The sequence below is a fragment of the Amblyraja radiata genome, chromosome 25 (genome assembly GCF_010909765.2).
Source record: "Amblyraja radiata isolate CabotCenter1 chromosome 25, sAmbRad1.1.pri, whole genome shotgun sequence".
Taxonomy (NCBI): Eukaryota; Metazoa; Chordata; class Chondrichthyes; order Rajiformes; family Rajidae; genus Amblyraja; species Amblyraja radiata.
This window is the reverse complement of record NC_045980.1, coordinates 25,186,098-25,258,186: the sequence shown is the minus strand read 5'-3', so window position 1 is coordinate 25,258,186 and position 72,089 is coordinate 25,186,098. Positions and strand designations below refer to the sequence as shown.

At 41.5% G+C, this 72,089-nt stretch overlaps 1 protein-coding gene across 1 annotated transcript; it reads right to left on the bottom strand.

The window, feature by feature from the left end:
- Window positions 1-16,090: 16,090 nt before the first annotated feature.
- mapk1 (mitogen-activated protein kinase 1) lies at window positions 16,091-71,172 on the bottom strand. Its single transcript, XM_033043521.1, has 9 exons — window positions 71,005-71,172; window positions 37,490-37,672; window positions 34,131-34,320; window positions 27,782-27,898; window positions 24,432-24,546; window positions 22,803-22,934; window positions 20,752-20,861; window positions 19,671-19,813; window positions 16,091-17,963 (listed from the first exon to the last, which is right to left on the bottom strand). Exons 1-8 carry the CDS (start codon window positions 71,130-71,132, stop codon window positions 19,694-19,696), a joined length of 1,095 nt encoding a protein of 364 aa, XP_032899412.1. The 5' UTR covers window positions 71,133-71,172; the 3' UTR covers window positions 16,091-17,963; window positions 19,671-19,693.
- Window positions 71,173-72,089: the final 917 nt, after the last annotated feature.

Sequence of the window (72,089 nt, the reverse complement as noted above, 5' to 3'; positions counted from 1 at the left end):
TCAACTCTGCACCACTGTTGGCTTTTCTTTCATGCTTAATCCCTTTGAGAGGTTTAAACCACCAATTTGACATTTCCGAGGTTGGAGTACAGAATTTTATGTTCAAGGCATACATAGGCTGGTATCAGAGCATGGAGTAAAGGCACAATAAAATGGTAACAATAAAATAACATTTTAAAATAAAACTTAAAAACTATCATCGCTTTATCTTCGCTGGCTGACCTGTGGATCAGCTCATCCTTATTTTAACCCATTCCTCAACCTTGCTATTCTCCAACTCTGTTATCTCCTCCAGATCTACAACCCTCCAAATTATCTGCACTTCCCAATTCCAGCCCCTTCACTATCCTGAATGTATTGGTCCATCGCTGGTGGCCATGCCTTCAACTACAAAACAGCAAGCTTTCAAATTCCTTCCCTAAATTTCTGTGGTTTTATCCTTCTTTGATTTCAAACTCTCTTTGACCAAGCTTTTGGTCATATATCCTAATGTCTTCTTAGCGAGTCAGCACCAAATTTTGTTTGCAACGCTTCTTCGAATATTTTGGTAGGTAAAAGGTGCTTTCTAAATACAACTTCAGTTGTAATTGGGGATCTTGCTGCCAGCTGTAATATCAATGATAATTTGCATGCTAGCCCCAGTGAAGAAATATTAGTCACCCAACCCCCTGATTATTAATCTTACCTTCTCCACGGCGATCTTAAACTACTTAAAAGAAACACAATTTCCAAAAAAGCCAGTTATTCTTATTGCACCACAGCTAGAGGTGTAATGCCTGTAATGTCACAACAAACAGAGTTCAAGAACATACCACTTCCTTGACTAGCTATGAGCAAGACCATGTGAGAGCAACTATCCACATATTGAGACTTGCATCTATTAAATGCCAACACAGAATAGCAGTTACACTTTTGTCACATTTATATATTGTGCAGCGGCTGGTTTGGGAATTATTTCCACGTGTTTTACTCTCAGCTTAGCTTTCTTTATACAAGTAGCAGAATAAAAAGTGAATTAGCTCCCACTAGCCTCAGAAATTAGAAATAGCTAACTTTTTAAACAATTGTTCCCACAATTATCATTACTAGGTTTCTATCTTCTGTCCTCAATTTTCATAAAATGTAAGACATTTCACTTCCCTGCCTCACCAACAATACATCATTTTTGCCAAACCTCCCACTTGGCTAATTGAACCGTCAGTAGAAGCAACATTGATTTATAGCCTGACTTGCTACAGACCACAAGAAAACCTTCTTGCTTAGATATAGATATTTACTCAAAATCGTACAGTGCCCCTCCAATTGTAAAGTAGGACATCATCTAAATCACCATTAGTCACATGTCTGGGGTGCTGGGACCACAGCTATTTACAATATATATTAATGATTTAGATGAAGGGATTAAAAGTAACATTAGCAAATTTGCAGATGACACAAAGCTGGGTGGCAGTGTGAACTGTGAGGAGGATGCTATGAGGATACAGGGTGACTTGGACAGGTTGGGTGAATGGGCAGATGCAGTTTAATGTGGATAAATTGAGGTTATCCACTTTGGTGGCAAAAACAGGAAGGCAGGAAAGCAGATTATTATCTAAATGGTGTCAAGTTGGGAAAAGGGGAAGTACCACGGGATTTGGGGTAAGCATGCAGGTGCAGCAGGCAGTGAAGAAAGTGAATGGCATGTTGGCCTTCATAACAAGAGGAGTTGATATAGGAGCAAAGACGTCCTTCTGCAGTTGTACAGGGCCCTAGTGAGACCACACCTGGAGTATTGTGTGCAGTTTTGGTCTCCAAATTTGAGGAAGAACATTCTTGCTATTGAGGGAGTGCAGTGTAAGTTCACAAGGTTAATTCCTGGGATGGTGGGACTGCCATATGCTGAGAGAATGGAGCGGCTGGGTTTGTATACTCTGGAATTTAGAAGGATGAGAGGGGATCTTATTGAGACATATAAGATTATTAAGGGTTTGGACATGCTAGAGGCAGGAAACATGTTCCCGATGTTGGAGTCCAGAACCAGGGGCCACAGTTTAAGAATAAGGGGTATGACATTTAGAACGGAGATGAGGAAATACTTTTTCACACAGAGAGTTGTGAGTCTGTGGAATTCTCTGCCTCAGAGGGCAGTGGAGGCCGGTTCTCTGGATGCTTTCAAGAGAGAGTTAGATAGAGCTCTAAAATATAGCGTAGTCAAGGGATATGGGAGAAGGCAGGAACGGGGTACTGATTGTGGATGATCAGCCATGATCACATTGAATGGCAGTGCTGGTTCGAAGGGCCGAATGGCCTACTCGTGCACCTATTGTCTATTGTCAGTGCATTCAAGATTAAAACTACCATATAATAATCAGAGAGACACATGAAACTGCAGGTGTTGGAATCCTGAGCAACAATCAAACTGCTGGAGGAACTCAGCAGGTCAGGCAGCATCTGTGGAGGGAAATTAAGATATGACATTTTGGGTTGGTACTCCTTCCAACTGATGGAGTAGAAGGGATATGAATATAATAATTACCGGAAAATGGTTTCCCAAGTTAGAGTCATAGAAAGTAAAAGTAATGCTAAGCATATCAGCACCTCTCTTAGACTTGATAAGACAGAAATAGGCCCTTTGTTCCCTCTAGCTCGTCCACCATTTAAAGACCACTTCTTGTACTAACACAAATCCCCCAATTCCCTCTATATCAAAAAATCAATTGGCTTTTATCCTGAATGTATTCAGCAACTGAGCCTCCATAACCTTCTTGCGACAGAATTACAAAATATTCACTATCCTCTGGCTGAAATAGTTTCTTCTCAATCCTCTCCTCACTGGCAAGCCTGATTTCGAGACTATAACTCCTGTTCTGGATAGAAACCACACCCCAGTGGTAACATCATCTCTATATGCTTTACAATACTGTAAGAATGTTGTGCATATCAATGAAATCACTTCTCATCTTTGCAGATGCAAGAATGAATAAGCTTAGTTCAAATTCATTTCTCCACATTGGGTAACCACAATATCTTAGGACTCAATCTAGTGAACCTTTGTTAAACTCCCTCTATCACAAGTATATCGTTAGGCAGATCAAATTGAACTCAATATTCCAGATGTGATCTCACTTCTGGGCTGAGATAATTAATGCAAGATGTCTACACTTGTATTGAAATCCTCTTGCAATAAAAGCCAACATCCCATTTCCTGTTCTAATTACTTGCTTTGGATGCATGTCTGTGATTCATATGCAAGAACACCCAAGTTCCCACGGACACCAATGCCTTTTAAACTCTCACTATTTCTTTCTCCCAAAAGTGAATGATCTCACATTTTCCAACATATTTCCATATTCCATGTCTTTGCTCATTCACTTAATCCATCTGAATCCTGTCCGTAACCTCTCCGCAGCCCTTGCTGTATCTCAGTTTTGTATCTGTATCAAATCTGCATATATTTCACTTTATCCCCTCATTCAAATAAATGATGCAAATGGGAACAGCTGAAATTCTAGCACCAGTCTCTGTGGTATTCTATTAGCAATAGCATTTCAAAATGAAAATGACTCGATTATCTACAGAACAGCACAGCGCAGAAACAAGCCCTTTAGCCCACTATGTCTGTGCCCAACAGGCATTAAACTGCTATGACTGCACATGATCCATATCTCTCCATTCCCAGCAAAACTATATGCCTCTCTAAAAGCTTATTAAACGCCACTCTAATATCTGCTTCCACCACCACCCCTGGCAATGCGTTCCAGGCATCCACCACAGTCTGTGTAAAATGACTTGCCCCACACATCTCCTTTAAACTTTTCCACTCTGATCTTAAAGCTGTGCCTTCTAGTCTTTGACATTTCTACCCTGGGATAAAGGTTATGAATGTCTATCTTATCTATGCTTCCAATAATTTTTATATACTTTTATTAGGTCTCCCCTCAACCTCTGACATTCCAGAGAAAATGATCCAAGTTTGTCCAACCTCTCCTTATAATTAATAATACCCTCTAACCCAAGCAGCTTTCTGGCAAAACTTTTTTTGCACATTCTCCAAAGGCACCACAACCTTCCAACAAAGATATGACCAAAGCTACACACAATACACCAAATGCAGTCTAACGAAATTCCTATAAAGCTGCAACATGTTTTCCTGACACTTATACTTAAAGCCCAGACCAATGCATTTCTGTTGCCACTTTCAGGAAGCTATGGACTTGGATACTAAGGTCCCTCTGCACATCAATGCTGTTAGTGTGAACAAAGATAGTACAAAAGTCTCCAACGAGGTAAATGGGAAGTCAGGACTACAGCTGGTGTGAGGAAAGTTCAGTTGCCTGATAATAGCTGGGAAGAAACTGTCCCCGAATCTGGAGGTATGCATTTTCAAACTTCTGTACCTCTTCCCTGATGGGAGCGGGAAGAAGAGGGAGTGACTAGGGTGCGACTGGCCTTTGATTATGCTGGTGGCCTTGCTGAGGCAGCATGAAGTGTAGAAGGAGTCAATGGAAGCGATGGTCTGGGCTATGTCCACAATTCTCTGTCATTTCTTGTGGCCTTGGATGGAGTGTGCCCAAACCATGTTGTGATGCATCCTTAAGAAAATGCTTTCTATGGTGCATCTGTAGATATTGGTGAGGGTTGTTGGGGGCGTGCCGAACTTCCTAAACCCTGGTCGGCGTGGTGGCGCTGCAGTAGTTTTGCTGCCTTACAGCACCAGAGACCCAGGTTCGATCCCGACCACGGGTGCTGCCTGTTCGGAGCTTGTACGTTCTCCCCGTGACCGCGTGGGTTTTCTCCGAGATCTTTGGTTTCCTCCCACACTCGAACGACCTACAGATTTGTAGGCTTATTGGCCTGGTATTAAATGTAAATTGTCCCTAGGATAGTGTTAATGTGCAGGGATCACTGGTGGGTGCAGACTCGGTGGGTCGAAGGGTCTGTTTCCGTGCTATATCTCTAAACTAAATAAACTAAACCGAAGGGAGTAGAGGCGTTGGTATGATTTCTAGATCATTGATTCAATGTGGCTCATCCAGGACAAATTGTTGGTGATATTTATTCCTGAGAACTTGAAGCATTCAACCATCTCTACTTTGTTGCTATTAAATGTACGTGTGTACTGTATGGATGTAGGTACGGCTTCGTTTTCTGGTCAATCACAATCCCCTTTGTGTTGCTGACATTGAGGGAGAGGTTGGTGTATTAGCATCAGGTTACAAGGTGCTCAATCTCCTTCCTGTGCTCTGTCTCGTCATTATTTGATAACCGACCCACTACGGTGGTGTCATCTGCCAACTTGTAAATTGAGTTGGATCGGTATTTGGCTGTGCAAACATGAGTGCATAAGCAGTACAGTAGAGTGCTGAGAACACATCCTTGGAGGCATCAGTGTTGAGGATTAGCATAGAGGAAGATTTGTCACCGATCCTCACTGATTGTGGTCTCTTGGACTGGAAGTTCCATGAATTCAGAGATGAAATTGGATGGAATAATGGTATTGAAAGCAGAGTATGGGATGGCGTTTTGCAACAGGCAGGGTGGGAGGAAGCGTAGTTAAGATTCTTTGCAAAAGGCAGGGACTCAGAGACTTGGACAAACTGGAATTGTTTTCTCTAGAATACCAGGGAGACACAGCCGGCGTCCTGGTGCCATCGCAACAACCTGGAGCTCAATGCTCTTAAGACAGTGGAATTGATTGTAGACTTTAGGAGAGCTCCTCCACCACCTCACCCCAGTCACATCAATGGAGTATTTTAAGTTCCTGGGAACCATCATCCCCAAGGACCTTAAATGGGGGACCACCATCGACTCCAGTCAAAAAGGCACAACTTCCTGCAGCAGCTGAGGAAGCACAATCTGCCACAGGCAATGATGGTCCGATTCTATACGGCCATCATAGAGTCTGTCCTCACCTTCTCCATCATGGTTTGGTTTGGCTCAGCCACCAAGCACGACATCCGGAAGCTGCAGCGAATCCTCCGATCAGCTGAGAAGGTTATAGGCTGCAACCTTCCCACCATTGACGAACTGTACTGCAAGGGGTAGATCATCTCTGACCCCTCTCAACCTGGCCACAAACTTTTTGAATCACTTCCCTCTGGAAGGCGACTCCGGACTGTCAAAGCTGCCACAGCCAGACATAAAAACAGCTTTTTTTCCACAAGTAGTAGCGCTACTCAATAACCAAAAACTTTATACGTTATTATAAAGGTAGTGATTCCAGCATTTACCAGTGACGAAGGAATGATGTGAATTACAAGTGCGACCTGGAGGGGAAAATGCAACTGATGAAGCTCTCACTGGCGTTTACTCTTATCTGCTTGGTTCTCATGTCCGCATGTTTGAGAGATTTGTGAAATTAACCAGGCTGCGCAACAGTAGTGCATTTTGTAGGTGCTACATACTGCAGGCAAGGAGCAGCAGCGGTGGAGGGAATGAGTGTTTAGGTGTTACTTGCAGTGCAAGTTAAGTAGGCCATTTTGTGCTGGGGGAATGTTGAGATTAGAGTAGAAAGTGGATGTCCTGGAAAGTGTATGATTTTCCAGTGTGATTAAACTTTTTCTCATTCCCAGTTCTGATGAAGGGTATTAGACCTTGCACCTTATCCCTATTTCTATGTGCCTGGTGATAGCCTCCTCAATACCTTGGAATAGGGTATGGCAGTACGAATGAATAGTTAGATTTGGCAATAATTTCTTGGGAGTTTGCTTTGCCTTGCAATGGTGTGGCATTTTACCTAATGAATTCCTATTTTTTACCTGAATGGTATCTGCTTGATTTTGTATTTAATCGTGGGTTATTTGAATTTCTGATGAGGTGCAAATGAAATTGAAGTTATCTACTGCATTCAGTGCTCCCGATGTGGCGAGATCAAATATAGATACCAGGGACTGCAGATGCTGGTTCACATAATTTTTTTTAAAAACTCAGGAGTCTGGAGTAACTCAGCAGGTCAGACAGCATCTGAGGATATGAATAGGTGATGTTTTGGGTCAGGATCCTTCTTCAGTATGGGTGTGAAAGCCGGAAGATTTGCAAGGGTGGGACGCCACCAGGTAAGTGATGGTTAGATACAGGTGAGGAAAGTTTGTTTGACAGATGGTTGGACAAATGCCAGAGATGAACAACAAAAGGCTGTGAGTTAAGGTTAATTTACTGTGCCCAAGCATGAATGTTTTCAATTTTTACGTAACTAAGCAACAAACACCTCCATCCCCTCCTCTCACCTGTGCCCCACATGGATGCACGCAATTTCTACCACAATCTCACCTCCCTTGCCCCATCTACCATTACCCCTTCCTCCAGCTTCCCATTTGACACTCCTCTCTCCTTATCCCTGGCCTTTGCCCAACAATCTGCCAATCAAACCCACTCACCTGTATCTATCATTTGCCCGACTTTGTCCTGCCCTCACTCACTTCTTCCAACTTTACGTCCATGCGGCAATCAGTCTGAAGAAGGGTCGTGACCCGCAATATCAGCTGTTTATGTCTTCCAGAGATGCTGCCTGACCTTCTTGAGTTATTCCAGTACTTTGTTTGTTTCTTTTGGAGACTGAACCTAGACTAAGTGACCATTTCAATAAACATTTGCACTCGACCCAACAAGGCCTGCTGAATTCTCTGGGTGCTAACCCTTCCCATACTGACCTTTCTGGTAATGGCGATGGTCCAGGAACGAATTAAGCCACGTAGAAACTGGAGGAACTACATCTCATATTCTGCTATTGTAGCTTATAACCCAACGATGAACATTGAATTATCCAATTTTAGGCTAATAATAACCAACAAACACCCCCTCCTCTTCCCTGTGCCCCTACCCGATTCACACCTATTTCCCCCACAATCCTCTTCCACATATATCCCTTCCTCTGGCTACACATTTCATGCCTCTCCTCATCCCAAAGCCTTTTGGCTTTTCATTTATGGCCTTTGTCCAACCATCTACCAACATCCCCCCCCCCCCCTCTCCTCTCACCTGTATCCAGAGATCCAGCAATAGAATTAATTACAAAGACAAGTTGATGTTAATTGGCCACACCAAATCTCACCTAGTAGGTGGTGGAATCTGGGAGAGTTGGTTGGAAAATTGGCAAAATAGGTGAGAGGGCAAGTCAATGAGATGGGATTGCTCTGTTCCCCAGCATAGACTTAAGGGGCTGTCCCACTTGGGCGGTCTAATTGGCAAGTTTAGAAGAGTTTGAAAAAATGACATGTTGAAGACCTCCTTCGACTATGTAGAGGATCTCCTTCGACCAGCTACGACTAACTTTGGGAAAATTGGACACCGAATAGTGGAGAGTGAAGACGATCTCCTTCGACCTCCCTTCGACTATGATGACTATCTATGACTACCTTCAACTACCCTCGATTACCTACGACTAACATGTCGACCTACTACGACTAAACCTACGAGTAAAAAAAAGTATCGATTTTTTCCATGGTGACCTTTTTTTACTCGCGGGCATTTTCTAACATTGAAAAAAAATGCCGCGACCTAGCCGAGGCCTTGAGTACGCGGAGACCACTCTCGAGCAAGAAGGAGAGTTACGAAGACCTCCTACGACCTCGTGTCGGCCATGCTGCGAGTATGAGTCGAGGGCAAACTCACCAAAACTCTCAGATTAGGTCGCCCAAGTGGGACAGGCCCTTTAATAGGGAAAATGCCCCCTTAATAGTACACAATTATAGAATATATACTTTCTGCAAGTAAAATAGCAAGTTGATTATTAGGTCAAGTGAATGTGTTTAGTTTAGGGTGTTTAGTCCAGTGTGGAAATAGACCTTTCGACCCACCAAGTCAACACTAACCATTGATCACTGTACCCTGTCCCACGTTATCCCACCTTTGCATCCTACCCACTAGGTGCAATTTACAGAAGCCAATTAATCTACAAACCTGCACATCTTTGGAGTGTAGGAGGAAACCAGAGCATCTGGATAAAACCCACATGGTCATACGGAGAACGAACAAACTCCACACAGACAGCACCCGAGTTCAGGATCAAATTATCATCTTTGGCACTGAGGTAGCAGCTCAACTGCTGTGCCAACATTAATGTATTTTTCAAGGCCTACAAATTGTTGGCAATGGCAGCATTTGCAACTCGTCCCTACTTACTCGAGAATGAGCCACCATAAAACATTGGGTTGAAGGGCATGTTTAGCTCCATTATAGACAGAACAGCACCAACAATATTTAGTCCAGGTCTGGTCTGCCTATTTAAGAAACAACATTCTGGAAACAGTGTGCAATGACGATTTAGCTGACCGAATCCTGGTTGGGGAGAGGAAATTCTGCTGAGGAAAAACATGTAGTCTTAGTAAAATTAAAACAAATCTTCTACTGCTCTCATGCATGGGGGACACACCAAAGATTAATAACATTGAGCAGATGCATGTTATGAAAGGGAAATCATCTTTACTAAATTGGGTGGAGTTCGTTGTAGATCTGACTAGTAAAGATAAAGAGGCGGAACACTGGATGTAGTGCGTTCGATTTTCAGAGGCTTCAATAAGTTCCTATTATCGATAGGACCTAATTGATCAACAATTAGGAAATGGAAATGGGAGATATATATGGAAGTTAGTTTTGTTTACCAAAAACAAAATGCAGGACTCAGTGGGTCAGGCAGCATCTTTGGAGAACATGGGTAAGTGACATTTCAGGTCAGGACCCTTCTTCAGACTGATTGCAGTGGGGAGAGGGGGGCAGGAAAGGAAGCTAGAAGAGAGGAGGGGCAGGAGAGAGCACGGCCAGTAATAGGTGGACGCCGATGAGGGTCATTTGATAGGCAGCTTGTTGAACAAAGGCCAGTGATGAAAAGACAGTGAGAGCCCAAGAGTTACAAATTGTGAAGTTTAAGACAGAAAAGTTGCGAGTTGTGAAGTTGGAAGGAATGTAGGTGGAGGGAAAATTCGAGGGGAAAGGCGAGCAAGTGGAGGGGAAGGGGCTTTTGTGGGTCTGTGACACCAGATGCAAGAAGCTCATGTAATTAAATGTTGCCATCAAATCTAGATTTGTAAAGAAGCTCCCAACTGTTTCTGTTCCAAGGAAGCCCTAGGTGCCGCTAAGTCTGTGTTTCTGTTAAACAGACGCTAAACCTAGGTCTGTGATTGGGTAAAGGATTTTGTGTTTATACATAGTATGTGTTGTTTTTTTTGTTGTATACAATGTTTGCAAGTAAGCAGAGTAAGTGCCTCTTAGCGTGATCGCATATCTGTAAGATGTGATTGGCATGTAGGGATGGCCCTCCCGTTTTATTTTCGTGCCTTTGTCCCTGTCTCTGTTTAGGGGTATAAAGGTGTAGACAATTAGTTTGGGCGTGCCTGTTGTCTCTTTCTTCTGTTCTGTTTACACGAGGCTGTGAAGGCTCGAGTGAGTAGATCCGAGTCCGGCCCCGTGGTACCGTTTACAACGAAAGAAGAGTTTGGACTCCAGTGTTCGTTTCAGTGATTGACTGAACCAGACTAAGGGGATAGCATTAGATACGGAATCAACACGACCAGAGGGGGTGGGGATCACGTTGAAGGCGGGGGAAATGTCTGACGATGATGTGTTGGATGCGGAGGCTGCTGGGGGTTAAAGGTGAGGGGCAGGGAAACTATCCTTGTGTCTAGGGAAAGGGGAAAGAGCAGAATTATGGGACAAAGAGTAGATGCGAGTGAGGGATCCATCTATGACAGCAGGGGGGAAAACCACATTCATTAAAGAAAGACATCTTGGGAGCAGACAGGAATTGGGAGTATCTTTGCAACAGGCAGGGTGGGAGAAGTGTTGTAGAGTTGTTAGGTTAGTTGCAGATATTCTGGCCCCTGTGATGGAGAAAGATCAAGGAAGGTGAGAGGGGTGTCAAAGATGGTCCAAGTGAATTTGAGGACAGGGTGGAAGTTAGTGGCGAAGCTGATGGAAATCAACAACTTCGGAATGGGTGCAGGAAGCAGCCCTGATGCAAAGTCAATGCGGTGGGAAAATGTGGGAGGAGGTTGGCATTGTATATTTGGAACAAGGACTGTCCAACATAACCACAAGGCAGGCATAGCTGGGGCCCATACAAGTGTACATTTCTAACTGGGAGAAAGTGAGGAGTCAAAAGAGAAGTTGTTGAAGGCGAGGTCAAGTTCCACCAGGTGGAGGAGAGTGTTAGTTGAGGGAAATGGTCTCTGTCTGAGAAAGAAACGGAGGGCCTTGAGACCTTCCTGGTGAAGTGTAGATGTATACACAAATGCACTTCGTAAACTGAAACAGACTGGTCGCCGACTTCAACGACTCACAAATAAATCATCTCTCACAGTCCACCTTGAAGCTTACAAACTCCACCTCACTGACTACAAAGATGCCCTCATTGCTGCAAAATCTGCCTACCTCTCCTCCATATTCACCGATCCCTGCCTAAACCACAGAACCCTCTTCTCCACAGTGGGCAACCTCCTCAAGCCTCGAGCCAACACTCTCCCTACCTCTACTCCGGATCTCTGCAACTCATTCCTCCACTTTTTCGCTGATAAAATCAGCACCATCTATCAATCTTTATCCCCTGTACCCGACTCCCCAGCATCTACTCCACCACCTACCAAGGCCCCTCCTTTCAACATCTCCACTGACCTCCTTACCCCTCCTCCACACTGCTTCCTCTCCCAGTTTGACCTGGTCACCCCTATTGAAATCTCCAAACTCATCAGCTCTTCCAAACCCACTACCTGCTCCCTCGACCCTCTCCCCACTCCCCTGCTGAAGTCCTGCCTCCCCGTTCTCTGCCCCTACCTCACTAATCTCTTCATTGTCCCAAGGAATTGTCCCCTCCGCTTTCAAAACTGCTGCTGTTACACCAATCTTAAAGAAACCTGGTCTTGATCCCTCCTCTCTCATTAACTACCGCCCAATCTCAAATCTCCCCTTTCTTTCAAAAACCCTGGAGCGTATGGTTGCGTCGCAACTTCATTCCCACCTCCTTGCGTATAACCTACTTGAACCCCTCCAATCTGGCTTTCACCCCCTCCATAGCACAGAAACTGCTCTCCTCAACGACCTCCTCACCTCTGCTGACACCGGTTCCCTCAACATCCTCATCCTCCTCGACCTGAGCGCAGCCTTCGATACAGTGAACCATAACATCCTGCTCACCAGACTCAAAGACCTCGCCATTGAAGGCTCTGCACTCAGCTGGCTCCGTTCCTACCTTTCCAACAGATCCCACTTTATCTCTCTCCACAACCACACCTCTGCTACAGCCACAGTCACTCAAGGCGTTCCCCAAGGCTCCGTACTCGGCCCCCTCCTCTTCATCATCTACATCCTCCCCCTTGGTCAGATACTCCGCCACTTCAACCTGGACTTCCACTGTTACGCTGACGACACCCAGATCTACCTCGGCACCAAATCCCCCCCACAACCCCCCCCCTCTCCCATATCAACTCCTGTTTGTCAGCTATAAAAACCTGGATGCAACATAATTTCCTCAAACTCAACAGCGATAAGACAGAATTCCTCCTCATAGGCTCCAAAGCCACACTCAGCAAAATCAATAACCCCACTCTCACCATCGACGGCACCACTGTCTCCCCATCTCCCCAGGCCCGCAACCTTGGCGTGATCTTTGATTCCACCCTCTCCCTTGAGCCTCACATCCGCCATGTCATTAAAACCTCCTTCTTTCATCTCCGCAACATCGCCAAACTCAGACCCTCTCTCACACCTCCCGCTGCTGAAAGACTCATCCATGCCTTCATCTCCTCCCGACTGGACTACTGCAACTCACTTCTCCTTGGCATCAGCTCCACCTACATCAACCGACTCCAACTGGTCCAGAACGCAGCCGCCCGACTCATCACCCACACCAAATCCTAGCATCACATCACTCCAGTCCTCAAACAACTTCACTGGCTTCCCATCTCCCACCGGATCAACTACAAAATCCTGATCCTCACTTACAAAGCCCTCCACCATCTGGCCCCCCCATATCTCACTGACCTCCTCTCCCCCTACCAACCCTCACGGTCCCTCAGATGCACATCAGCCGGTCTCCTCTCCATCCACAAGTCCAACCTCCGCAGTTTTGGGGACAGAGCCTTCTCCAGGGCTGCTCCCAGGCTCTGGAACTCCCTCCCCCAACTGATCCGCAATTCCGTGTCCCTCACCATCTTCCAGTCCCGCCTCAAGACCCATCTCTTCACCTCTGCCTATCCTTAGCCCCACGTCCCCCTCCCTTTTCATCTGTGCATTAATTGCCTCATATTGTGTTTTGTATTGAATTCTGTCTTTACTTTGTGTACTAGTCATGTCTCTACTATTTATTTCATTCCCCTTACATGTTTTTCCTCTACCTGCTAAATTTTTGTAAGGTGTCCTTGAGACTCTTGAAAGGCGCCCATAAATAAAATGTATTATTATTATTATAGAGGGACTGGACATCCATGGTAAAAATGAGGCGATGTGATCCGAGAAATTGGAAGTTATTGAAGGGTTGTAGGGCGTGTGAGATTTCTCAGATATAGATTGGAAGGGACTGAAGAAGGTAGATAGGATATAATCAAGGTATGGAGTTCAGTGGGCAGAAGCAGGCAAAAACATTGGGTCTGCCAGAGCAATCCTGTTTGGGATTTTGGAGAGGAGGTAGAAGGAGGCAGTGCAGGGCTGGGGTAATAGACACTGTACATAAAGGATGCAATTAAGCAGATATTTCCTGCAATCCAGGCTGTGACTAGTGGTTTAATACAGGGACTGGTGCTAGGACTAGCTTATAACAATCAGCCAAATTTCCGAGAATCCTAAGATTGGTGGATGCAAGCAGCTTCATGGGGATATAAACAAGCCAAATGAGTAGGACACAACATAGCAAATAGGCTACAATGTGGAAAATGTGAAGTTACCCACTCGTGTACACACATAAAAATGCAGACCATTTGTTGATTAGTGAAACTGATAAGTATACATGCTCAATAGGACCTGGATGTGTTTGTACTCAAGTCACTGAAGAACGTGCTGGGGAAACATGCAATTAAGAGGGAAAATGCAATATTAGCTTTTATTACAAAATGATTGGTATACATGCCAGCTCAAAGCACTATGCAATTTTGTTTAATCTTGTGCAGTGTACAGAATTAATGAGTATGTTCCTTACCTGGTGTCCACATGGACCAATTTATGCTAAAATCTTATGAGGAACAATTACCAAAGCAGTAGTCATACAGATCCATCACCACGGAAATTGAAAGCTGCCACATCTTTAGCCTCTTAATATATCAGGAATCATGTTAAACATCCACATAATCAGCTGTTCTCAACAAGACTTCATAATGGCAAGATGATTATTTACCAATACCTTTCACAATATCTTTGCTTAAAGTCGATAACTTTCTGTTTATCTACAATTATTTGCCATAATTAGCTAGTGTTTAGCATGCTTCCCTCCCAGCAATTAAAAGTCTTACTCCCTCTGCACCTAACTGGTTCACCCTTCCATCACACCAACATCCACTACCCTTCCCATGGAACCTTCCTGAGCAACCAGAGCTGCAATAACTGCCCACCGTCTAAGAGCTCAGAGTAGATGAAACTGAAATTCACTTGCACCTCTTCCAAATTGTAACTGGTGCTTGTGATGTGGGACTGCTCTACAATTTAAACAAAATATCCAACCCAGATAGGGAAAACAACTTTCTAGAAGACCTCTACTCAACCTACAAGGATGAACCAACCATTACTAATGCAAGGTCAAAGTTCATTTGTTTTTACCACCACCACCCATCCCGCCAACTGCCTGACCTGAGAATTTCCAACATTTTGCTTGATTTCCATATTTCCAACAATTCTGGTGTCTTTGCATTTTGCCCCTTGTTCAACTTCTTGACATCGCCAGAGCTCACTTGAAGAAAGCAGTCAAGGTAAAAACAAGTCAGGCAAGCGAGTGGTCAAACACAAGGTCCACAAACGAGAAATTAGGCAAAACTATAAAGCAACTGTGCAGTGCAGATCTGTTAAACTGCATCACACCAGGGTCAAAACATGACTGTGGAAGTTATTCATAAATGTCCCTATGTCAGAGTTTTACAAATATTGCTTTAGTTGACAGGTTTGGTTATGCTTTCAATGAGCCAGAGCTGTACATGGGCTGTGTTTGCTATCATAGCAGGGCCTTTTAATGGGGCCTGTCCTAAAGCCTCAATTGGGCGGGAGACTGTGACCTTGCTCGAGGCAAACCTGACAATAGGTAAGCCATGTGTAAAGTTTGAATTTAATAATTGCAGTCGGAATTCCCCAAGTCGCATATTGTTCATCCCTGCAAATAAAACTATGGCTTGGGCTGATGAAAGCACACTTTAATGAAAAGCTGCAACAATAAAATTAACTGGGTGGCAATGCAAAACAATACTTTACACAATGAAATATGATTGCATATATCATCCTGCATTTCACTCATTTAATAAAGAATTTTGCCTTTGGTTCAGAGTTCAGATGGAACTAATAATATCTTATTTTCCAATCTGTTCTAGAGATTGCCTGGGGGTTATGGGAGGAGAGCACAGCTTACACTCCCATTCCAATCCATCTACCCTCGTCTTCCACTGATTCAGTTGCAGATGGGCCACGCCAAAGTGCATAATTGCATGACGTTTTCTAAAACACACGACTTGGCAATAGGTTTTTATAAACAATGGCATACACATAAATGGACCTGATTTTATCTAATATTCAAAACAAAAAAAAACACGTTGGCTTTGCAAAGAAGAGCCCTCCAGTTGATAGAAAAGTCTTTAAATGTCAAACTCTCCCTCAACTACCATTTAAAGCATGCTCCACATAAATTGTTTGGATCACATTTGACTCTTTCCATCAATGCTCAAGCACATGGTACACACTTCGAAGGTTAGGAGTCTGCAATCATGTAATGGAAATTCTGGCAACTTCTGGGTGGGCCAACAGCCTACATCAGCTCATGGTCATTACCCTGATTCCTTGAAATCAATCAGAGCAAATACTTGGCAGCTATCTTTCACTCCACTAATTGTTCACTTCCAGTTAAGTGAAAAGGCAACAGAAGGCAATAGATCTGATGAATATATAGAACATAAGGCACAGAAATGAAGAGATTAGTCATGCACGCTGTTAGAAGTTGTGTATAGAACATACTGTATTTAAAAGATGCAGGGAGACACTGATTTAAATAATTTTACAAGAGCTGTATGTGCCGGGAACAAAAAGAACATTCATTAAAGGATTAAAATTTGTTTACATATAACATTGAAATAAACTTAAGGCAAAATAAATCTTTGTACCTACAAGTTTGTCCATATATATAATATGCTTAAATCCAATACCAGTCACAATACAATCAGGTATGTCTATGCGGTGACATCACATTTTGACACCTATTGTTGCAGGTTTTTCCATTAAAATTTAACCATAACCGCTTTCCATTTATTATACATGTTTAGATTTCTCTGGAGGGTACACAATTTATAAAGGCAGCAGACCAACTAGAACAAAAAGCCAACTGAACGAGTTACATGATAGTGCGCTCTATACAGTTACATCACAGAGTCTGCAAAAGGCGGCTTTTTAAAAAAAAAAAGGAATAAAGCATGATTTATACAGGAAGCAAAACCAGAGAGGAAACCAATGAGGTCTATAGGACGAAGCTTGAAGCAGTAAGATTTACTCCTACTCTGGATCTGTATGTGTCTGATACGTACGTGTGCGCATGTATGTGTGTATGTGCGTGTGCGTGTGTGTGTGTTTTTGTGTGTGGCACTTGGACAGTCTTTGTATACAAAGCTTAACAGTCATGCTTGGACACAGTAAATTGTACAAGGCAATTGTCACAATAGGTTTCGAGACTAAGGATCAGGCACTGCACTTTAAATTCAAATATAGCTAAGAAAGCTCCACGTTGTACAGGCTTCATCCACAAACACTCTGCGAACACAGAAAAGGGACAGGAATCTTTATGGCACCCTTCCTTCTCAATGCCATAAGCACACAGGGTCTTAGAATTCCAAGCTGCTCTCAAGGAGACCCACTCACCTAAGCTTCCTTTAAAACTGCTCAATCATTTTTCAAACCAAAGCATCCATTTGCACTTCCTCCGATTTAGCCAGTACAGAAAATCTTCAGAGGATGCAAGGCAGAGTTTTTTTTCACAGACCAGGATTTTATACCTTGGATCTGTGTTACCCAATGCAAGTTTCTGAAATGGAATAGATTGTTTTTTAAAATATATTGAATGGAATGTTGTTCAAAGGAAAACTAGAGTAAAACACAATAGTGTTGTTGATATCAGCATTGCATAATATTTCAGGGATATATGCCAGTAATTTACTTTTAAATTAATAAAAGACAGTGAGGGAGCCACCTTGACAGGCTTGAGTAAGAGTACACAATCTATACAACCATTCAACAGAGCAACACTGGTTTAAAAGAATGCAGGTTAGTCACATCTCACACTGAATATCTAAATCTCTCCCTATGCTTGGGGGATCTCACAGGAGCATGCAAGGTTTAGAAATCCCCCACAATTTAATCAAAGATTTGAAACATCTGATGTGACCAGACACAGCAACCGTAATACTGAATGATCAGTTACGTTTCGATACATCTCAAAGTGCATTAAAAAACTAAACTGAAGTGCTCAAAATGTGTCTGTTGTATTTTATGTCTATTTATTCACTAAGTTAGTCCTGCTTTCTTTCAAACACCATTGCTAAGTTACATAGGATATAGATCAATAAATGTGTGTGTGCACACTGGCTGTACAACTTTCAATTTCTTTGCCAATACCAATACAACCAAGTGTGAATTCTCATCTCTGAGTCCACAGCAAGCAAAAAATGCCAAGGCTTCCAGTATGGACAATCTCCATGGTTACAGGTGCCACGGCAGAGTTTTTTTAAAGAGTACAATGAATAAGCTGAGATGCACGAGACAGGATTCAGGAGGAGTTAGAAACAAACGAATTCTGAGCATGTCCAGTCCTGCAGTCCTGGCCCCTAGAAAGGCAACACATTGAAAATTAGCACAAACTGGAATGCAAGTACTTGCTCCAAAACAAAAAAAAACTGAAATAAACAGAAAATACCAATAATGCAGATCTGTACTGTTAGCATTCAAGTATTGTTGATGCACGATTGGTCTTCATTTTATACTTTTCATTCCAATGTTTATATTTCAAATTTTAAGTCGAGTCCCATCTTAAATCTCACTAAGTCCCATCTGTAGTGTTTAGTCTGCACAGAACAATGTGCAGGGAACACAATAGCGTAACGGTAGAAGTTTATGGAATGGTGAATATAATTCATGCTCAACAAATTAATTGGCTCTGCTGGTGGAACTTCTGTAGTGCATTACTCTTGGCTTACATGGTGTTCCAGACAACAGGGTCCCATGTGAGAGATTACGGTGTAATATTAAAGCAAATGGAATTGGGGTTAATATACGAGCATGGTTAAAGAACTGGTTGGAAGACATGATAATAATCATAATAATCATACTTTATGAGTAAAGTATGTTTTGAAACATATACGAGGAATTTGTATCTGTATCTCATGATGGAGTTGGAATAAATAGGTCCTTTTAAGAGAGGCAGAAAGCAACCAGTGCAGTACAAGGTTCAGTGGAAGTATTTCAGTTACTCACACTATACACATGATTTCACTTAAAAGTCTGCAAGCTTGCAGATGAAAAAGCTGGTGGGAGTGGGAGTGGGAGCTGCGAGGAGGTTGCAGGGACACTCCAAGTACAAATTGGACAGGTTGAGTGGACAAATGTACAGCTGACACAGCATAATGTGGTAAATGTGACATCATCCACTTTGGTGGCAAAAAAACAGGAAAGCAGATTATCATCAAATAACCAAGAGATTAGGGAAGGGGAAGGTGCAGTGAGATTCGCTTCTTTATGCATCAATTGATAACAGGAAGCATGCTGCTGCAGGACAGTTAGCATGAAAAATGATATGTTAATCTTTGTAGTCACAGGGTGTGTGGAGTTGATTCTCCTTAACTGAAGAAAGTTGTACTTGCTATTAAGGAATTACAATAAAGCCTCACCAAACCTATCCAAGGATGTTATGACTCGATTTGAGAGGAGAGAGGACTTCACCAAAACTTAAAATCCTGTCAATTCCCAACCATGGGAATTTCAGAACTTGGGTGACAGCCTGAGGGTATTGGAGAGGCCACTTCAATAAGCATAATCTCTTCACCCAAAAAGTGGTGTACCCGTGGAATTCCCTACCAGAGAAGGCCGATGAGGCCTTATCATTAAAGAATTAGTGGTGCAGGGCAAATGGGACTACATTAGTTGGGCTTCTTGGTCAGCATAGACAAATTGGGTCAAAAAGGCCCGTTTCTAAGACGCTATGAATCGTAGTAATGGGTAAAGACATTAAATGGTAATAGCATTTAGGGTGAGTTGAGTTAGATCAGACAAACATTAACTCATTCTCAGGTGGCTAGCATGCGGATGCCAACAATGCCAAGGGTAACGCCTATTCTATTCCCTATTATTTGCATTCCTCATGGATGAATACTAAATCTTATAAAGCGTTGCGTATTAAGATATCAACCAGCAACTGAAACTCCTTCGGAAGGTTACAAAGTTGAGCAAGATAGATTTACTTTTGGTTTGCAATGGAATATTTATATAGCCCTCGGGTGTTTAATCATCTTTCTACACTCAAGCATGTTGAAGGTTACCTGTATGCAAGGGTGCTTGTAGTTTAGGAATGCTGATAATGTGGTTGAAATCTGGCCGTCTCTTCAAAAATCAGCTCCTTGAGCTTCTCCTTGGGTAGGTCATCCAACTCCATGTCAAACTTAAAGGGTGCTTCTGCAATAGGCTGAAATTACATAATAGCAAATAAAATAGCCTCATTTGCTTCAAGGGCCCACCCCTCAAAAACACCAAATTATTTAACATTGCACCTGTTGCAGATGAAATAATAATAATAATAATAATAATAATGCATTTTATTTGCTGGCGCCTTTCTGGACACCCAAGGACACCTTACAGGACATAAAATCACAATACATTTATCAATATTAAAATCTTCGGGCGCCTTTCAAAGTCTCAAGGACACCTCACAAAAATTAACAGAACAGAAAAAAAACATAGTCGGAGAAAAATAAATAATAAGGACATCATCAATACACAAATTAAAGATAGAAATCGCTCCAAAGACACAAAATCAAAAAACACAATGTGTCCATAGATCAAACTGCATTGCTAAGCAATGTACCACGGACGTGTTCACCGCTGTGGAGGAAACCATTCAGCTGCCTCAACCTATATCAATAAAGACCTACACCCTAGCCTGATCTCATGTTATTTCAGATTTTCATAATGTAAATTCTGTTTTTTAACCTTAATCATTAGTCATTATTATTACTAATACAGTAATTATTAATACTGTAATAATTACAGGATTACTCCTTACATTTCCTTTTTCCTCTAGTTTTCTCTGTAACATCTTGCTTCATTTTATACGACACTATACCCCACCTCCTTTTGCTGAAAAAATATTTTCTCTTTTCAGTGAAGGCCATCGACTTGGTTTTGCTCTTTGGATGCTAATCTTATTTTAATCTAATAGTCACACCATTAACTTTATTAAACACGGCCTTTCAAAGACCTCCTTAAACTATTCAAGTTCCAATGTACATCCCCAGACCAAGACACAATTAGTAAGACCAAATCAAATTCACTCTCCCATCTTAAGCAGTTCCCACAGCTGTTAATACATTCCCAAAATGAAAGTCAAACTGTGTCATGTCCTACCTCATCACTGGGGTCATAGTATTGTTCAAGGTAAGGGTGAGCAAGAGCTGCCTCCACTTCAATCCTCTTATGTGGGTTGAAGGTCAACATTTTATCCAATAAATCCAGAGCTGCAGTGAAAAGAAAACATTATACATCAAAATTAATGTCAGCACATTTCTTATTTGACAACTGTAACATTATGTTGCCACATTTTCCTCATCCTATTCTATTTTTAATAACGAGATTATCAGCATTAAGTCACCGTTTTCAAGTCACTGGATTTCTGTGATGCACATTATCAACTGACTCTTCTTTGCTTCTCTCCATGTTTTTGTGAAACTTGTAATGAAGGCCACAGTGTCTTGACATCTCAAATTGGTATTTACCCAGTGGCAGAGTTGAATTAGATTGCACAATGTACCTGTGCATCAGAGGAGTAAAGCTGACTTGATAAAATACTTCCAGTGTCAAGAATTCAGTCCCTCATAATGAGAAACAAACTTAAAGCAAAATTGACATATTTGCATTACTTAATTTGGGGCAACATGGAGTGACAACCATACTGCCAAGGTAATGTGTTGAGTAAAACTGGCCTTTTCTCTACAATCCCATCAATGCAGAAAGTGGAAATGATGTGTTGGGGAAGAGAAGTTTTTTAACCAAAGACAAAGCAACCCTCAACCTTCCCAAATGCAGTATTTGAGGCTCTAAAATACAGAGCAAAATTTTGCATATGAGATTACTCCAGCCTTTTACACCATGTCATCTGCAAGCATGCCATTTAGCCTGTTTGCCAGCGTGCCATGCATGTAGTGTGGTCCCTTATTATATAAGCCAACTGTGGTTTCAGCTTATATAATAAAGTTTCAGCCTGGAACAGTTGGAAAAAAAGATTTTTTAGTAGTACTCCCGATTGTCAGGAGGTTTCTCTTGCTTGTCAAAAAAATGAATGGGAGGGGTAAATCAGTGTGGAACACTTGTCAGATAGCTATCTTTTTCCACATGCACAATGCTAACTTTTAAATTACACCAAAAGATCAAACGTTGCACATGAATATAAATTACTGAAGTCCTTCTATAACTGATTGAGAAAGGAAAGAGATACCAATTCATGAATTGACTATGGAATCAAATCATTGAGCAGAGGAAGGCCCCAGAGTTTAATGAATTTCAGCTGGGTCACAATAGTGTGTTGAAAATAGAAGGATGGGAAATAAGCCAATGTTGTTGCTCAAGTGGAACTAAGTATTAATTCGTTGGTGTTCTGATGAATGTTTACCAGCCTGTAATATATTTCACAACCCACTATTCCCAGCATTTTACTTTATATTTCTGTGGATTTTAAAGGTTGGTTCGCTAAATTGTCAAGTCGCTGGTACACTTGTCATGGTATGAATCTTTGAACACTACAGTGCCCTCTATAATGTTTGGGCCAAAGACCCATCGTTTATTTATTTGCCTCTGTACTCCACAATTTGAGATTTGTAATAGAAAATAAATCACATGTGGTTAAAGTGCACATTGTCAGATTTTACTGAAGGCCATTTTTATACACTTTGGTTTCACCATGTAGAAAGTACAGCAGTGTTTATACATAGTATCTCAAATTGTGGAGTACAGAGGCAAATAAATAAATGATGGATCTTTGTCCCAAACTTTATGGAGGGCACTGTTTATGCAACATAAGAGTGAGGGCAACGCAAGTCATCAACAGTACAATGCTAAAGAATTTTAGCTACTAAAATATTACCACCTGAGCACTGTATATTCAGTCTGAAGAAGGGTTTCGGCCCGAAACGTCGCCTATTTCCTTCGCTCCATAGATGCTGCTGCACCCGCTGAGTTTCCCCAGCAATTTTGTGTACCTACTGTATATTACATACATTTTCACCCTGGACCATATTAAAACATGGCTCATACACATTTACTATTCTTCTCTGCAAAAAACTGAGTTTGGGCATACCTTTTTGCATTCTGCAACAATTTCTAAATTCTTTGAAGTCTCACTTCAAACGAGCAATGTAAGCATATTTTCACGAATCTGAATCGCCTCTTCTGCTAAATCTTACCTTTTACATCAGCTTTGGGGAACAGCCTGTTCCAGGGAACTTTGTTCTTGTGTGGCAGAGATTGCAGGTAGTTTCTGGCTTTGACATTAATTATACAGTTCAGGTCCTCGGGAGAAGGCGAGCCAAGAATACCTAAAAACAAATGCGATTTTAGGTAGACTTTTGTTACCAGGGTAACAATTTTGTTAGACAAGAAATGGAAAGGATTATTTGCACAGTTCAGTAACTAAATTTATTGTTTGATGTAGATAAAACCCACACTAAAGCACCTCGAGTCATATAGCATGGAAACAGAACGTTCGGCCCAACTCGTCCATGCTGACCAAGGTGCCCATCTGAGCTGGTCCCATCAGCCCATGAATGGCCTTTTATTCCTCCAAATCTTTCCTATCTGTGTACCTGCCCGAATGTTTTTAACACTTATTTTACCTGCCTCAACTACCTCCTCCAGTAGCTCTTCCCTTATATCCATCGCCTTCTGCATGAAAAACGTTGCTCCTCAGGTTTCTTATTTATTCTCTTCATGATTTTACACCCCTCTAAAATCACCCCTCAGCCTTGTGCACTTCAAAGAATAAATCCTAGCCTGCCCAAACTCTCCATTTAGCTCAGGGCCATGAATCCACTATTTAATACATCAGATGACAGCACTATCCAAATATTTGGACAACCTACCCAAGGTCACAAAATCAATTTCTCCATTTTCAATTAAAATTCATGCAATATTCATTGTTACCTTTTAAAAACTTTTCAGCTTTCCCAAGCATCCCAATTTAATCGTGTAGCATATTTTTCATGTGTACATTTGGATTTGGTAGCATGTAACAAATTCATGCAAAACAGAGAGAGATTTCTGGATAATAAGAATTGATGGGTGAGGGGATACTGCATAAAAATCACTGAGGTGGAAGTTCAGCATAATCCTGATTAAATGGAGGGCAGGTGTGAAGGATCAGATGGCTTGCTGTGGTTCTCATTTTGTTATGTTCAAATGAAAGCTTCAAATCTGAGAATGGAAAATTTCCCAAAACAAAATGGTTCAAAATTATCTGACCACAGTGGAAAAAAAACTGGGAGAGAAAATAATTGATCTGTGCCACAAGATTCATCCACAGAGAGCATATTGACTGGTCGCATCATGGCCTGGTTTGGCAACTCGAACGCCCAGGAATGAAGAAGATTGCAAAAAGTGGTGGACACTGCCCAGTACATCATTTGTATTGACTTCCCCACCAAAGAAGGGATGTACAGGGGTCAGCATTGTCAGAAACACAAACCACCCTAGTCACACTCTCATTTCACTCCTGCCATTGGGAAGGTAGTATAGGAGTCTGAAAACTAACGTAAAGGTTCAGAGGTGGCTTTTTCCCTACAACCACCAAGCTATTAAACACGACAACCACCAAATAAAGTGTGAAGTGAAGTGCATAGATGCCGTTTACAGTGTACTTTGCTTACATATGTTGTGTTGCTGTAAGTAAGAATTTCATTGTTCCGTTTCGGAACACATAACAATAAAACACTCTTGACCAAGTTAAACACTGTAGGAGCTATCAGTTATCTTCCCTTAAAAGAAAATGAAAATCCAATGCCTTCATTTACAAATTCAAAGGTGGTACTGTTTCTTACCAAGGATATGATTGAGCTGGTCCAAATAATGCTTGCCTGGGAAAGTAGGTCTACAGGAGAGCATCTCAGCCAGGATACAGCCGACTGACCAGATATCAATTGACTTGGTATAACCCTGCAAGATAACAGATTCATGCATTAGAATTGAATTATAAATGTAGATCAAGCAGAATTCAAATTTCCAGTAGTTTAGGAATTAACCCAATATCTTAAGCATCACTACCCCCTATTCACTTGTTATTATAACTGTTCTGTAGTTAGCTGCATTATGCAATGCTATCCTTGCCATGCCAATTATAAAGCAGATTGGCAACAGAAGCCGCAATAAAGTGCAGTGATAAAATGATGTGTATCCATAAGATAAAATTGGAACAGCTAATTGGTTGCAGAAAGCTTTAATGCTCCTATAAATTTATAAGCCTTTTAGACTTGGACATTAGTATCTGCAGAAAAACAAATTGTTCTTGTCCTTATCTATTCTGTCTTGAACAAGCCATCTGGTTGAGATTGCCTCATGAATTGGATTTTACGACGGTGTAGTACAACGGTCTTTCTTGTAGAGAAAGCGCGATGACAGGCCCTTCATCCCACTGAGTCCGTGGCGAAGACTGATCACCCCATAGACTAACGCTATCCTACGCACCAGGGACAATTTTACCGAAGCCAATTAACCTACAAACCTGTATGTCTTCGGAGTTTGGGAGGAAACCAGAGCACCCAAAGACCCACACGAACACAGGGAGAAAGTACAAACTCTGTGCAGACAGCACCCGTAGTCGGGATCGAACCCGGGTCTCTGGGGGCACAGTGGCGCAGCACAAGATATCCTAGTGTACGTGGGCCTGTTTCCACGGTGTATCTCTAAAGGAGGAGTCACTGTGGTGGATGTTTATGTTAAAATGTATTTTGTGTGTTTTGTTGCTTTTTATTGATATGACTATGTCTAATCAAATTATTTGTATGTTACAAAACATACCTGGCTAATAAAGAGTGATTATGATGATTAAAGTGTAAAACCAGGATAATGGCAACTCGGGTCTCACGAAATTGGTAAAATGGGTAAAAATACATTGCAATTAGTGCCCAATGTCAAAGTATACAGCGGGATACAAATCAGCTACAGAAATGGGCAGAGAAATGACAGATGGGAGTTTAATCGGAGCAAATGTTGCACTTTGGGATGTTGAATTAAAGAGTAAAGTATACAGTTAATGGAAAGGGTCTGAACAGCATTGACGTGGAGAGATCTTGGGGTCAAGTACATAGCTTCCAGAATATGACCACAAACAAACAAGTAGTAAATAAATGTATGGTATGCTTGCCACCACAGGTTAGGGCATTGAGTATCAGAATCAGGAAGCCATGTTGCAGCTGTACAAAACTTTGGTTGGGCCACTTTTGGAGCGAGTATTTGTGAAGTTCGAGTCACCCCATTGTAGATCAATCATTATTAGCTTATTTGATCCATGTCTGGTTTTTACTGTTGTACACCCGATGCGTAATCCAGTTCGGGTTTCTACTACGTCATCTAGTGTACCGACCGATTCAGCTATTCTTCAGATTCGTCTAGGAGCTTGAACCTACAACAGTTATGTGTATTCACTCTATGTGTTCTGCTAATAAAGAATGTGTATACGAAGCTGAACGACTCAGTATTTATACATCTTCATACACCCATTACACGAAAGATGTGGAGGCTTTTGAGAGGATGCAAAATAGGTTGACCAGAAAGCTGCCCGGAATAGAGGACATCAACTACAAGGTGAAGTTGGACTAATTTGGATTATTTTCTCTGAAGCATCAGAGGCTTATAGATAAGTTTAACTTTGCATGGACATTGTTGCACCTACACAAACTAGGTTCGATCCTCACCCCCCATGTGTCGTTTGTGTGTTCTCTGTGACACATTTCTGCCGGATGCATATCGGGTTGGTACAGTAAATTTCCAGTGTGTGGTGTGGTATTAACTTAATTAATAAACATACATTCATTACCTTTCCTCCTATTTCAGCTCATATGGAAGCACCAGACCAAACTTAACATACCGTTGAATGCATTAAAGTTAAAAAAATACTGCACACCTGCAGTAGAAAGACAAACTTTTAATGGGGTTACTCACAAACATGGCACCTAAAGCACAGTCTATTCATCTCATCTCAGCTGCTGACCAGGGCATATTTTAAGCACAATTTTGATTTCTAGTGATCATACTTGAAGTTATGCATTTGCCCCCTCTCTCTCCTCTCTCTCTCTCTCTCCCCCCCCCCCCCCCCCGGATCAACCACATATCAACCATATTTGCTGACTGTAATTATCTCAGTGCTTTTGGGGACCATTGGTGACCCACAGAGGGATGCTTTGCCCTGCAACAAGAACATGCCGTATATTATCCAAGCTGTAGTGGTTTTCACAAAGAAGCAGCCAGTTCACTTGAAACAAAACAAAAAGATACCCTCCGTGTTCAGAATTAATTATAGTAATTCTGAACAACCAACAAGGCACATAAATGATTAGGTTAGTCTCTCACTGACAGTTGATGAGACAAACATATAAAAGCAACATTAAAACCGTTGAGACTTGTCTTCACATAACCGTACATTTTCAAGACAATGGAGCTGCACAAGTTTATAAAGTACAGCAGAATTATTTCATCCACGGGGAAGTCACACAGTTGGACGACTGTTACTGAGAAGTAATTCAGCTGAATTTCAATGTCTTTGACTTGTGCCCAAGAGTCACTCCAACAGCCTCTGCCTTGTTGCACCTAGTGTGGAAGACAAATCACTTCCAGCACCTGACATCTTCCCCATGCAGCTACATAGTACAATATGGACATCCAAGAAACCCTCCTCAGCGGCAAATTCAGCATTCATAAGCTATTTATATATCGTGACAATATCTTTGTGATAGGCGGGCATTATAATGCACAAAAGGTAAGGATTGGATAGCTATCAGAAATTATACCCAATGTGTATGTAAGCCTAGATAGGAATAGAGGCTGACCATGGACCAGAACATGCAGGAAGGCAGAATCCCATTTAATAGTCTACATTTTCAACTATACTTTCCCAATTTAGGCCACAGGTATTTACAGTCGATTGGAAAAATTATGTCCAATTTACAATATATTGGAGTTACACAATAGATTATATGTAATTTGTGTCGCTGTGGAAGTGTAAAGCAACATAGTAGCTTAGAGTCCATGTTTTTTTGGGCAATGCTTGATTAAGAATGAAAAGTAAAACAAGATACACTTGAACAAAACACTCACCATGTTTGCAAAGGCTCTCACTCGTGCAGAAATCTACTCTTAAGAGTTAAGATTAAAGACAAACAACCCAAAAGCTCACCTTGGAGTTGAGCATAATCTCAGGTGCCCGGTACCAACGGGTAGCAACATACTCTGTCAGGAACCCAGTGTGATCATGGTCTGGATCAGCAACACGAGCCAGTCCAAAGTCACAGATCTGCAAATGGAGTTAAAACAAAAATATTATTTATACACTTGCACTATACCCGAGCTACAAACCTTTATGCAAGCTGGTTTGCGCTTAATGCCCGAGTCACAGTTTAAGGCTTTAGAGTGTCCAAGCACCATCTATCACAACCTCTAGAGATTTACATAAAACACATTCTCTGTACCTTCCCCATCCGACACTTCTATTAAAAGTCTTGATTGGATGGATAGTGACAAGTGAGATTCAATGCATTACAGCTATAAGTTTCCAACACTAATTATGCCTGTTTTAATGTGCTGAGATGGAGCCAAGAAACCCAGAAGACACACAGCTTTGTTAGCTGATACAGCTTATTCACGAATTGAAAAATCAGAGTGACAGTAAGTGGAGGTGAAGATGCCCAAAATATAGTGAGAATTACACGGAATAGGCAGCCTGGAGACTGCACCAACATGGTTGCTACAGGCCCTCCATAATGTTTGGGACAAAGATCCATCTTTTATTTATTTGCCTATCTACTCCACAATTTGAGATTTGTAATAGAAAAAAAATCACATGTGGTTAAAGTGCACATTGCCAGATTTTAATAATAGCCATTTTTATACATTTTGGTTTCACCGTGTAGAAATCATAGCTGTGTTTTCCATGGTCCCCCCATTTCAGGGCACCATCATGTTTGGGGCACAGGGCTTCACAGGTGTTTGTCAAGTCAAGTCAAGTGAGTTTATTGTCATGTGTCCCAGATAGGACAATGAAATTCTTGCTTGCTGCAGCACAGAATATTGTAAGCAAAAATACAGAACAGGTCAGTTCAATATACACATAAATAAGCAGATAAAGTGCAATAGGCTGTTACAGTTCATAGTCTGTTTGTTGGCATGTTTAATAGCCTGATGGCTGAGGGGAAGAACTGTTCCTGAACCTGAATGTAACAGATTCCAGGCTCCTGTACCTTCTGCCCGATGGTAGCGGAGAGATGAGTGAGTGGCCAGGATGGTGTGGGTCCTTGATGATGTTGGCTGTCTTTTTGAGGTAGCGACTGCGATAGATCCGTTCGATGGTGGGGAGGTCGGAGCCGATGATGGATTGGGCAGTGGTTACAACTTTCTGCATCCTTTACCGCTCCTGGACGCTCAAGTTGCCGAACCAAACCACGATGCAACTAGTCAGCATGCTCTCTACTGTGCCCCTGGAGAAATTCGAGAGAGTCCTCTTTGACATACCGACTCTCCGTAGTCTTCTCAGGAAGTAGGGGCACTGATGTGCTTTCTTTATAATTGCATCAGTGTGCTGGAACTAGGAAAGATCTTCGGAAATGTGCACGCCCAGAAATCTGAAGTTCTTGACCCTTTCCACCATCATCCCGTTGATATAAACGGGATTGTGCGTCCCGTTTGTAATTGCTCAGATGTGTTTAAATGCTTCCTTAATGCAGGTATAAGAGAGCTCTCTGCATCTAGTCTTTCCTCCAGTCTTTCCATCACCTTTGGAAACTTTTATTGCTGTTTTATCAACATGAGGACCAAAGTTGTGCCAATAAAAGTCAAAGAAGCCATTATGAGACTGAGAAACAAGAATAAAACTGTTAAGGGCCTGTCCCACTTGGGGCCTGTCCCACGTGCATCATTTGCACGTTACGCAGATGGCGTGCAAAGATTTTGTACATCCCAAAATCCTTGGGCGCCGAGCACGACCGCGCGTCACTGCCGACATCACCATGCGCGCGTCGTGAAGCGTAAATGACGTAGCGTAAATTTCGCGCAAATGACGTCCAAGTCGGACAGGCCATTTAGAGGCATCATCCAAACTTTAGGCTTACCAAAATCAACTGCTTGGAACATCATTAAGAAGAAAGAGCACTTGTGAGCTTACTAATCGCAAAGGGACTGGCAGGCCAAGGAAGACCTCCTCAGATGATGACAGAAGAATTCTCTTTATATCAAAGGAAAATCTCCTAATACCTGTCCGACAGATCAGAAACACTATTCAGGAGTTTTTCAAAGTTAAAAAATGGTCAATTCTTGAGTGGCCAAGTCAATCATCCGATCTGAACCCAATTGAGCCTGCCTTTTATATGCTGAAGAGAAAACTGAAGGGGACAAGCCCACAAAACAAGCATGAGCTAAAGATGGCTGCAATACAGGCCTGGCAGAGCATCACCAGAGAAGACACCCAGCAACTGGTGATGTCCATGAATCATAGACTTCAAGCAGCCATTGCATGCGAAGGATATGCAACAAAATACTAAACATGACTACTTTCATTTACATGAAATTGCTGTGACCCAAATATTATGGTGCTCTGAAATGGGGGGGGGGGGGGGGGAGAAACTATGTATAAACACTGTTGTCATTTCTACATAGTGAAACCAAAATGTATAAAAATGGCCATTATTAAAATCTGACAATGCGCACTTTAACCACATGTGATTTTTTTTTCTATTACAAATCTCAAATTGTGGAGTACAGAGGCAAATAAATAAATTATGGGTCTTTGTCCCAAACATTATGGAAGCCACTGTAGCAGCCTGGCAACTTTCCCATTGCAGCAGCAAGAGACACCACGCAATCTAGGTTCAGCACCGATTGAAGAAGAAATATCCAAACAGAATTCTGGTCCAGTGCCATGAAAAAAAAAACCCAATTTATTGTTTCCAGCAAGTTTTTGCTTCTTATTGAATTATTTAAGGATTCTATTCAGTCCACGGTTGAGATACAATATACCTGAACAGTTCAGAGATTCGTCTTCTGTCACTCTAGGTTGGACAAACAGTAAAACATTATAATTTTTTTATATTTTCATGTGAACCTTCAGTTTTACTGTTTAGCTGGCAACCAAGTCATAATGTACCTCCATTTTAATGCCAAATGGATAGTTAACCTTTCATAAAACACATTCTTTTATTCTTATATACACAAACTATTCAATTAGATGTGTTGAACTAAGCAGTCTAGTTCCTGCTCTTATGGTGATGCATATCAGTTTAAGTGCACTATATCAACAACAATATAACCATTGGGCAACATCATGTGAATCTAGCAATTAAGCATTCCATAAGTGTTAGAAGCAATAAGAAATCATAGGGAAGGCGATTTGCGTTGCAGCTGTATTTTGTTGCCGATTCAATAGTGGATTATATCAAGCCCAACGTGAATGTGTCATTAAACTGACGCTGCATCAGCCAAATTTTGTTTTCTAGAGTGTTGTTCCCGCACTCTAAAAACAAACTGAACTATTCACAGAATAAATCACAGGCTCACAAGTCTCAAAACCGTCTAAAAAACTTTTTTTTTTTTTTAAATTAAATCACCTGTTCATTTGGATTAGGGTTTGAATATCAATATTCACCCAAGAAATAGGATTCTCGTCAAGCATACTTTAGGGACAGAAAAAAAAAAAAAAAGCTGAATAGGTCCTTAATGGGTGTTTTGTCAAATGTCTGCTCTTAGAATTCCATTTTAGGTGGCACACCCTAGTCTAAACTATTGTCAAAGTCCACAGTGACCCACTGTAAAGAATGGCAGGTTGGTCTTTTCTGAACTTGTATAACAAACTGCTTGATGAACTGTGGCAACCAACAAGTTGGAATTGCATGACTTCTGAAGAAAAGTTCAAGGATTACTAACAAAGTTACCTTTTCTTGGCCACTATCTGAAGTTGGAAGTCGTATAACGCAATCTTAACACCATTTAACCTTTTTATTGTGCTTCCAACCCAAAATGACAGATCTCCATCCATCCACCCCCCCCCCCCACCCCTTTCAATCCCACTGCCATTTTATCAGCCACCATCATGTCTAGTTGAGTTCAACTGAAAGCTTTCATGTTCATTGCAACCTTCAACATACATTCCAATGCTCTCCCGCTAAATGTCCAGCTTTCAACTTTCATTACAGTTGTGTTATATATTTTATGTTCTCACTCTCCCTTATCAACAAAACTTCCTCCCACCTGCAAAATCGAGAATTAGTGCTTCATTAGCACCCAGCCACTACTACTCAGCCCTCAATGTCAATGATTCATTCCCATCTCGTCCTACCTCTCCAATCCACTTCTAAACTAAAACTCAACCGCTTTGCTCAAGTTATAAGTAACCTGCCCTAATGTCATCTTTGGTTCAATTACACGTCTGTGAAACAAGTCAGGACATTTAATTAAATGGCAGAACAGATTTGATGGGCTTGTTGGCCAAATTCTGCTCCAGTGTTTTATGGTCACCACACTGCAGGAAAGACATGATTGCATTGAAGAGGGTACAGAAGATATTTTCTTCAGGATATTGGTTGGGATAAAGTACTTCAGACACAAGGAGAGAATGAATTGGCTGATTTAGTTTGGCATGGAAGAGGCTGACAGAGGTATAAAAGATTAGGAAGGGAAAAGCGGAAAAGTGAAAGGATAGTAACTTTAATCCATTGCAGAGAAATCCAAAAGTAGAGGGCATACGTTTAGTGAAAGGCAAAAGAGGTCTGGGAGGGATCAGAGGGAATTTTTTTCCATCCAGCAGGTAGTTGGAACCTGGAAAGCGGTACCAAATAGTGATGGAGACAGGTACAAAAACATTTAAGTATTTAAACAAGCATTTGAATCACCAAGGCACAGAAAGCTACGGATCAAATTCTGATAAATACTATTAGCGTAATTAATGGTGACTGCTGAAAATATTAACAATGTGAAGCCATTCCAGAAAAAAGGCCTGGCAAAGAAACATGCTGTATTTCATTTTCCATAACTAAATTCAGCACTAATTCCTTGTGAGGAATTGGAAAAAATGTATTCCTTTCAGGATTCTCACCCATCATGCCTTCAAATCTTTGCCATATACATTTTTATTTTCCATAACCTATGTACCGTAAAGCCCAGTCCATTATAATTGTTTAGAAATCCCAATGATTCCGCATTTGACTCATTACTTTATTATTCCTACATTCGCCTAGATCATAACGCCCATCACCAGGGCCGTTTCTCCCAACTTTAATCTCGTGTCCATTGGCAAAATTAATGCACAATTTGTAACATCTTCAAACTAATTAAAATTATTTGGGGCTATTAATGGGAATAATAACCAATAGTTCAAATAAACAGCCAGTCTGACACAAAAGTCACAATGACAAGAGATTCAGTTTTACTGTAGCTAGTTGTAGCTGCGTTTTGCCAAACCAATTCACTATGCTCTGTGAACCCATGTACAACTGCTCCAAAATTGTCTTTGCTAACTTTACCGATTCAAATACTCAGTCAGAGTGTGATACAGTGTGGAAACAAGCCCTTAGCCCTACTTGCCCACACCGGCCAACATGTCCCAGCTACATTAGTCAATTGTAATTGCTTCACCCCCTTTAATAATAATCACTTTTACTGCACTTTGTTGCTAAATCCAAGCAATCACCAACCAACTAATCACCACCACGCTTCTCCCCCTCCAAAATCTAACCCCAACCCTGGTTAAACGTCATAAAAAGATACATGTTGGTATCGACTCTGGACTTGTACCTTGTCCTTTTACCATCTGGACGCCCGCAGCAATGGCTGCGGAGAGTTGAGGTCCCGACCACGGGGGAAAATGGAGGAGGACTGGCCAAATTGTGTGCCTTCCACCACAGTGATGAATGCTGTGGTGGATGTTTATGTTAAATTTTTATTGTGTTTTTGTGTGTGTTCTTTATAATTGTACCGCTGCTGACATATTCATTTCACTTGCACTTTATGTGTAATGTGACAAATAAACCGTATTGTATTGTATTGTGTTAATCTGCCAGTCTACTCCTTCAACCACTATTTCATTCCCTTGCAGAACACACCTAGCTCTAACTCTGAAACATTTCACACTCTTCCCTCCCGACTCCATCACTGTGCCAAAATTCTGGAATTCCCCATTAAAGAGCCCTATTGTAGCCCCTTCACTATACTAACGTTAGTGGTTCTAGGTGGCTCACCACCATCTTAAGAACAATTGAAGGCCTATAAATGATGTACTGCAAGCAGTAGCCACATCCTGTGAATAAGTAAAATAAAGTTCCATCCTTTCTCACAACTAGCACCAATGATAGGTGTGAAACACTTCCTCCTACACTATTTCTTAAACATGCACAAATAATAATCTAGTTTGAGGGGACAGCCAAATAGTAGTGCAGTGCCCGTAGAATAGCCAGTGTTTCTGGCATACCAAAATTTCACCTCATTTAATTTCTTTCAACCCAATGTAATTTGTGATTAAAAACATAGGACGAAATGATACTAACCTTCAGGTCACAGGTAGTATTGAGCAAGAGGTTGGATGGTTTGAGATCCCGATGAAGGACATTGGCAGAGTGGATGTACTTTAACCCGCGGAGAATCTGATACAGGAAGTAACAGATGTGATCATTGCTAAGGTTCTGAGTCTTCAGCAGTTTATAGAGGTCGGTTTCCATCAGATCCTGCACAATGTACCTGGAAATAAAGTCAAGGAAGCCAGACCAACATTCTCACTGTGGAATATCTCATTGTTAAACACGTGCAACGTACTGGAAAATGAAACTCATGAATTTACTATTTTACTTGAACCTCAGGTTCAGTAACATTCTCTATTTATGCAATATCACTTTGTAAAACAAGTCTAATGGATAACTTTTACATAGAAACATAGAAAATAGGTGCTGGAGTAGGCCCTTCCAGCCAGCCTGCCATTCAATACGATCATGGCTGATCATACAGAATCAGTATCCTGATCCTGCTTTCCCCCATATCCATTGATTTAGTTAGCCTTAAGAGCTATATATCTCTCTCTCTCGAATACATCCTGTGAATTGGCCTCCACTGCCTTCTGTGGCAGAGAATTCCACAGGTTCACAACTCTCCAGCTGAATTTTCCTCAATTAGTTAAATGAATGGAATCACACAAAACCCCAATCAGTTTCCTTGTAGATCAAGGAAGATTGAAGAAATTATACATGCTTTTCACCAACACCCAAGAATACAAAACGCTGTTTTACTTTCATGTACAGCAGGGATTCAAACATGCAGCTGAGGGTGGATGCCGGTTATCTGAAACAGGACAATTCAATCTTCATACATTGGGTTGCAGACTAGCCAAGGTTAATAAGATATGTAATTCCTCCAGCTGCATTTGACCAAAAAGTGGCATCAGAGCAGGCCAAGGTCAGACAAGAGGTGTGGGAATGGGAATGAGAATTAAAATGGCTGACAACTGGGAGATGAGAGCTGGTACTTGGGAGAGTACAGGTGCTCTGGATATGGTTGCCGAGTGTCCTTCTGGTTGTTTGATTGATTGAAAGATACAGCATGGAAACAGGCCCTATGGCTCACTGAGCCCACTTCGACCATTGATCACCCTTTCAAACTAGTTCTATGTTATTCCACTTTCACTTCCATGTCCTACACAAATACAAGGGGCAGTTTACAGAGGTAAATTATCTTACAAGCCTGTACTTTGTTGGGATGTTGGAGGAAAGCAGAGCACCGAGAGGAAACCAACAGGGAGAACATTTAAACTCTACACAGACAACATCCAGTGTCAGGATCGAACCCTGGATTCTGGTGCTGAGGCAGCAGCTCCACCAGCTGCAGCACTCTGCATCTGGGCCACGCCGATGTAGAGAAGGCCACATCGAGAGCACAGAATGCAAAGGTTGGAGCAGATGCAGGGGACTCTGTCTCATCTGAAGAACTGTTTAGGTCCCTGGATGGAGCTGGTGTAGGCACAGGTATTACATATTCTATGATTGCAGGCGAAAGTGTCAGAGAAGAGATGAGCAGGCCATGGAGTCAGAGTAGTCCAGAAAAGGGGGGGTGAAGAAGTAACTGGTGGTGGGACCATGCTGTACAGCTCCTCTCTGCTTTCTCCAGACTGGCATCCATTTCAATTCTTCTTGCCATTCCCACACAGACTTGTCTATCCTCAGCCCCCTCCACTGCCAGGGTGAGGCCAAATGCAAGTAGAAATACAGCATCTCATTCTGCCTGGGTAGTGTACAGTCTCCCTCATTCAGTTCCATTCTATATCTTCCTTCTAATGAGATTGCAGAAACTGCAGCCTTAATTCTCCACCTATCATCTCCCAACTACTTTCACACTTCCCTCTCCCACCAAAGTTATTTGCCTATCAATTCCTCCTCACCTAAATCATCCTGTCACTTGGTAGCTCTTGCCCCACCACTTCCTATTTGAAAGTGGCAACTTTCCACCATGCTGTCTGAAGGGTCTTGACATAAAACATTGATTGTCCATTTCCCTACACAAATGCTGCCTCACCTGCCAAGTTCCTCCAGCTGCTCCCCATTTGTTGTTACTTTGATTTGATCTACTGATGTGGGTAAACTTAGCACTATTGCATGGTATATTGTCAGTTAGTGCACTTTTGTAACTTCAATGGATTGACAATTGTTAAGTACAGTTGGTGCTGCTTGTGTATGCCCTTCTACACTAGTTTAGTGATAGAGTGGAAACAGGCCCTTCGGCCCACCAGGTCCACGCTGACCAGTAATCCCCGCAATCTAACACTACCCACCCTACACACACCAGGGACAATTTACAATTATACCAAGCCAATTAACCTACAAACCTCTATGCCTGGAGCATGGGAGTCAACTGGAGCACCCGGAGAAAACCCACACAGGTCACGGGGAGAACGTACAAACTCGGCACAGACAGCACCCATGGTCATGATCGAACTCGGGTCCCTGATGCTGTAAGGCAGAACTCTACCGCTGTGCCACCGATATATCATGCCTCGTGGATAGATTGTGTTTGAAATATGATTTTGTTGCTAATGATGCTCATAGCAGCTCATGGGTGCCCAGTCCAGTAATCTTATTCTGAATCAATTAGCATGGCTGCACTACCACACAAGCGGATCTATAATGCAGAAACAGAACATTCTCCACAATAATATGTACAACTGCCTCCGCAAAAAGTAGATTGGCAAGGATAAGATCAAGTCGATTTACAACTAGCACTGGTCTACACACGACCTATTATAGGTTAGCACCCATGTCCTACAGCTCTCATCTGTGGACTTCATGTGCATCTATCCTACTAATGTAAGGTATCAGTATTATGACACGACGTTGGCTGTATGGTACAATTTGTGAGAATACAGCTAGATCTAGGCATGATTGGTCTGAATGACAGCTTCCCCAATCTGGAAACTACCCTCCTACAAAATGTATGGAGAATGTCCATAGGTCCACTGCGCAAATAACTATGCCACGTCCTAATCCAGTATCTTGGATTATGCCAGATAATCTTTTCAATTACATTTTAATTGAAATGTGATTCGGTTACAAACGGTCAGATTAAGTGTCATTTCAGAAAACAGTTAAAGAGCGCCCTACTCAAATGGCCAGGTCAGACGACAAGATTTCCTTCCTGGAGATCCCAACATGCATTTTTATAACAATTGGGTGATTTCACATTACCATCGTAAAATTTATGCTTTTTTGTTACAAATTCTAGATTTAACTAACTAAACTTGTACTTTCAGTACCATATAGGATTTTAATTTGTATATCTAGATTGTTATTCCAGACCCATTATATAAATTAACCATTTCCCTCCATTATATTAGCTTTTTATATCACACATTTTATAACCAGGATACACATCTTTCATTTGGTCAATGGCGGGGGCTCGGATGATGTCATTGATGCCAATAATATTCTCATGTTTGAAGCGCAGCAGAATTTTAATCTCACGCAAGGTCCGCTGGCAGTATGTCTGGTGTTCGAAAGGGCTGATCTTTTTGATGGCCACACGAACTTTATTCACGTTGTCATGGGCTGAGCTGTAAAAAAACAAAAAAAATGTACACAGGAGGAATTGGAGTTCATTGCAAAGCAAACACTTTTTATAAACAAACAATACAGATAAATAAAGCAATTGTTTAATCAGAAAGAGGGGGGGAAAGTCGAGACAGCAGATGAAAAGGGAGGGGCAGGAGGTGAAGGGAAGAAATTAGATTTTCTAATAAGTTGATCACAAAGTCACCAACATGAAATAATACACTAGGTGCACTAAAAAATACACCAAATTACTTCATTATTTTCCTCTCACTTGCGTATATAATATAAATTGCAGGCAAGGAAAACCATGCAGCTAACCAGTTAATTAGTGCGTCAATGTTACAATTATGAAGGTTTACAGCTGGACAAATTGCATGCTAGTCTTAGGTTCCAAATTCAAATAACTAAATCAAGTAAAGAAAAAGAAACTCAATATAAAGAGGCACAAACTTAAACATTTTTATACTATGTAAACAATCTTCATTATAGACAATAGGTGCAGGAGTAGTTCATTCGGCCCTTCAATATGATAATAAATCAGTAATTAAGCTGCTAAGGAATGAGCAAAAAAAAAACTATAAAATTACATTCTCAATGCCAGATTGGCCCTTCATGCTGGATAGTTAAGATTTACTGCAATATTAAAAAAAAAAATCATTGATATATGAATACACAAGCCACAATCTATTTTGCATAGATAGTGCATATCTAGTGGGAAATTACGGCAATATTGTGCCCTTACATGGATTCCAATGTTTAATTTATTGGAGAAGTTCTGGTGTTGCACAACATGTGAACACACAAGGAAAATTGCACAGCAATCTCTAGACTGATTATGTGCAGGTGCTGTAAGCTGCTGTCCAATTTGTTCCATAATGGCGACAATGACAGACTCACCATTATGCTTGTCACAATCTGATCTGCAAATTCTAGACACGTGTAACACGGGAAACATTGAACAGGTCAATCGGCATCTGAAGACAAGCAATTATAAAATATTAAATTGTTTATCTTTCTGACATTTCTGCATTTGTAATTTCTATTAAATTTGGGGCTGGTGACTTTTTTGGCAGGAGATCCACTTACTTCACTAAACTTTAGAGATACAGCGTTGTTACAGGCCTTCAGCCCAGAGTCCACGCTAACCAGCCATCAACCGGCACTTTAGCACTATCCTACACACTAGGTTCAATTTTCACAATTTTACCCAAGCCAATTAACATCCAAACCTGTATGGCATTTGAGTGGGGGAGGAAACTGGAGCACTTGGGGAAAACCCATATGATCACAGGGAGAACATGCAAACTCTTAACAGACGACACCTGTGGTCAGGATCGAACCTGGGTCTCTGGCGCTGTAAAGCAGCACTCTTTCGCTGTGCCATTGTAATGTCCCAGTAGAGCATGTCTAAAGTACAGGATTTCTAAGTAAATGACCAATGCTGTTCTGTGCAAGTCTTTGGTAACAGTTCTTAGCTTTTGATTAGTACTCAGCTTTCCTCCTCACTATAGATCCCATCTTCCTCCTCACGGTACATAATTATTCTTTAAAACAGGGCATTTGCACATAAATGCTTTGGCAGCATTTTGACAAGTCACAAATCTGCCAAGTTCGACTTCTTGTAGACAAACATATCAGTATAGTTGCACACTTTAAACAATTCAGACAGCATGAAGTCTCCACTCCAGAACATTCTGCTCCCTTGTTATTGTAATGGCGTTTTCCATTTGTTTACACAATTTCAAAAGCTGATCGTCTGCAAACTTGTCAAATGTGCATCAAGATCCTCAAAGCTTTTCTATTGTACTGGTGGCACTGCTGCTTCAGTGCCTGCATTAGTTCAACCTCCTTTGGTGAATGTTGATGCAGCAATATTATCACCATGTACAAAGCGAACAGAGGCAATTTCTAACTATTTAACCAGCAAAAACATATCGTAAAAACTAAAAGATTGATTTTTTTCTTCAATATGTTTGCATCTTGTTAATTCAACTAATGAAATAACAATTCTCACAAGTAAATAGTGTGCTATCTATACTTATGCACACTTCAATGCACAGATTGTGGACATTGAGATAATGTGCAGTTTTCCTGTTATTTACACAACTACCTATAGAGTCATAACATTTAGTACTGCCTAGTATCCATTCTACATGACATGAAAATAAAATGGAAACTAAACTATACCAGTGATGCTCAAGCCATTAGTTATTTCAGTGTGTGTGTGTGTGTGTGTGTGTGTGTGTGTGTGTGTGTGTGTGTGTGTGTGTGTGTGTGTGTGTGTGTGTGTGTGTGTGTGTGTGTGCGAAACAAATTTGAGGGACTTGAGGAAATCTTGGTGACCTTGAGACCACTTCCAGACAGAATACCATTACACAGCCTTAATATGCCAGCCCCATGAGACAATACCTCATCCGATAATCTACATCGACGAGACCAATCACAGGCTCGGCAATCATTTCGCTGAACACCTCCACTCAGTCCGTCTTAACCAAGCTGATCTCCCGGTGGCCCAACACTTCAACTCCCCCTCCCATTCTCAATCCGGCCTTTCTGTCCTGGGCCGCCTCCATTGTCAGAGTGTGGCCCAGCGCAAATTGGAGGCACAGCACCTCATATTCCGCTTGGGCAGTTTACACCCCAGTGGTATGAACATTGGCTTCTAACTTCAGGTAGCCCTTGCTTCCTCTCTCCATCACCTCCCTCTTCCCCATTCTTCCACCAGCCTTACTGTTTCCACCTACATTATTTCTTTGTCCTGCCCCTGACATCAGTCTGAAGGGTCTCAACCTGAAACGTCACCCATTCCTTCTCTCCATACATTACTCCAGCATTTTATGTCTACATCCCATAATCAGTATTCTTGCACTTTTCTGTTTTTTTGCTGAAACAAATGGCTTAGTCCCATAGGAGGAAAATTGACATCTTTTCTACAAAAAGTAGATTGCTGAATTGTGAACGATAACGATGAAAGACCATGACAAAGTACAAAACTCAAAACATGAATTGCACAGCTTACCCTGATCAACATAAACACCTTCCTTCCAACTCCATCCAGCAACTTCCCCCCCCCCCCCCCTCCCCAATACAGGTTAAAAACTACAATAAGGTAAATTCATTGGACTGCCTTCAGCGTTCACAATGTAGAAACCAAGCTTTGCAGAACACCTCTGTTCAGTCGTCAAATGTGTCCCTCAGGGAGATCACATAACTGGGGGGGGGGGGGGGGGGGGTGGGGGGGGATTTGCTGAGCATCTCTGATGTTCTCTTTTTTCCGATTCCCAGTTACAGTTCCACTTCTTCTTTAATCCTGTTTTCATTCATCTTAGTTTTCTTCAGACATTAGGCACCTTTGAAAGTGCCTGCCCTTCTCTTTGCCAGTGCTTTTACCACTTTTGTCATACGTGATCTCCACCCTACTAATATAGATATCCAGCTTTTTCTCGCTCCCTCTTAGAGTCATAGTCATAGAGTTCAGGCCAGCTTGCCCACACTGGCCAACATGTCCCAGATACACCAGTCTCACCTGCCTGCGCTTGGTCCATATCCCTCCAAACTTGTCCTATCCATGTACCTGTCCAACTGTTTCTAAAACATTGGGATAGTCCCAGCCTCAACTACCTCGTCTGGCAGCTTATTCCATACACCCACCACCCTTTGTGTGAAAATGTTCCCCCTCAATTCCTATCCTCTTCTCTACAACTTGAAACAGATTTGATTTGTAACTTTTCCTTGTTCGACCAAAAGATAGTAGAACTGGAGTAATAATTGTATTTCTCTACCTATAAAGGTTGCCTGACCTATGTAGTTCCTGAATCAGTTTTTAATGCCATCACAGCCTAGTTTAAGCACAACCTGTGTCTTTGAAAATAAGTGATATTTCTGCTTTGAATTTAAATCATCAATGCTGTACTGCCAGTCAGGGATTTACACCTCCATGGAATGTACAGTGATTATGTTGATTGTTAAATTATATGGGCAAGTCAACTACTCATTAAAATTTAAAACTGGTAAAATATTGTGCACACCCAAATTATTATTCCACTTAGAGTTTCTGATCTCAGCTGGATTCTCAAATGAGAAGTGTCAAAACATCACAGCATTTGAAGAGCAACATTAACTCAACATTAGTCAATTCCAAAAAAAAACCTCTTGAGATCACTGGAAAATCATGCATGCTTCATGCAAGCAATTGATTACAATGACTGGGCAATATTGCAAAAGCTCCAAGTTCAGAAACAGAATACTATGAGAAAAAAGTACCTAAAAATAAACATTGCCGTATTGTGATAATGATCTGGGCCACCAACGGTTTTTATTCGCAAAGGGTTCAATAGTTAGAGAAACATGGCCAAATGTTCAGATTTACCAAACATTATCCGAGAGTGAGAAGCTCTCCTCTCAGATTTTGACAAGTACCCATTTACACAAACGTCCAGTTGTGAACAATGTTATGTGCACCGAGACCTTTGAGAATCATCATTTATATTCAAAAGCTAAATATTAGTCAATACAGCCAATGCAGATGATTCATTAACTATGGTTTGATATGCAGATGATCTCATGTACTCCCAATCATTAAATATTCCATTTATTCTACTGTATCCATCTCAACAACCTTGATTAATGTCGCGGTTAACTGCAGTTTCAAAGTTACCAATATTGATCTAGGGGGTTTTTCAATTTTTCCTTTTAAAACACTACAATTCTCAATGAAATACTTCCCACATATTCACTCAAACATTAAGGACATATACTATATTAATGGAAGCTGCACTAAAAGGGTCCACCTTCCCTTGGCCACTTGTTGCCTACAGGCAACCTTCCCTAGGTTCCAACAGGCAAAACACTGTTTCCATATGAACATTGCCAAGATCCAGCTCTAGGACACTCTTGGTCTATTATAATTATAACTAACTATAGATATTTTCCCAGGGAGCAGAATTAAGGGAAGTTTTCATTTACAAGAGAAACACCACAACACTATCCAGCTTTGTAAATAGCTCTTCCTAAGCTTCCCCCCAGTCTAGTTGCCGATCAAAAATCACTGAGTCAAGCACTTGCACAACTAATCTTTATTTTGACAAAACACAATTACAGCTCCCACTACTATGCCTAACCACCGTTCGATCCTCGTATCTGCCTGGCCAAGCCCTCTTTAGCCTCGTTCAAGCAGAGACACTCCAGAAGGTTACGCAGTCCTAAGCGTTCTCCCAGAAGATCGACACGGGACCTCGCGGGAGCAGCCTTTTATAGGTCACCGAACCTTGAGGGGCCGAACCACATGGGGGTGGTCTATAGAGTCCAATAACAGATATCGATTAACCCAGTACAGGTGCACAACCTTTTATCCGAAAGCCTTGGGACCAGACACTTTTCGTAATTCGGAATTTGTCGGTCTTCGGAATGGAAATTTTTTTGCGTAGATTTTAAAGGCTGGCTCAGTGGTACAGTGCTCGGCTCATATCCACAAGGTCGCGAGTTTGCGCCTTGATCCCGGCAGTTCCTCGGTCGCGAGTTTGAGTCTTCAATGTAGTTTTTTCTTGCAGAATAAATGTCTGTACTGAAATGCAGTGTGTTGAATGAATTCCTGAATTTATAAATGTGACCGCAACATTGAATCACCTCTCGCACTCATGTCACCCTAGCGGGGCTACATGCCCTTAGGCGGCCTAAGGCGACATTTTCACACTCTTATATCCGTGTGCAGCAGAGGCGACGTGCGTTTGGCGCCAAACGTGAGCTTTGGTGAGCAGACGACATCCTGGAAAAAATGTCCGGTTTCTTCCAGGTAGGCGATATACCCTCCCGGGCAATATACCCTCCACTTCTCTTTTATGAAGGGGATTTAGTTCCCCTTTCTTCCAGGACCGACCGGAGGTTCCGCTGTCACCTCTGCGGGCCACCCTCAGTGAACGCTCACTCAACTTTGTCTTGGGATTCCTACTCACCCGCGCAATGTACCCTCACCTTCTCTTTTATGAATGGGGATTTAGTTCCCCTTTCTTCGAGGACAGACCGGAGGTTCCGCTGTCACCTCTGCGGGCCGCCCTCGGTAAACGTCCTGTCTCCCTGTCCCTGGGATAGCAGGGGGCGATCAAACAGCACAATACCCCCCTCCCCCTCCAACTCCAGAGGAATCCGCTCCCCGATGGGCCGCTACGGCAACAAGTGGCAGTTCGCCCACAGCCCGAGCTGTGCGACCCCAAGAACAAGACGTACCTTGCACACCATCAGCTTCTGACCATACGGGGAGCGTGTTCCTCTGGAGTTGGAGCGGGGCTGGGCTGGAGTTGCTGATCTGGGATCTCCGTGCTTGCAGTGGGCCTGGGGGTCGGTGTCCCGATGAGGGGGCTGTGGGTGAACTGCCACTTGTCGCCGTAGCGGCCCATCGGGGAACGGCTTCTGGTGGTCCTGATATCTCCGGCCAGTTTGCAGTTTTCCTCTGGAGTTGGAACGGGGCTGGGCTGCTGCTGGCTGTGGGTCTCTGGGATCTCCGTGCTTGCAGTGGGCCTGGGGGTCGGTGTCCCGTTGGTCCTGACGTCTCCGGTGACTGGCACTTACCTGCTAGCATCGCCGACATGAAGACAGTGCAAAGCCCCCGCGCCGGTGCAATGGGCAGGGAGCTGGAGAGGGGAGGGGTCACTGAAGGGAGCGACAATCTGCTGCTGCCTGCCCCGCTGAGTTAAAAAGTTCCCACGCAAGACTCACGATACACTGTGTATCGTGCTACCGTGGGAACTTTTTAACTCAGCGGGCAGGCAGCAGCATATTGTCAATTATTAACCCTCCCGCGCAATATACCCTCACCTTCTCTTTTATGAATGGGGATTTAGTTCCCCTTTCTTCGAGGACCGACCGGAGGTTCCGCTGTCACCTCTGCGGGCCGCCCTCGGTGAACGTTTTCAAGGACCTTTCTTCAAGGACCGAAAAAATGTCCGCTATTCGGAGGTTTTCGTTATTTGGATCTTCGGATAAAAGGTTGTGCACCTGTACATGATAATCATTTCCCTAACCCAATAATACAGTAACTAATACAATGTATTCGAATTGAGCTTCTGAAAGGAAGCAAACATAGCAACATTTGCCCAGATATTCAAGAAACCCAGACAAGGCTCAACACTTAATCCAATCAACATCTAGCAAAGTAAAGCTTTGCAACAATATGTACAATGTGTATGTCTGGTTTGCATTCAGCCAATCCATTCCATGCAATTGGCACCTAATCGTCAGGATTTGCAGATGTTTCATTCTCTTCCTGCAGCTCTTATCTGGGATCTAGACAAACTTGGACCATTCTGCAGCTTGTCCTATTTCTGCAGAAGGCACATTTAAATTGACCAAATGGCCTAACAGCCCAGAAGCCTTTACTCAATTTTAGTGTCCTGGCCTCTCCAATTGGGCCATCTGGGAAAGAGGTAAATTACAGCAGCTAATTTACCTACCTATTAGGTACATAGCTGTAAACACGTAAATAGCCTTTTTTCAGCAAAGACCCGTCACGAGGTTATTAGGCATTTGGAGCAAAGAATGAATGCGGCAGTGGACAAGATAAAGCACGATTCAGTCTAGTATGTCGCCAGATTTCAAATTTTGCTTGATAGCATAAAAAAACACATTAAAATGTATCTGTATGTTTGGTGTCATTTAACTAGAGGTCATATTTAATCAAATTAATTTAAAGATGAACTTAGTGACATTACCCAAAAAAAGTGTTTTCCACACGTCACCAGATAGCCGTCAGGAATAGATACAGCAAATACTAAATTGTCCCTTTCTAGCACAATACTACTGAAGTAACGATAACCTGAGATTAGCTAACGGTAATCAAATCCAAACTCCGATTTCTGCACTTTGCAAGCAGGCATTACTATAGGCGTAATCATAATCCCTGTGGCTGCAAATCACAATGATATGTGCAGTAATGCAATCCATTCAACTTAAAAGATGAGTTTACATGGTGTACATGAATTTACAAGGCACAATTTCAAACTGTATCCAATTCCATAAACAAGAATGACGCAACCACATAAATCCAGGCAGGAGCTGAGGTGATGCTATTGGAGCTCTTCCACAATTTTCACCAAAATTTTATTTTAAATACCAAAGTATTTTTACATCACTGCAACCTCCACATCTAACTTAGCCTTCGGCACAAATTCAAAACACAAAAAGAAAAATACTGCCAACAATTTCTAGATACCTCATTCTGGTTTTTACATAATACCATTGGACCAATTTTGGAATGCCCAGCGCCAATGAATTATACTTTTAAAGCAAAGCAGTCATCAAAATGACAGTAACGTTTGTAAAGCATAATCACATTCCACTTGCTACTTGTTCTAATCATATGGTGCAAGATTTAAAAACAGACCATGAACAAAATGGAAAGAGGAAAGTTATTGCAGATATACGTCATTAAGAAATGAAGATCAAGTACCAACTGAGGCAAATGCAAGATTTGAAAAGCAGCACAAGAGGATAACAGCACTCACTTTTCCAAACTTTGACAACAACTTCCAGACCACGTAGAGTTAAATGCAAAACTCTGGAAGCTACGTTCAGAATATTCCCATTGTATCAATGGGAATGTTATAGTATCTTCCAAATAACTTGGCATCCCACACAAGAGCGCAAATTTGTGGTATTTGCTCATTACCCAGGAGAAAATTAGGTCCGATACATTCAGGGATTTTTAATAGCGTAAATTATCCAGCCACCCACCCCCAAACTCTTCTTCAAATAAATTTCCACTTGTTTAAATTATCCATTGGATATGTTAAACATCCAAAATCAAACCGAAGGTAGACAAAAATGCTGGAGAAACTCAGCGGGCAAGGCCGCATCAATGGAGCGAAGGAACAGGTGACGTTTCGGGTCAAGACCCTTTTTCAGATTGAAGGATGGTCTAGACCCGAAAAGACACCTCTTCCTTCGCACATAGATGCTGCCTCACCCGCTGAGTATCTCCAGCATTTTTGTCTACCTTCGATTTTTCCAGCATCTGCAGTTCTTTCTTAAAAAACAAACTGAAAATCTTCAACTTTATTGTTGAAAGGCCATTCTTTTTCTCATCTTGTTCATAAACAGACATTGCTCGAGGCTTCAGTACATTCATAACTTTTCCACGAAAGAGCACTGAAAAAGTGATGCAGAGCTGGAGTCAGAACCGACATATCTTTTGTGCAAGTACTGTAGAAAGTACTGTAGAAAATCGATAGCAATTCACTGGGGGGGCTGAAACTACACAAAATTGGACAATTCCATTTCATCACCTAAAAATAAATGTATTTTATAGTAAATAAACCATATCACTGAAAAGGCAATGAAATAACTAAACAAATCTACCAATACAAATAGGGCATGCTTTGGCACATGCCCGACATGAACCACATTTTCTCCGAACAGATTTATATGCTATCACCACATAATTCATCCAAAATCACTGGATCCATCTGTGCATATCAGCCTGGGGAAACATTAAGACTGTCCAAACATTGACATTTCAGAAGATTCTAGGCAGGAAAAAGGTTTTCATGAATTGAATGGCAAAATATCTGCCATAAGGTACGGATCTCCAAGACAAAACAAACTCCACTTCACCGACTTGTACATTGTTTTCTTTCCACCTCAAACTTAACCTACCACAATTTAAACAATGCCAACTGCAAAATTGCTGACTTATCTTACAGTTCAAGGTTAGAAGCTGTATCACCCTTATCACTCAATAGCAGTCACTTTCTAATATTAATGGTAATGTGCCAGATTTTTCAAATACCAGTCAGATACTGTACAAATAAACTATCAGAGGTGTAGTTTTCCACATGACGTTGCTGTCCACATCAGCCACAGAAAGAGAGGGTTGAAATATTAAACCAGAATCTTAAATAGATATCTTAAGAGGCCAATTTTAACCGTAAAAACGTATTTACCTGATTTCCCAATGTCTCTTTTTAAAAGTTTAGATCATGTTGCAATAATGATAACCAGAGGGTTCTATGCACACCGACCGGGCTCTCACTACAGCTAGCACTAAGCAATTTATGATGAAAGCCATGAGTGTCTTTCTTAACAACTTGTCACTTTTACCTAAGTTTTCTTTTGATACCTTTGCGGTTAAACATCAATGAGATGGAGAACCAAGACCAAGAACCTTGCATCATGGTGTCAGGCCAACAACCTAGCTCTTAACATCAGCAAAATGAAAGAGTTGCTTGTTAATCCAAGTAGGGAGGGGGGGGGGGGGGGGGTGTTAACAGGACCTGACTTCAGATCTGTTGTCAAGACAGTTCACAGCTTCAAGGTTCTTGGCATACGCATCACCTGCAAACAAACTTGGTCCCTTCACACAGATACAGAGGGCTAGCGCAGAGTATTTACTTTCTTAGGCATCTGAAAAGATTCATCAAGTCCGCGAGGACCCTCTCAAACTTCTACAGATGTGCTTAAGAATGTATTTTGCCAGGATGCATCTTAGCCTGGCATGGTAGTTGACTGCCTGAACCTGAGAGTGGTGAACACAACACCCTCCATTAAACTCTCAACTTTCTTACATCCAGTCCATCTTCAAGGTGCATAATGCATATTGAAACTATCAATGATGCCTGCCACCCTGGCCATTCACTTCTGTGCTACATTCTAGAAGGTACAGGAGCTTGAAAGCCAGGACATCCAACTTAAATTCTTCCTCACATCCGACTCCTGCACCAAGCACTTCTTTCACACTCCCTTCCCAGGGATGCTGTCATTTAATGGAATAACCAGTATTTTTTGCACACTACATCAGATTGCACTAAAATGTTTGCATCATTCTGCCACTTTGCAGTTGTCGTATTTATTATTGTACTTGTTTAATTTGTCTACTCTGAGCTTACTGCAAACTAGAAATTTAATTGCACCTTAGTGACAAACTAATCTGCAAGATACTGTTCAAGGGATAAGGTAATTTTGAAAATAGCTCCTTGCAGCAGACACAATTGATATCACAACATACTTCAAGAATTACTTTGATCTAAAATACTCACACTTGAAAAAGGTCACCTCCAGAAGTGATCTCTGCTGCAATGCTTTAGCAACTGAACTCTTTCAACATCAAACATCAGCCAAGCTTTGCAGTCATCAGCTAAACTAACTACCAACAGACCTTTTAAAGTATCATTTTCATAGAGAGCCCTTTGAGTTCAGGCACATTTTATTTCAAAATAAAATATAGATTACAAAGAAATCAAAGGAAATATTCACCCACACTCACAGTTCCTAACCCCTACCTACTTCGGATGGTAGCGAAGGAGGGTGTTAAATTAAATCTAGTCATAGATTTTCTGAACAATACAGACATTGTATACTCAACAGTTTGCTCACCTTTGGCTACTTCACAAGACTGATTCCCAGATAATTAATTGACGTTGGATGATCAGCCATGATATCGAATGGCAGTGCAGGCTCGAAGGGCCGAATGGCCTACTCCTGCACCTATTTTCTATGTTTCTATGTGTGGCTGTCAAATCTATTTCAAAAGTAGAATGTTTTCATTTCTAATAGATGCATGTAAACTATTAAAAATGATCTACTAAATGAAGTAGATTTAACAGAAATCTTTTCTCCACAGAACTAGCTCAAACGGGAAAACAGACATAACAGATTTACCTCACTCCAGGTCTAATTCAGAACACAATTATATATTTTACAGAACTAAAATCAAAATGTAATAATTTATTTTTCAACCAGAGTGAGCAACTTTCTTATCAAGCAAATTGAAACCAAGTAGACAATGAGGAATTGAAGTGGCCATTGCGACATAATTAACATACAAAGTAAAAGCTAGTAACGTTGCTGCTAGACAACAAGAAAATACTGGAAACTCTCAGCATGTCAGGCAGTCTTCCAGTTCTGATGAAGGCTCCCACATCCTAAACAGACAGTTTCCTGTTCCATAGATGCTGTCTGATCTGCTGAGTGTTTCGATTGATGCTCTACGTCCTTTTGATCAAGATTGGGCAAAGCACAATTTGTTTGGGTCGCAAACTTACCAGCAATCACCATCTCTAACAAATCCTTAACACTCAAATCAAGACATCATGATGCAAATTAAGTGTTATAGAAACATAGAAAATAGGTGCAGGAGTAGGCCATTCAGCCCTTCGAGCCAGCACCGCCATTCAATGTGATCATGGCTGATCATCACCAATCAATACCCCGTTCCTGCCTCCTCCCCATATCCCCTGACTCCGCTATTTTTAAGAGCCCTATCTAGCTCTCTCTTGAAAGCATCCTGAGAACCTGCCTCCACCGCCCTCTGAGGCAGAGAATTGCACAGATTCACAACTCTCTGTGAGAAAAAGTATTTCCTCGTCTCTGTTCTAAATGGCTTACTCCTTATTCTTAAACTGTGGCTCCTGGTTCTGGACTCCCCCAACATCGGGAACATGTTTCCTGCGTTTCCAAACCCTTAACAATCTTATATTTTTATATAATGAAATATCCTCTCATCCTTCTAAACTCCAGAGTGTACAAGTCCAGCTGCTCCATTCTCTCAGCATATGACAGTCCCACCATCCCGGGAATTAACCTTATAAACCTACGCTGCACTCCCTCAATAGCAAGAATGTCCTTCCTCAAATTAGGGGACGAAAACTCAGTCTCTGTACAACTGCAGAAGGACCTCTTTGCTCCTATATTCGATTCCTCTTGTTATAAAGGCCAACATGCCATTCGCTTTCTTCACTACCCGCTGCACCTGCATGTTTACTTTCATAGACTGATGAAAAAGGACCCCCCAGATCCCATTGTACTTCCCCTTTTCCCAACTTGACGCCATTTAGATAGTAATCTGCCTTCCTGTTTTTGCTACCAAAGTGGATAATCTCACATTTATCCGCATTAAACTTCATCTGCTATGCATCTGCCCACTCCCCCAACCTGTCCAAGTCACGCTGCATTCTCATGGCATCCTCCTCACAGTTCACACTACCACCCAACTTTGTGTCATCTGCAAATTTGACTCGTTGCACCTCCCCTTCTCCTAATCTGACACTATACAGATAATAATCTGCCTTCCTGTTCTTGCCATCAAAGTGGATAACCTCACTTTTATCCACATTATACTGCATCTGCCATGCTTCTGCCCACTCACCCAACCTATCCGTCACCCTGCAGCCTTGTAGCATCCTCCTCGCAGCTCACACTGCCACTCAGCTTTTTGTCATCTGCAAACTGAGAGATATTACATTTAATTCCCTGGTCTAAATAGTTAATATATTGTAAACTGGGGTCCCAGAACCGAGCCCTGTGGCACCCCACTAGTCACTGCCTGCCATTCTGAAAAGGAACTGTTAAATCCTACTCTTTGCTTCCTGTCTGCCAACCAGTACTCTATCCATGTCAATACCATACCCCCAATACCATGTGCTCTAATTTTGCACACTAATCTCTTGTGTGGGAGCTGTCAAAGGCTTTTTGAAAGTCCAGATACACTACATCCACTGGCTCTCCCTTATCCATTCTACTCGTTACATCATCATAAAAATTAGTCAAGCACGATTTCCCCATCATAAATCCATGCCGACTTTGACCGATCCCATCACTGCTTTCCAAATGCGCTGCTATAACATCTTTAATAATTGACTCCAGCATCTTCCCCACTACCGATGTTAGGATAACTGGTCAATAATTCCCCTTTTTCTCTCTCCCTCCTTTCTTAAAAAGTAGAGTTACATTGGCTGCCCTCCAATCCACAGGAACTGATCCAGTCGAGTGAACATTGGAAAATGATCACCAATGCATCCACGATTTATCTGCCTTCAGTCCCAACAGTTTACCCAACACCATTTTCTGACCAGTGTGGATTCCCTTCAGTTCCCCCCCCCCCACCCATTAGATCCTCGTGCCCCTAGTATTTCCAGGTTGTGTCTTCTTTGGTGAAGACAGAACCAAAATACTTGTTCTGCCATTTCCTTGTTTCCCATTATAAATTCACCTGTCTCTGACTGTAAGGGGCCTACATTTGTCTTCATATACAGTATCATTACTTGATTTGTTATCGTATCATTCCTTGATTATGAATTGAATCCTTTATTTGTCATTCAGACCTTTCGGTCTGAACGAAATGCTGTTGCCTGCAGCCATACATGTAATAATAACAAAACACAATAAACACAAATTAACATCCACCACAGTGAGTTCACCAAACACCTCCTCACTGTGATGGAGGCAAAAGTCTTGGAGTTACTGTCTCTTCCCTCCTCTTCTCCCTCTGCGCCGAGGCGATACCCCACCGGGCGATGGTAAGTCAGTCCGCGGTTCAAGCTCCGCGGCCCGGGGGGTGGTCAAAGCTGCCCGCAGCTGTTGCAACGGGTGCCCCGGAAAACAGGCACCAGCCTGTGACCTGCGAGCTCCTGACATTGTCCTCCACTGGCCCGCGGCCGAGCCCCGGATCCAGGTCGCCGCCGCCTCAGCCGCCGTAGCACCGTCTCCGCTCCGCACCGGGCCGCCCACAAGGCAGCGTCTCAGCCCCGCACCGGGCTGCCCCCACGGAAGCACCTTCCAGCCGGGAGCCGGTCCGCCCACACGGCAGCGTCTCAGCCCCGCACCAGGCTGCTCACACGGGAGCGCCTTCCAGCCAGTAGCCGTGCCGGCCGCACGGGAGTGTCTCAGCTCCGCACCGTCCGCCCTCACCGGAGCGCCGAGTCGTGCCGCTACCCGGACGTCGCCACAGCTCGAAGACGGCCAGCCTCGCGTTGGTGAGTCCTGGCTGGCTCTACCTCCGGACCCTCGAGGTCGGTCGCAGGTTGGAGGCCGCCAGCTCCGCCATTAGGCCTCAGCGCAGACGGGGGAAGAGAAGGGGAATACGACAAAAAGTCGCATTCCCCCGAAGGGAGAGACAGAAAGCTCTGTTTCACCCTCCCCCCACACACATAACACCACCTAATAACCAAAAAATGTACTAAACTAGACAAAAAAAAACAACATAAAAAGTAAAAACTGCCACAGCGTATGTGGCATAATACGGCAACCCAAGCTGATAAAATACTTGCTACAATTCTATGTACAAGATACAAAATTAATTTGACACTGCTCAAATAAAGTACTAATTTTTGAATCCCCACTCAGTATTTTATTACCGAGGATTGAAGCATTAAAAATTGTTTTCCATGTGATTGTGTATTGACTTTCCCCCTCCTAATAGCTGGTCGGATCTGCGATTGCTGTTCAAATGTCCAACTATCAATTTACACAAACCACACCCTGTATTTCTGTCGGCAACTCCCAAATTATTTATTTTCTACTGTGCTGTTCCCAGTCACCCAATATGTATAAAGTTCTTTCAATGAGTAAGGGCAAACACAATTATAGAACATTTTGTATAGGTACAGAGGTTACAATAGCTTTTTCAAAGGGTGCTTCTGCTGCCCCTTGGATTAAGTGGAGAGTTGACTTGGAATGGACCGAGACCTCACCTGATGTATTGGAGCTCAGCATGGCAGGTCAGTGAGACCCACTCAAGCCGTTAAAGCAGTGAGGAAAAGAAGAATCTGAGGCCAAACATTGGATCTCGGGGTTGTGGTGGTGGTCAAGGGCCATGCCTGAAGTCATTTGCAACTGGCCATGTCCTAAAGTTTACCATTCACCAAGTCCTGCCTCACCCATTTGTAATTCTGACTTACCATTACTTTCTCATTATCGTATTGAAAAATAAAGACCCAAGGGGCTGAATGGGCCAAGTTTAGAAGTAGACAATTTACAGGAATTAATTGATTTGCAAAAAATGGTCTTGAGTTGCTTAATGGAGAATGGAGGTACAGTGCTAAGCAAAACAAAGTGGGGAATGGAGAGGAAGTTTTCAATTACCTACTCCACAGACTTGGAATGCATTGCAAAATGCCATTTATCTTATCTCAGGAGGCCTTTTGTTACATGCCATTTTCCCTGCAACTTATTCTTTCCCACACAAGCCCATGAACTAGTTTTTTTTTCCCAATTAGCCTAAAGCAAGAGATAATTTACAGTAAGCCAACCTCCCAGTAGTTCGATGGGATTTTGAAGTGAACTGGAGTATTTGAGAGTTAACTCATGTATGCAGTTATGGAGTGAATATACAAATTCTGCACGGACAACATTTGATTCCTGGGAGCTGAAAGACAACTAATGGTCCTGTCCCACTTACGCAACTTTTCCGGCAACATCATTAGTCGTTGCAGGTCGCCAAAAATGTTCAACATGTTGAAAATCCAGCGGCGACCAAAATAAGGTACGACTCTTTGGGCGACTATTCACGACCATGCAGGCGTCACATGGCTACATGTCCATAGCTTGTACATTTTAATGATCTTGCATCGTGATGGGTTTTTTCAATCATGCACAAACAAATCAGTATAACGATGCTTAAAGTAGGACAAAGGAAATGGAAGATATCACGACTGCAGGTTAGAAAAGTCAGTTGTACCACATTTAGGTTATTTATACTGCAAGTGACACTACCACAGCAGTAAAAACTCTTCACGCACACTTCATTGCCAAAAACACAGTAGAGGAAGGTGTTTATTACCATAACCATTCATGTTAGATGCAGCATGCCATTTAGCTATTCCTATACCCGTTTATGTCAGGATACCGTGCAGTGACTACAGCTAATTAGCATATTGGTAACATCTACTACTGAACAAATATATTTTAATTGGAGGTGAAATACAAGGTGGCGAAATACAAGGTGGTGCTGTTCCTGGTAGTGGAGGCGGCCGAGGACAAAGAGGTTAGTGTGGGAATGTAGAGAATTGAAATGGCTAGCTTCTGCCATGGCTACCCAGATTGCCAATTTGCAAGCCATTTCAATTTCCCTCTGCATTCCCACACTAACATGACTGCCTACTGCCACAGTGAGGCCAAATGCATGCCAGAAGAAAATAATTTCATATTCCACCAGGGTAGTCTGCAACTCAACAGCATGAACATTAAATTCTCCAATTTCATGTAACCTGCTCACTTTGTTCCCTCTCGCCCGCCTTTTCTCCCCAGATCCTCCCAAATCTACTGTTCTCTCCAATAAGTACTTGGGCCTTGCTGACCCAATTTCTTTCCCACAAACTCCATCTACCTATTCTGTCATCGACTCCCTCTTCTCTCCCACCCCACCCACCCCCACAGGTGTTCCCATATGCCCACCACATTCCCCTTTTGGTTCCACACTCCAACTTCCTATCCCATCAGATTCCATCTGCAACCCCTTGTTACCTCCATCAATTAACTTTTAGCACCTTTTGCTATCTCTACCCCTCCCAACTCCATCCTGCAATTCACCCCTCCTCACCTGGAACTTCCTGTCACTTGCCAATCTTGCAGTCCCCTCCCTTCTTCTATCTTTTCTCCACTCCTTAAATCCAGATGAAGGGTCTTGACCAAAAACTTCAACTGTCCATTTCTCTTCTGCTGCCTGGCTTGTCAAGTTCCTCCAGCAGTCTCTTGGCTCCATTACTCAAATTTAAAACCTGTTTAAGATTGTGTCAGTGACTGAACACTAGCTCGAAATTTCTCAATTATTAATGTCTTGGACCACTCAATCTTTAGGATTGAAATGAGAAATTCTTCAAAGTGGAATGTCTGAAATACTCTACCATAGATGCTGTGGACTTGGTCACTGACTGCATTATGAACAAATTGCAAGATTTCTCTATCAAGGAATAAGGAGACAGAGGAGAAAAACAGTGATTCAGATGGAAGATAGGCCACAATTTTATTGAATGTCAGAACAACATTAAGGTAGCGTTGAGTTAGTTATTTTCCAATGCTCCCGCATATGACCACGTTGTTTTATGTTATGCACAGGAGAAGGCTATAATTTAATACTTGGTAACTTTGTAATTTACAATATTGGCAATCTGCTATACCCAAAGAACATGGCAAATGCGTTATATACTAGAATACAACCACACTGCATTCCTGACAACTCCATGACAAATTATCCAACAGATAAAATAATCAAGACAATCAAATAATAAACCAAGTTTTACACAATAGGAAAGGTAATGCTGATTATCTGTTGGCAGTGCGATCCAAACCAATAAAGATTCAGTTTAAACATTTGGATTAGCAATTCCCAACTACTATGGATACCTGGAATATGAGAAACGATGCAGTGACAATTTAAAAATTCTGTAAATCCCAAGATCTTTTGCAGTATGATATACATGTATCAAGGATCTGAACTTATTCTGAATGCTGTAAATTAAATGCCACTTACATTCTTAAGTCTTTGAAACAACAGCTGTGACATCTGTATAAAAAAAGTAAATTGCACACAGAAGATTTGCTTAAAATAGTACAGTAACATTTAAAATGTTCTCTTAAGTATTTTGTCTCAAGCCAAAAATCTTAATTGGCAATATTTTTGTGCAATGCATTCCAGCTGGCACTGGAAATAACTTCCAACTTTCACTCAGCCTCTACTCAGAATAAAGTAATGATTCTATGTTGCATAATTCTCACATTGGGAGATCATCACATCAAGCCCTACAGTAAAACATTCCATATATTCTATGAAATGTCAAAACGTGAGACCAAGCACTGGCTCAGCAATCGTTTAGCTGAACACCTCCGCTCAGTCTGCCTAAACCTACCTGATCTCCTTTGCCTTCCCCCTCTCTCCATCTCTCCCCCTTCCCAGTTCTGACTAGACTGACTGTCCTTGTTTACATTTAACTGTTTGCTTTGTTGTTTCCTTCTCCTAGCTAGCTCTACATTTTCCTTGATCCTCATCCCCTTTGTCTCGTTTTCATGCCTTACATTTCCTTATCTCTGTATCTCCCTCTCCCCAATTCAGTCTGAAGAAGGATTGCAACCCAAAATGTCACCCATTCCTTCTATCCAGAAACATTTAAGTGTTTCTCTAAACAAACAAGTCAGTGAATTCAAAAGCAGGGAGTTCAAGAAGTAAATGCTATGCTGCATTAAAGGTTTACTTGGGGGATGACATGAAATGTTAATCAATTTTTCCTCATTGATTCTCTCTTTAGAGAAATGAAATGTATATCGAAAACTTATTAAAATCAAAATTATTTAACAATTGGAATCTATTTTATCACCAAAGAAAAAGAGACACTTTTGTTCTCACTCCTTTCTTGTGAGGTGCATTTGGAGGGTTTTGTGGCCAATGGAAAGGATAGAAACTTGAAGAGTCTTAAAATAATTTACTAGCTACAAGTAACTACAGCTTATGACCTATGAAGGGTCTCGACCCGAAACGTCGCCTATTCCTTCGCTCCAGCATTTTTGTCTACCTGCAGCTTATGACCTAATCCTTTTGAAAGCTATAGGATTCTGAACAATCTTTAATCCAGAGTATGAAACCATTAAAAAAAAACCTCATAAGGTTGTTTGGCCTTGCCCTGTCATTCAATAGGATTATGGCAAATCTTGCATTTCGAGCCCTCACTCTTGTCTTATCCCCACAACCAGATTTCCTAACATCCAAGTAGTATTGCTTGGAGTTTTGAATACACACAACTGAACATCCACAGACCCCCCCCCCCCCCCAAAAGAAGCCTCCGTCCTAAATGACAGATACCTTACCTCATTACTATCTTAAGTTTCTAGACTAACCAGACCAAGAGACCAGCCTATCAGTATTAAACTCACATCCCATTTCAGAATCTTACATAAGCATTCTCCTCATTCTGGAGGTCCAGTAGGTACAGGCAAATAATCTAAACTAGTGCTACAATTTCTCAATCTATTGAATCGCTGCTGCATTTACATATGGCTACCATAGAAAGTCATCCCAAAAACCTGTTCAATTGCTCCAAGAGATTTTACACACCTTAAAAACTCATGCTGGTGGGTGGCATTGATTAATTAGAAATTTGCTTTTGGAATACCGTGTGACAGCAGCGTTTCCCAGCAATGTTCTCAGTAGAAGTGCAAAATGTAGTTTTTTTAAAAAAATAGACATCATTTGAGACGTGGAAATGTCAGTAATATCCTATATTACCTTGAACTTGTGTTATGGATCACAATACAAATACTGATCACATCAGCAGCAAAATCAGCAGCAGCCTGCCATTCACTCCCCAATTAACAGAAATATAGAACTTCACTCTTGTACCCTTTACCACTCACTGTATGCACTACTTCATACATTCAGATTATCAAAGATGATCTCTTCAGAACAAAATCTAGACAAGATTTTGATCTACATACCCTGATGCTTGAGGGTTTTATTGCTGCAGTGAACAAGGAAGATTGCTTGCAAACATCAAAACACATCAGCAAAAAAGTACCATAATGGAATACAAAGCTAAAAGACTGAAGATAAGCAGTTATATAATTTCTACATTTATCTACCAACACTTAGGCGATCATGATATCACAGCACACATTGGCCTCTGAGAACCCTCCCGTCTACTTCCTTTCCCTCTCATTAATCTACCCCTTACATATAAACATTTCAATTTAGAAGTTAGAGTCTACATGCAGATTGTCGTCTCAAGCCTAATGTTGTTCTCAGTTGATAACAAGATTTAGCTAATCCAAAAACACCAAGACTACTGAATTAGTCGGATTATACAATGTAACGCAGATGGGAGGTCTATTCTGAGATACAGCTTGGTACGTTACCAAATTGGATAATTTAAGCAAGTATGGAAAGAAAATTAATTTAATCTCTTAATGGAGACGGCGCTGAGTGTAACACTGTACTTTAATGGCTTTAAACCACTGTGATGCATAGAAACACAATCAAACATTTTATGGGGAATAATCCTATAATGTAGGCAAATTGTATAAAAAGTAATGTCAAAATGGCTTGAATTAGATAATTACATGGATATACTTTCAACTAAAATATTTGATTATTTTTTTTTTTTAAATGCTTAAATGAAGTATCCATGCTCCTGAAATTAAGGAATTAGCAGAAAGCATCGATATGGCAAGGATTTGTGTTTCCTATTGCAACCAGAAGAAAACTTTACATAATTATAAAAGGTTCCATTTTGATAAAATAGCTTAAGTTTAGTTACCAGTCACAGAATTACAATCACAACAACTATAATGTTCCGTGCAAATGATTGCATCATGCTTAAAAAGCAACAGGTCAAAAATGTTTCAACAAATCCAGGACTAATCCAACTAGTACTGTTTCAGTCTTGTTTATAAAGCCTGACATTTCATTTCAAAATCCAAGACTTAAAATCAACTCCAGTGTGCCTTATCATAGATTTAGCAAGATAGTACCCTTGGACAAAATAAAATTATGAAGGTATTGCTAACTACCATCTGTATGGTTCATGTGGAGATGGCCATAAACATCAATACCTGTGATTTTGGTATTTTTCCCCTCTGAGGGGCTTGGACATACGTGGAAATTCCAGCAAATACATATATTCAAAGAACTTCTGCATATACTGAAACTGACCATTAATTGCCATTAGTGCCCACTTTTTCTAAGATCATGCCCCCTGGTTCTGGATTCAATAGGAAACAATTCACTAATGTTTGCAATACCACAGTATAAAATAAGCCAAAATACAACTCAAAACACAATTTGCAGATCCAAGAAAACCACCAGAACCCTTGCTGATATCTTGCTGAGTGGTTGGGGACAAGGTAGTAAAACTGCCATCCCAATACTCCACCCATCTCCACTATCCCCGCCAACGTCCCAGTGACTGAAGATCTTGGCTGATGCCGTTTCCTCATCCATTCTCACCTCCATTAGAATCCAGTCTCGTATCCAAACCGTCTATTAATGTCAACTGGTTGACTAGACATCTATGAACACATTTTGGATGATGCAGGTGGTTCTGAGAAAGGGGACCTAAATAGTCAAAGTAACACCCAATGACGAAAAGTTCAAAATTCATCCCAAAAGGAAAAAGATAACACTATTGTGCTTCCATTACTCAAAATATAAATTAACAGCAAGCAGATTAGCAGAACCAATTGTAATCGTTGACAGGATTGGTAAACTTCAAATCAGACACTTCTTTATCCAAGTGTTTTAGCTCAAAAATCAAGTGCCAACTGCCCTACTCCTTTCCCCCTTTCCAGAGCAAAAAGAGAAGTTTTAACTGATATTAAGCCTTGATGGATGTTTCATACACCCACATTTTTTATGACACAGTTCAACAAATACCTAAACTATCCAACAAGAGGCATGCACACTTTCATCACCTAAATACACTGCAAATAGTATATGTGCAATGTCAGATCATCACTCATCCCTACCTACTCAGTCTCCTATCTTTCGCACCCCCATACACCCACCATCCCCCATCTGGTTCTACATGTCTCTCACCACCTTTATCAGATTCCACCATTTGCATCATTGTCTTCTCCACAAACCACCTCAAGCCTTGGATACCATCTTCACCCTTTTTCCCCCTACCTTCCAATCGACCTCTCCTTGCCTGCTTCCCCCTCCCCATCATTTGCCAGCTCCACCACCTCCCCATCCCCTATTTTTTCTACAGCTATCTCCCCTCTTCGCCATCAGGCTGAAGTGCACATACCACAAAACACTCTGTCCATTTTCCTCCACAAATGCTGCCAAGTTCCTCAAGCAATCTGGTTTTGTTAAAACTATAGGATTTGCTTACACAGTGCAGTTACCATCTGCCATTACCAAGATGATGTGAGATTTGGTCATTTGTTTTAGTCCCCGGCGCCGCAAGCCCCGCCAACCTGCCACTGGACAGACCTGTCAACCCCCCTCCCCCCGAGAGACCCCGGACCGATGGGGCACCTATGACCTGAGCATGCGCAGTTGGACCTATGACCTGAGCATGCGCAGTTGGAATACCGAACTTGCTTATTGTCCTGCAGTTACCAGTAACAATTAAATAAGCAACAGAAACGAACAGTTACACTCATGCCAAATAAATATGCACACCAATATTATGCATCCTCTTTTTATGTATTGGAAAGCACATTTTACAACTTCAGAACATCCTAGAGCTTTACTGTAACTAAATATTTTGAAATCACTGTTGTAATATTGTTGCTTCTCACTGGAGCAAAATTCTGCTCCTGCCCCAAGCCTATAAATAAATTGGAATAGGAATCGCCACCAACAAACCACTAACCCTCCAAGTTTTGTTACATCAGCAACTAATAATGCATTAAATTCTGCACCAAATAAGCACTCCTTGAGTGCGAAATCTGTTATCAACAGAACTGCCGATGCCATCAACAGAACTGCTTTGGAGCCATTACAAAAATCAAACAGTGCAAGAGCGGAATTATTAGTAAACAGTTATTAACCCAGAGTACTTCCGTGGTCTTGTCATTTCAACTGTCAGACTTAACTCCACCCAACTACTTTCCCAATAGCCCATCACATTTTCAACATACAGAAAACAAAAGAAGCTGTTAAACACAATTATTATTTCTAAAAAGAGTCCTGATGGTTTTGAAGGAGATTAAGTACTGGTTGTAGCTTTTGAATTCTAAGTTATATTTAGCCTATCAAATCAGATTTTGAAATGTCGCTGTCTAGATACTATCTGCACAGAAGGTTTGACAGCATTCATGCTTCTAACTCCTACTGTGAATCTCTGCTAAGTAAGCCCTAAAAGCATTCTAGATTACAATCTTATAAACAAAACTCACTTATTGAAAATAGTGGCATATAACCCAATCATTTGGGAAAGAAATCCAGTTTCAGTTACAACATGGCAATTCTGACTGATCGCCCAATTCAGCAGGAATGCTCCTCTTAATCTGCTCACAAGAAACCACAGCTCTTCTGCATATGAAGTATCATGAGAAATGAAAATAATAGAAAGAGTCCAGCATTGTATATTCAAAACTGAAACAATAAACCACCATACTCTATTGTGAATCATGACACAAAGCCATCTCAGTCACAAGGTAAACAAAAGCAGTAGAAACCTGCTCAGCTAATGGAGTAACTCAGCAAGTCAGGCAGCATCTCCAGAGTATATGGATAGGTGACATTTCAGGTTGAGGCCCTTCCACAGACTCAATGGAGGAACCCAAATGGGAGGGGTGAAGGATTATAATTGGGTTCAATCTTACAAGTACTATAGTCATGTACAAGGTCCCTCTTGAGAAGTGGTAAGAAATGTGGAAAGATTAGTTTCACATGGATGACCACTATTTCAAACTTTTATTCCAAAATGTTATTTTTGTGATTTAGAGTAAAACATCAGCACTTAGCCTTCCGTTAAAGATAGGGGGATATGGGGGGGAAGGCAGGAACGAGGTACTGATTGGGGATGATCAGCCATGACCACATTGAATGGCGGTGCTGGCTCGAAGGGCCGAATGGTCTACTCCTGCACCTAGTTTCGATTGTCCATTGTCCAATGGCAACATATCTTGACTGCATGACAGCAAATCGGACAAGATTTATCATCACTTCAAGTAATACAGTGCCCTCCATAATGTTTGAGACAAAGACCCATCATTTATTTATTTACCTCTGTACTCCACAATTTGAGATTGGTAATAGGAAAAAAAAAATCACATGTGGTTAAAGTGCATATTGCCAGATTTTAATAAAGGCCATTTTTATACATTTTGGTTTCACCAAGTTGAAATTACAGCAGTGTTTATACATAGTCCTGAACAATTACAAACACCCATGAAGCTATGTGTCCCAAACATTCTGGTGCGCTGAAATGGGGGGGGGGGGGGGGGGGGCTATGTAAAAACAAAGCTGTAATTTCAACATGGTGAAACCAAAATGTATAAAAATGACCTTCAATAAAACCTGACAATGTGCACTTTAACCACATGTGACTTTTTCTAAGTAACCTTTGCTTGCCCTCTCTCCATCCCTCCCCATCCTGATTCTCAGACTAGTTTCACTGTCGTCCTGATTAGATTTTACCAATTGTATGCATCATTGTCACCTTCCCCATAGCTAACATTGAACCATTCTGCATTTTCCTCGACATTGTCAACTTTGATGTGTTTTCACATCTTGCCCTTCCGTATCTCTATGTCTCCTGACTCTTAGTCGGAAGAAGGGTCTCGACCCGAAACGGCACCCATTCCTTTTCTCCAGGGATGCTGCCTGTCGTATTGAGTTACTCCAGTATATCGTGTCTATCTTTTTACTGTATTCAGAATATCTTAATCGTTTAGCCTGAACTTTGGTCAGTGAACAATCACACAAATGAATATTTGAATAGCCAAAACTCAAGGATGCGGGCAGACAGCTGGGAAATAGAATTAGATTTAATCACCTTCCTCTTGGCCACTTCCTCGAGATTGAGGACGACTTGATTCTACTCTGACTTTGTAGAGTCCGAGGTGACATACGAGGCCAATGGAGAAACTGTAGACGAGGCAGAAACTGACTATTAGAGGCAGGTAGTGAGCTCTCTCTTATCTAGGACTGTGTCCTTGAATTCTTAATATCAACCAAAACACTCCTCTACTTTGAATGACCCTGGGCAAAAGATTCACAGGATTCAGTGGCATTGAAGCACTTTTTCAAAATAGCTTTGAGCACATTATTTAATCTTTTTCTGAGTACTTGGAATTTCCTCCATAACGGAACTCAGAAATGCACCCATCAGAAGTCTAACAACAGGCATGTGAGCAACAAAGTCTGCCTAATGTAGCAGACAGAATAACATATTTGGGAAGGGTTGCTTGCTAACATTAATTCATTTTGAGATTTAAGACAGCGTTGGTGGTATTTTTGCAGTGGCTTGAGATGCCTCCTGTGGGTAGTTATGCTCAGAACCATAAAAGGAAGGGATCTCTACCAAGTGGTAGACAGAGATTTAGACCAGGTCTGAGGTCTTTAACTTCAAATCTTTTCCTCAGTCGGTACCGGTAGATCAAAGTGATGAATTGCATCATCAGTGTCAGCCTTTGAATATCACAAATATGGGTAGATTGAACTTTCCACGCCATCATCCAAATTTTTATGATTCTAGCTATAAATAAATGTACAACGTTCCACAGCATATTGTTTAAAATTGGGAGTAAATTATAGATAATTGGAGAAACAGGTCATACAAGAGCAAGCTGAAGTAAAGAACCAAGTATCAAAAGGAGAGATTAGAGCACTTTGTTATCATGGGCCAGTACATAAAATATCCTTTAAATCTAACTCGACAATACATAGCTAATAATGATTCTCCAGATCAATCAGCAGATTAATGCACATTCAGACTGCCCACCATCAAATCATCTTTCCATATGTCTAAAAATCACAGTGCAACATTAAGTTAGCTACAGTCAACAGATCCAAAGAGAATGCTGGCAACAAGTTGCACAAAACTAAGTATAACCTGGTCTTAGAACAAGATGAAGTGTAGGAAGGAACTGCAGATGCTGGTTTACATTGCAGATAGAAACAAAATGCTGTAATAACTCTGCGGGACAGGCAGCATCTCTGGATAGAAAGAATGGATGATGTTTCGGGTCGAGACCCATCTACAGACAGTTTCGGGTCGAGACCCTAGTTTGTCTGAAGCAAAAAGCCAACAATGAGACCTTTCACCCACAAAGAGACCCTGTTTGTTTTGACCGGAAACGACACCCATTCCTTTTATCCAGAGATGCTGCCTGTTCCGCTGAGTTACTCTAGCATTTTGAGTCTATCTTCTGGTTTTAGGACAAAATCACTGCAAACATGGACTGAGTGGCAGATGCCAGCACATTATCATGGGATATATATAATTTTACAACAGATAGATCTGAATTTTATTCATTTGAATGCGAATTCCTAAACTGGAGGGAAGAGATGCCAGAGACATTAACCAGGTGGTACTGCAGAGAATTATAGCAGACATTGATCAGTGGTGGAAGTGGGTAGATGAATGGCTAATTGAACTTAATTCAGCTCGGTATGTCAAACCAACATAGGACTGCCACAGTGAATGCTATTGTCCCTGGGAATGTTGTAGGTAGACAGCTTGATAGGGGTGCGAGGTGGCTTTTGGCATACTGGAATTCATTAGTCAGGGAATTGAGTATGGAAACTGGGAGGTTTTGTTATTATTGTACAAAACATTAGTGAGGCCACACGGAGCAATGTGTTCAGTTTTGGTCACCCTGCTAAGGGAAAGATGCCACTAAGGTGGAAAGCAGTTACGAGGATGTTGCCAGGACTCGAGAGCCTGAGCTACAGGAGAGCTTAGGCAGGCTAGGACTTTATTCGTTGGAGCACAGAAAGTCAAGAGGTGATCTCATAGAGTATAAAATCATGAATGGAATAGAGTGAATGCAGTCTTTTTTTCAGGTAGGGAAAGCAAGAACGAGAAAAGCGAGGAGAAAGATGTAATAGGAACTTGACGAGCAACATTTTCACAGAAGATGGTGTGTTATGGAACATACAGTACAATGATCACAAATACCACACTCTCTATAGTTCCCTGGTTTGTTCATCTCCCCCCAAGCATTTTCCCCTTCAACTACTGTCCCTACACCACCTCCCTCACCAAACACTTGCATTCTGTCTGTGGGACAACTGGAGCTCCCGGTTGCTAACCGCTTAATTTCCTCTTCCCATACCAACCTGTCCATCCTCACCTTGAAGTAATGCCCCAATCTGAAATGTCACCTATCCATTCTCTTTTTCTCCACACCTGCCTGACTCACTCAAGATTCCAGCATTGCAGTCTTGTATATCTCCCAAATTTGACCAACTTGTTTATCACGTTGCTCAATTATTCTCTGACATGGTGTCAACTTTTCTCTAGCTACATTTCTACAAAACCCCTTAAATCACTTTTTATAAATGCAAGTTACGATAAAGGTTGATATCAATCTCTCACAAAGAACAGCCATAATGCAGCATTTCAGTAATCTCATTAATTATACTTGCTGCAGTTCATACGGTCAGATTACAAAAATATAAAACATCAGGGATGACAGTCCAAAACCTGCCTCACAGGAGGAGCAACCAGACAACACATACCAAGTATTCAAGTAATCTTTGAAACCACATTTTGTAGCTAAATGGTCCGTGGCCATTTATGTACACCTCAATTTACCGAATGGTAATTTAAAGAGATTTCTTCAGAGCACTATAAACACAAATGCTCAAAATATTTGAATGTGGAGATCGCAAAGAATGTGGAGATCGCAACCACATAAATTCCCAGAGTTTAAAACATATGCAATTTTTGAGATAAAGTACTTCATTTACTTCTCTAAATAGACTGCATGGCAAACCCCAAAAACATTACATTGGGACCATGGATTTATTTTAGCTTTGAGAAGTGGGTAAAGAATCTGAAACTTTGCGAGATACACCACCACATGTAGATCAATTGCACAGGAATGCTTCACAGCAGCCATAAGGTGAAGTACAATTCTGTAGAGAATAGAAAGTACTTTCCATGTTTCAGCAGATATTTTACATACAATTTGGAAGATCACAACACTGAAGTTCAATACAAGATCACCTGTTGTTCACAAATCTCACATTTTCTTTTTATTGCATGGGTTTATGACTATGGTATAACTACCAGCCAAGTGCGGTTTCACGTGTTGTATTTCTTTAATGAACTCATATTCAAATTAAGAAAGGTTTCGGCAGTTTCCTGCCTTCACAATATCATCACTGGCAGAATAGCTAGGTCAGAGTATGCAGATAGACAATGATTGGCAAAAGCACTGTGGCAAAAGGTGACAATGTATTTTGCTTGTTTACTATGGTCCCAAACACAGGTGGGTCAGTTGTCAGAGCACCCACATTTAAGATCATCAATAGGGTGATTTCACGAAAGGCCGCTGGGTCATAGGTCTTCACGCACGGAGCCGCAAAATCCAACTGGGGTACAAACGTCACTTCCAGTACGTTATTAATGCTAGAAACGAGTACTTTCAAACCTGTTAAAAACCGCGAAACAGTTAGTTTTTGCGCTATAAATAACTGTGCCAGTCGGGGTGACCGTGAGACACAGCTATCCTACTTTAGAGTTCCAAAGATTAAGAAAGATGAAGGTAAAGAGAAGAGAGAGCTGAAGGGAAAATAACAGCGGAAGTTGCTGGCCGTGCAGATATAAAGATAGAAAATATTGGGAATTATCGCGTTTGCTTACTGCATTTCATCAAAACTAAGGCATTATTGATGTTTTGATGAAATGCAGTGAGCGAACGCGATAATTCCCGATATTTTCTATCTGCACGGCCAACAACTTCCGTTGTTATTTTCCCTTCAGCTCTCTCTTCGCTTTACCTTCATTTTTCTTAATCTTTGGAACTCTAAAGTAGGATAGCTGTGTCTCACGGTCACCCCAACTTGCAGTTATTTATAGCGCAAAAACTAACCGTTTTCGCAGTTTTTAACAGGTTTGAAAGTACGCGTTTCTAGCATTAATAACATGTACTGGAAGTGACGTTTGTACCCCAGTTGGATTTTGCGGCTCCGTGCGTGAAGACCTATGACCCAGTGACCTTTCGTGAAATCACCCTATAGCAGAACCAGACAAAATATGACAATTTCTTTAAACACTGGCAATTGTTATGATCCAAATTCCAATGAAAGAATCCCAATTTGATGATACTGCAAAAGAAATAAAAGATATAGTTGGAAAAGAGTTCAGGGTAAGAGCAGGCAAGTGGAATTAATTGGACAGCTCTTTCAAAGGCACAATGGACAAAATGGCTGTCCTCTGCTCCATACAAGTAATTTCATTTTAGTTCATTGACAAGTAATGCAAGCTCAAAAATTTGTTGACAATCTGTTTTCAGCAAAACAATGAGAACTAATAAACACTGGAATCATTTATCCACTACTAATAAAATTGTTTGTCAGGTACAAAGTAACATTCAATTGTACTGAGCAAAAAGAAATGTAGAGGAACTCAGCAGGGCAGGCAGCATTTGTGGAGGGAATGGACTGATGATATTTCAGGTCAGGACCCTTCTCCACAGATGCCTGATCCACTGAGTGCCTCCCGCACTTTATTTTTTGCTCAAGATTACAGCATCTACAATTTCTTGTTTCGATTATACAGAGTTTCTACAGTAAATGAACTCTGACTTTGACTCTGACATCGGGAGGAGAACGAGGAGTGCAGGGAAGAGATAAGACTTTGCCTTCCATCACAGTGAGGAGGAGATTCACTGTGATGGATGTTTGTGTCAATTGTGTTGTGTCTTGGTTCTTCTTCTTGTTTGTATGACTGCAGAAACCAAATTTCGTTTGAACCTCTGGGTTCAAATGACAACAAATAAATTGTATTGTATTGTATTGTATTGTATTGTATTGAACACCAAATCCTAAAGGCTCTGTCCCACTTACGCGATTTTATTCGGCAACTCGGCACCCGTCATAGTCGCAGCAGGTCGCCGAAAATTTTCAAAATGTTGAAAATCCAGCGGCGACCAGAAAAAGGTACGACTCTTTGGGCAACTACTCACGACCATACAGGCGTCACCCCATGAAATTCTGCGACATTATAAACTCATGTGATGCTGTCAGAAAGTATATTTTCATGTAAACAATTTTAAAAATATACAATGAAACAATTCTAAATGGATGAAGTAAATATTTAGAGATTTTAACCATGCTTTCCCCATTACGTAATAGATTTAAAAAACCCGTTTCATAACACAAGGACCAACGAGTCTATGTAGTAACTATATGGAGAAATATTTAAAGGCGGCGATGTTGATAAAAGTGGTTTCAAAACAAAAGGATAAATTTAGAATTAGAGGAACAGTATACAACAGTGATTATGTTGTAACTTTATAAAATCAATGGTCAGATCTCAGCTGCAGTATTAAGGATAATTCTGGTCAAGAATCATGCCTACTGAAAAGATGGTTATGAAAATATATGGAGGTGAATTATTAGGATGCTAGTAAATTTAGGTTTTCAAATTAAAGACCTGACCATCATTAGCAGGGCTAACAATTCTTAACCACTTGAGCAGCAATCGTTGCAAGCCTTGTAAAGAACAGCCAAAAATACTACCCTTTGTGGTCAATAAGCGAGGTTTTTTATAAAATGTTGGCAAAACATCAACACGCGAGACAAAAATAATCAGTTTCCTCAGTTTGCAGACTTGGAAAGTCAGTGGAAGCTCTTTCCACATAGTTTTACGTAACTGTGCAGATACTAAAAAAAATGGCAATAGGCGGCTGTAGACAAAATGCAGGGATGTGGAAAAAAGTTATTTCATAGAGTCAGCACTGACAAAGAAAAGAACCGGCAGTTTCTTCACTGCTAGGCTGATTCTACAGCAGGAAGGCTTGTAGAATAAGGATAGCAAGAGCCTGGCTCTACAGTTATTTAAAGCACATGCACTGTATGAATACCTGTATTTAGTTCATTGAATTTATACACACGGCCTTCTGTATAGAAGTCTCTGAGGATTGCTACTAGAACTATAATAGACAGAATTTGTATTCATTCTCTAGAAACAAATATGACACATTCATAATCAAACACTGAATTTAGGCATATGCTCTTATGTTTCACGTGAACCATTTCAACCGACCAAAAAAGTTAAACAATACTTAATGCAAGTGTACTTTGGGGAACAGAGCAATTTCGCAACAAAAAGTCCAAATTTGCCTGATAATAATGAATAAATTATTGTGCTCGGGGTGATGGCAAACTGATATAGAAAATTTGCAAATATAGTCTGCACTCCACAGAAACCAAAAAGTGTTCAAATGTGGAATACCAACTCAAAAGACAACATTTTAATACAACAATTAGAACATTTATACAACCTATTGGTGAAGGCATCCTACACAACAGGAGCCATATAATAGATGGACAATATGACACTTACGTAGCTTCCCCATTTGTCGCCCATTCACATGCATGATTTCACATTTTATGACAGGGGGCAATTAATCCAACTATTAGCTTAAGATACTTCAAAACACATTTAAAGTCTAAATTTAAAACAGAAACGACAACATGTTTATCACTATAATTCATCATTTTCCATGGGGAGTGATAAAATCAAGTTGTGCTATGATGCCATGTTTTATTTCAGCAGTAAATCAAACTGTGGTTGGGTCATTATCTAATTGGACACGTAGTTATGCCATCTAAAGTGTAATAGCGAGCCATTTTCACACAAAAACAATACATTATTCAAATTTATTTATCTGCATAATTAAACCAAATTAAGTGGCCAATTGAATTAAAAAGGAAATAGGCTCTGGGGTACTCTCGTCTGATAAGACACAAAAATCTGTAGTAACTCAGCAGGACAGGCAGCATCTCTGGAAAGAATGGATGACGTTTCGGGTCGAGACTTCTGATATTCACTTAGAACCACTGCTGGAAACTGCTTGGACATCAGGCAAAAAATAAATTCGGGCAGACCTGCCACTTGTAAATCACAAATTGGCATAAATCTGCTCAGTATACAGACTCATGAAAAATGGCCACTTAGACAAAGTAATGGAAGCTGTCAATGATATATCAACAGCAAAAATCATTAGCTTACAATTCCAAAAAACATTGAATCCCCTGGCCATAGGTATCTTTCAACAAAAATTGATACAAATATTAAACTCTTAAGTAAGGGTTACACAAGGCATATCTTCAGTGCATTTGACACTATGCAAACTGCAACTGCCAGTTACACTGCAACTTACATTATATAATGTGCAACAGTACCAATTTTACAAGCTCAGGCAAGCAGCTCAATTTCTTGCCTGTTACAGCAGGCACATCATCTATAAACTTTAGCAGAAACTATCCCTAACTCTCTACACTTGAAACATTACCATTTGTTACTTTTGCTGATAATGCTGTAGAACACAGGCTCGTAAAATTACTAAATGGATCAAGATTAGTTGGCGGATGCATATTTAGATTCTCAATTTTACAGGTTATTTAGGTACATGTATGCAAAAGCATAGAATTTTAGATACCATCAACTATGTTTGTAGTACAGCTCCAAAACAGAAAGCAGACTTCAGAATGTCATCAAAACCTACTAATTTGAATTATTATATTATAACCACGCCCTGATTTTAAGATGCTTTCCATATTCCAGTTTCTCACATCATCAATACATACCTATTTCCTTCCCAGTCACATTCCCCGGAAATAGCTCTTTCCCCTCCAAACACCTGAAATAGTCTCTTGTACTTCGCGCTTTCCCTTAATTTTGCATGCACCCAACATACCATCCGTCACCCATCCCCTAACTCCAGTTGTTCTAAACCTCGCAAATGTCCCAATTTCCTAAACACACATTATCGCCACCATCCCTCCTTTCCTCAGTCAAATTTCTCAGGGATTCCGCCTTTCTTCGTTGTTGTTTCTCCGCCCTCCCTCCCTCCCCAAATCTGGCCTTATCGCACAGCCCCTGCCATTCCCACTGCGGCCTCCAGGCCTTTCCCATTTGGCCCTCCCCAACACTTCAGATGTTGGACTCACCAAACCATGCCATAGGCTCCCTCGCCGATATAGCTGAGGTTGGTGTACCGAGGTCCGGTATCGAACACCTGCCCACGGATCACTTCGGGCCCGCTTACGCACTGAGACAAAGTCGGCGCGGCCGCCATCTTACTCACAGCACCCGGAATGGCCAAGATTGGTGCCGATTGGACTGTCATGCGCACGTGACGGAAAACCAACAGGGAGCAGAGCGATTGGCCCACTGCAAACCAGCTGACTTGCACCACACAACGCGCAACGCGATTGGACGGAGGTCGACCACCTGATCCTATTTGCCAACGGAGACGCTGATTGGACGACAAAAGAGCACCCGACCGGGCAGCAGCGATCGACGAGTGATCTGGTTGACGACACCCGGCGACCAATAGTTGCTGCGTGGAGACACCACGTACCTCCTCGACCTGGGGGTTTACCTGAGTCCCACTGAGGGGGCTTGGCCAGCAAACTGGCAGGAGCTGGAGGCGAAAGTCGTCGCCCGGTTAGGGCGTTAGTCAGGCCTCGATGAGTGAGACTCCACGCACCACCCTCTGAAAGAAGACATTTTCCATTTTGGTCCTCAATTGCACAACCTTGATCCGAGTCTTTTTGTCCAAGAGAAATATCCTCCATACATCAACTGTCTGAAGAAGTCTGCACACTTTGGTTCAAGGTCATCTTTACCTCTTTTTCAGTTGTGGTGGACGCCTTGTTCTCTAATATTTCTGGAAAGCCTTTTCTCTTGTCTTCTAACGGGTGCAAACTATTTCATTCCTCTTCTGTTTCTTTTTCCTCCCATCTCTGTCCATAAATGACTAACATTTTGTCCTTGCTGGGTTTTTTTTCTAATATAGCTGTTTGTTTTAGGTTTCTCACTAATTTATTCTGATACTTTATTTTCCCTTCATGAATTTTTTTTGCTGAAATCCAAAATGTTCCCAATGGGTACAGAGGATGACAGCTGACATTTAATACATATAGGAAGTTTATAAATAAAAATATACATTCAATGGCACAATTCTTAAAGTGATGCATAGATGGGGATATCTAAGATGATATGTTCTTGCTAAATTGAAAATTTTAAAACA

Coding starts and splice junctions, on each gene's coding strand:
- mapk1 (XM_033043521.1), bottom strand. CDS start 71,132: ATGGCGGCCGCGCCGACTTTGTCTCAGTGCGTAAGCGGGCCCGAAGTG. Junction 37,673..71,004: donor GGAGCCTATGGCATGGTTTG/GTGAGTCCAACA, acceptor GTTTTTTTACAG/CTCAGCCCATGACAACGTGA. Junction 22,935..24,431: donor CCAGCTCAATCATATCCTTG/GTAAGAAACAGT, acceptor ATTTGTTTTTAG/GTATTCTTGGCTCGCCTTCT.